Source organism: Talpa occidentalis, unplaced genomic scaffold, assembly GCF_014898055.3.
Source record: "Talpa occidentalis isolate TD23 unplaced genomic scaffold, MPIMG_talOcc4v2.1 talOcc4.17, whole genome shotgun sequence".
NCBI classification, from domain to species: Eukaryota; Metazoa; Chordata; class Mammalia; order Eulipotyphla; family Talpidae; genus Talpa; species Talpa occidentalis.
This window is the reverse complement of record NW_023601754.1, coordinates 48,359,524-48,427,999: the sequence shown is the minus strand read 5'-3', so window position 1 is coordinate 48,427,999 and position 68,476 is coordinate 48,359,524. Positions and strand designations below refer to the sequence as shown.

Genomic DNA, 68,476 nt, shown 5'->3' with positions numbered 1-68,476 from the left:
CCCGGACACCTGCAGTGGCCAAGCCCCAGAGCTTGTGGCTGTGAGAAGTGAAGGGCGCTGGAGTGGCCAGAACTGAATCTTGCTGGGGAGGACAGCTCCTCAGTGGCAATCATGGGATCGCCATGCTCCAGCTCCCCCTTCAACTCATAGCCTTTGTATTCTGCTGCCACCATTTGAAAAAATAAAGTGAGGGTTGTTTTTTTTTTTCCCCTTGGCTTGTTTAATACTTTTATTTATTCTCTTTTTTAATAAATTTTATTTTTATATTCCCCATACAATTGCAACCCCCTTATTTTGGCCCCAATCGCTACCCTCCCACCCCCTACCCCCCATAGAGTGTCTCTGGTTCATAGTTTTTTGTTGATTTTGATTTTCACTTTCTTAGTTATTCATTTTCCTGGTCCCTTATTTAAGTTTTCTAGATTCATGCTGTGAGTGAGACCATCCGGTATTTTTCTTTTTCTTTCTGGCTTATTTCGCTGAGCATGATCCCTTCCAGCGCCATCCATGTAGCTGCAAATTGCATGTGTTTATCTTTTTTGAATACTGAGAAAAATTGCGCAGGGACCATGCTAATCCTCTCTGTATTGTTCCAATTTTAGTATATGTGCCGCTGAAGCGAGCACGGTTTTGATTTTGTTTTTTTTTTTTTAAAGATACATTCATTTACGCATACCAGAGCTGGGATATAGACCAGAGAAGTGGGTGGTGAGAGGATTCACCAGAGATAGAACGGAACAGCATATCTACTGAAATCCACTGCTAACGGGAGCAGCAGGGAGACAGGTGAGGTCTGCTGCGCCATGTGGACTGCTCCCTGGCCTCCCGGGGATCGAACTCATATGGCAGAGGCTGTGGACAGCTCCTCTGCTGTGTCTCAAGCCCCTGTGCCGCCAGGGAGGCCCAAAGTGAGTGTTAATTTTGTTCTTTTTTGATGCCCATGAGGTGTCAGCTCTCCCCGGGTGCCCCAAGCCACTCCTCTACGTTCCACCCCAAAATCCACCGTGCTCCTCCCTCCATGCTCTGCCCCTCATGCTTCTTCTCGCTCCTGAGCCTCCTGGTCTGTGTGCCCCGGACCTGCACGCGACACTAGGACTCCCCACCCGGGCACCACACCTGAGCCCCAAGAGCGCCCTCCCTGCACATGCTGTGCCCTCTCTGCCATCCGGCGCCTGCCAATCACTCGGCAACTTGCCCGCCCTCCAACATCATTGTGTCTGCACAGCCCACTGTCCACCTCCTCCCTGACCTGGTCTCCACCCAGTTCAGCAGCCCCAGGCCCACAGGCCAGGTCTTCCTGGTACAACACACCCTTGCTCAGGACTGGAGTCCCCCGTGAGCCTCTGCACCTCGGGCACCATCACCAACATGCCGACCTCTCCTTCTCCCACCCACCCTCAACCTTGTGGGTCCTGCCCACCCTGGGCATCCCCTGGGCTATCCCGACTCCTCTGGCGACTCACTGGCCCGGGGCGGTGTGTCTACCAGACCCCTTACAGGGAGAACAGCCCGGACCAAAGCCAGGTGTTGAGTCACACGGGATTGAGATAAAGACTTGGGGTGCCTGTGAAGATGAGCGTCTCCTCGTGAAGAGAGCTCTGGGTCCGGGGACGAGTGTGTGCTGTGCAGCGCGTCAGTGTGCGCCGGGTGCCCTGGGGTGCACAGATGTGTGATGTGTGGATGGAGGTGGGAGGCTTTGGGGGTGGATGTCTCGCTGTCAATGCCTGTAGAGGGTGTGTCCACCTTCTCCCTCAGCCTCTGCCCAGGAGTGGGATGGCTCAGGAACCAGGTCCAGACCCGCCAACCCCTCCCACAAGGAAGGGGATTTTCTTTCACGCATCACAAAAATCCCCCTGATCAGAAAAGCAATGGTAGCCCCGACTGGAACTGGCAAACTTGCACACTCAGAGGAGAGCGTTGGCCTCGGGTGTTGGGAAGGACGTGGCCTGGCTGCCCCGACAGTCCCAGACAGCGGAGTCGCCTGTGAACCAGCTGCCCTGGAGGGTAAACACTGGTTACATTTGTGAATACCTTAGGTGTGACGGTATTGAATAGAGGCAACAGGGCGATCCCATGAATGTCATCAGTGTCATCACTGCCAGGGACCTGGGGGCTTTCAGCGTCCTGGGGTCTGGGCCTCCCGGTCTCTGCCCAGCGCGCCCTGCAGGCTGCACTCCGCGGGTGACGTGGTCAGATCCCGAGGGTGACCCTCTCACTGAGCACAGCCTCGCCTGGACGCCTCTCATTCCCCAGCCCCCAGGTGTGCTGTTTACTCTGGGCTCCTCCCAGGACCTCCGTCTGCCCCAGGCCCAGGGAAGCAGGGTCTCCCCAACGCCCCACGTCTCGGGACACGGCAGAGGACCCTGAAGTTGTTCTTGGCAATTAGCAGCAGGAAAAGTTTTCCCGACTCTTCTGAGCTCCCAGGCCTGTCACTGCCCGGGCAGCTCCTGGGACCCGATAATTGCAGCTGTGAGGTGGAGTCCCAGCGGCACACACTATATCTCGGGGTGCGCTGGACCCTGCGGAAGGATGCAGGCTGAGCCCTTCCCTGAGCCCAGCGCCCGGGCGGCAGGAAGCCGGTGAGTCTCCTCTGTGCTCACTGGGGCGGGTGTGGGAGGGGACAGGGGTGCAGGAGGGACACGGGCAGGAGGGGACCCGCTCCTGGAGCTACACCCGGCCAGGCACGCCTTGATCTAGTGAAGACAGCGGGGTCAGGCCCCCATTCCTGAGGGTGCCTGGTGCTCTGCTCGGGCCCTCAGGCCCAGGAGGCTGCGGGTCCCTGCAGCCCAGGAGCACCCTGACTCCCCTGACCTCAGCGTGGTGGATCTGGGGCTCCTGCTGCTCAGCCTCCTCAGGAGGGGTCCTGGCCTGATGCCCGGGGCCATGGGGCTTCTCGGGGCCTCCCTGCTGGTGAGACAGGGCCGGGGGCTGCACGGGGCTCTGGTCCCGGCAGGAAGCCCGTCTGAGAGCCGGGGGGGAGGAGACGGTCCCCGACACGGCGGGTGAGGCCGCCGCGGGCACGTTGTTCTGTCTCCTCCCCAGAGAACTGTCCACTCACTGCGGGCAAAGCGGCGCGCAGGAGGAAACAGAGCGGAGGCGATGTCGGGGCCTGTTGGACCACAGGGACAACGTGACCCTTGACCTGCCCTTTCAGAACGAGCCTCGCGGGGCTGCTCGTGGCGGCGGGGGCAGAACCCGGGACGGTGCGTGTCCTTTCTGCTCCCCGGGCCGTGGCTTCCCCTCCCCGGCGCGTCTGCGGCCTGGACCCCTGTGCCGCGCCCGGCTCTCTGCTCACCGTGAGGTGAAGGTCAGACTCTCCTCAGCGGTTGGGCCCGAGATCTGACGTCGGGGCCGAGCTCGTGCCCACACACGCTTATCACACGGGGTGTGGGGCCCGTCGTCCCGGCTCAGGCCTTTGCCTGCGGCTCCCGGGGTGAAAGCAGACGGGCTGTTTCCAGGCTCCTGGCGGCTCTGGGCTCCCAAGCCCGGGGTGGGGGGACGGCTCTGCCCTCCCTGCCCGCGGTGCTCCCAGTTTATTCACACCCCTGGAGCTTGGCTCTGCCTGAAGAATACCTTCACAGAGACACCCTGAGTGTCCCCGGAGCTGGGGAGGGCCTGAGGGTGGCAGGGCTGCTAAGGCCGAGAGTCTCACAGACGGGCTGGGATCTCTTCCAAGAGGGAGGAGGTGCAGGTGTCCCCGAACGGGCAGGGCGAGAGAGGGCCAGAGAGGAGGAAAGAGAGGGGACCCTTGCACCTGGCCCAGGAATGAAAGCCACAGAGCCGGCCCCAGAAGCCTGTGCGCTCAAGCGGATGCCAGTGCCACCTTGTCAGGACCCGTCTTGGGAAATGAATCTGCCCTGGATGGCAGGACACACGCAGGGTCAGTCAGCTTCTGGTCGAGCTGAGGACTCAGCGGAGGGCCCCCTGGGGAGTGTGGGCTCAGTGGCCTGTGTTGTCCCCCGCCCAGCCAGGTCAGCTCGCCACTCCACCCGGAACCACTGAGTGAATCTGAGGGACCCGCATCCTCTCCGTGCCTGTGCGCCCTCTGCTCCATGAGGACGGGACAGCGCCGCCTCGGCAGTCTGTGAGGAAGGCAGTCAGCCTCCCTGAGCTATCCCTGCAACGGGGAGTCCTGGGTGTACGTTCAGCCCCCGAAAGTCTCTGAATAACTGGGAGCCTTTCAGTGAACACCCCGGAGGGGGAGCTGTGCGGGGAGGGAGGGCGGGGCAGCAGCTGACAGGTTGCCCAGCAGGGTCCTCCTGCTCAGGAGGCCTGTGCCAGCTGCTGAGAACTGACAGGATGGACTTCCGGGATTGGGTGGCGGTGATAGTCGTGTTCTTAGTAGCTGGGCTCGGGATCCTGGGGAATTTCTGTCTTCTTTCCCATCAGCTCTTCCTCTCTTTCCATGGGGGTAGGCCGAGGGCCACAGCTTTGATTGTCAAGAACTTGATTATGGTCAATTTGTTGGTCCTGTTCTCCAGCAGTATCTCCTATCCACTGACATCTGCTGGGTGGTATCCAGGCAGTGATTTGAGCTGCAAGTTTCTCCTTTATGTTTCTGGAGTGGGCAGAGGCGTGTCCATCAGCACCACCTGCCTCCTGAGTGTGTTCCAGGCCATAACCATCAGCGCCTGGGGTGCTAGGTGGGCAGGGCTGAGAGAGAAAGCTCCCAGGTGCATCCTGCCCTGCATTGCCCTGTGCTGGGTCCTGAGCCTGCTGGTTAATTCCATCTTTGCCGTGTTCATTGGGGGTAATTTGAGTGACAAAAATGACACAGGCAGGAAAAGGTTTGGGCAGTGTTCCTCTGTTCGTCACGACCCAGCCAGTGACATCTTATACGGGGCTTTGCTCTCCTTCCCCGATGTTGTGTTTTTTGTGACCATGTTCGGGGCCAGCAGCTCCATGGTCTACACCCTGTCCCGGCACAGGCAGCGGGTCTGGCACCTTCACGGGTTCGCCTCCTCCACGTCCTCCCCCGAGTCTAGGGCCACTCACACCATCCTGCTCCTGGTGAGCACCTTCGTCTGCTTTAACATCATTTCCTCTGTGCTGAAGATGGTTGTGGCTGTTATGTATAATCCCAACTGGTATGTTTATAACATCAATACAGTAATCACCCTGTCTTTCCCGACTCTCTGTCCTTTTCTGCTCTTGAGCCGGGAACCCAAGGTGTCCCTGCTGTGCTCTGCCCTGATCAGGAGTAGTAAATGCCACAATCCCTTGAGAAACATGTAAACGGTGTGTGAGTGCACGGTCATTTATTCATTCGATAATTCACTCTACACCCCCAGTGCTAACTGCAGTCGTGAGTGACATATGGTTTAGGGACAGGATGAGCAACCTCTTCACAGCAAGTGTTTCTGGGACAAGTCAATGTAACAAGGTTTGTACATGGGTCCCTAATACTCGTGTGAGGAACACAGTCTTGCTCCAGATGGTTCGCAATGTGTGCGAGACAGCACGTGGGCCTGACACTCTCTGGGATGGGAAAGGCCTCAACTGTGTCACTTTAATTCTCACAGAAAGTCTAGGAACATCTGGGCATAGAGCTTAGTTCACAGGAAAATGGCACGGTGGGTGCAGGGCAGCCCTGGAGCTGGAGTCAGCTGTCCTGAGGGGAGATCCCGGCAGCGAGTCAGGCTTCGGGAGCAGTTTTCAGTCTTGCACATTCGACCCTCAGGGAGGCGAAGACCTTACTTGAGAAGGGCACGTGAAGGCGATTCCGTGCCGGAGCATCCTCTGGTAGACCTACAGACAGATGGGCTGCGTCCAGCAGGCACAGAAGCAACGCTTAGATGGTTTCGAGCCACCAGAGGGTGACGGTGACGGTGACAATTCAAGGAGACGTGCTTTGCGTGGCCTGGGTTGTGCAGGAGTAAGATTTCTCCCACAGTGAAGGGATGTGAGCGTTTTTGCAACACACAGACTGGAGGTGTCCACTCTTGTCTTTCAGGGTGGAGGTGCCAGGAAACTTGGCACCAGGGCAGATGCACTTGGAAGGAAAGAGCTGGATCCCCTGTGTGTTCATGGTGCCAAGGGCATGTGTCCTCAGTCTCAGGAGGGACATGTATAGAGCTTGCTCTGAATGTACAGCGTGGAGCTCACGCAAAATATGAAGCATTCAACAGTATGTGACTGAAAGCACTTATTGTGACAGACTTGTCTGTACATATCTGAGCTCACGTGATACACTTTCTTACTTGCAAAAATTAGGCCACAAAGGAAGAAGAAAAGCTCCTGATGCTTACATTCTTACAACTGTATTATGTTCCCATATGTGCCCAGGCGGATCTCGGATGTGTGTCTGGTATGATGTGTGTCTGGTATGATGTGTGTGACGTGCCATGTGTGGCCTCGGCACGTGTAATGTACACACCTGTATCAGTGTTCACCTAAAGGCAATCACGTCATTTATTTATGTATTAGAAATTTGTAATTTCAGAAAAATGACAAATAGTACTTACGACATTTGTGAAAACGGTGACATTTCATAAAGTTTATATTGTCTGAGGTGTGGATATGCCACACAATTGTTTAATTGTGAAAATAAGTACATATATTTACCACTATCATTTTATTATCTCACCATAAGTCTTCACAAAAATCCCATGTCCAAAATAACATTACTGATCTTAAAAGTTGTAATTCATCTTTCAGCGTAATATAATATCGATAATTTGAGCGGAGCAGAATTGCTTTCCTTACATTATCTATGCTACCTTCTTTTCCATTGATGTAAACAGTAATCCTACATTAGAAATGCACTTTACATTTCTCCATTACAATTGCTCCATCTTTTTTGAAATTTGTTTACACAACATTGCTGTTTTAACCTGGAAATGTCATTCTTTTCCTTTTTTTTTAAGATTTACTTATTTATACAAGAATTGGGGTACAGGCAGAGGGGTGGGATGGTGAGAGAATTCACCAGAAACAGAGCGGGAAGCAGACCAGGCAGAAGGAGCGAAGATACTGCTGAGGGGAGCAGCGGGTGAGTCAGGAGAGGTCTGCGGCGCCATGTGGGTTTCTCCCTGGCCGGCCGGCAATAGAACCCGCGCTACAGAGGCTGGAGACAGCGTCACAGCGCTGAACTCAGCCCACTGGGCCACCCGGGAGGCCCTCATTCTATTCTCAGAGCTCACCACAGCCTCATTTAGGCACTCGCACCCCCCCTTACTATTGGGGTACATCTGATAAAATTAAAAGCTAGTCTCTGCATCATGCTCAGCAGAACACTGCTGGGGAAAATAAAGGAGATAAGAAAGGGAGTGAGATACATCAAGTAGGGAGCCAGATCAAGTGCACACACGCCAAAGGCTGCCAGAGCTCCAGAGAAGGTGGAATCAGGGCAAACAAACCCCAGACGTGGCCTAAAGGGAGAATTGACTGAAAGCCTGATGCCACAATGGGTAACAACCAGCAAGGACCGACTCCCCAAGTCAGACAAAGCCTACTGAAGTCAGAAATCAAACTGAGACCCAGAAGTCTCTCCTCTCGCCGCTGCTTCTCTTAGCGAAACATTTCCACACATCTACCTGTTGTGTTATCCACTCTGTCTCTGGTGCGTCCTTTCACCCCCAAAGCCTTTGGCCTCGCATGATGGTCTTCCCAGAACATTTACCACCTAAGGCACAAAAAATGAGAGTTTACTACATCCCATCTGTAAAAGCCCTGCAGGTGTGTATTTTTCATTTTTTAATTCCAGCCCCTGTGAGGCAGAGTAGCTCCCAGTGAGCTCACCCTGTCTTCAGTCCCCGATACCACAAACAGGGTCTTGTCAGTTCCTGCCTCAGGCTCCTCCCCCACAACTACCCCTCAACCACCCTGCTCTGCCATCTTCCCCTGGGGGTCACCACCCAGCTGGGCCCTCTCAGTGGAGGAGGGGGAGCAAGCACCTTCCTCATTTGGGTCTGTCTGATGCTGTCTGTGGGTTTCCTGCTGCCCGGGACTTTGGTCCTTCCCTGGCACTGCTGTCCAGGACCCTGTCATGTAACCAGGAAACACCAGATCATTCCTGGTTACTTGGCCCAGACAGGCCAACCCCAACCCCAGTTCCCCTGGTCCTAGGGGCAGACAGGAACAGCTTTGATCCTTGTAAGGATATTCTAATTTGGTAAATCTGCACCTGCTGAGCCAGTGTCCTGACCACCATTGGAGCCCTAGCCCCTGCCTCGTCCTTAGGCTGTGTCCTGAGGGTCGTCCTGCCCGCAATCCAGTGGGGTGTTCTAGCCGCCCCCAGCTGATGCAGCGGCAGTCCCAGGTCAGGGCTCTGGACACAGAGGAGCCATCCCTGCCAGTTGGAGTCACAGCTGCCTCCACTAGGGGTCCCAGGTTGAATGGATGGGATTGTTGTCCTCACACCTGACACCAAGGCCCCATCAGGAGGGTGGGGCATCCTGGCCTGGCATAGGACTTTCAGGGACTCGGGTCCAGGCAGACTGGTCTCTCCTGACAGTCTCTGGAGCCGCCTTCTGTCCACATGGCCTATGTGGGGTGTGTTTGAGGTCCCTACTGCGCAGGTGAGCAAACCCGGCCACAGATGGCCCCTGTGTAGACACCTCCCTCCCCTCAGAGGAGAGTGGGGGGATCGCCCGGGTCTCCGGAAATGCCTCTGCTCAGCCTCATCCTGCCCCATGGCTGGGGCGTGGGGGAGGATGAGGGGGTGAGGCCTTACCAGCACTGAGCCCAGAGAGTGTAGCTCCCCAGGCCATGTTCTGGTCACCAATCCCGTCCCTCCTGTCCACTGGCCTCTGCGGCCGCCCCTGGCCCAGGCACAAGCTGGCATGGCGTGGAGTCCATCCCGGGCCCTAGGATATTCCAGCTGGGAATGCAGAGGGAAGGACCTCGGGAGGGGGCGCCTGGCGGGGCTTGGGAGTCCCCGAGAGGCCCCCTAGTGTGTTGAGCAAGGACCCTGAGGGCAGGAATCCTGGGAAGGCGGAGGGCACAGAGGGCTCAGGACCACTGGTTCCCGAGGGAGGCAGCGACATAGGCGGGTGGTGGACTCCGCGCACACCGCCTCCGCCAGTGAGCTGCCCGGGTGGCCAGCCAGGGAGCCGGGAGTCGGCTGCTCCGGGAGTCAGTCAGCCTCCTCGCAGGGCAGCTGCTAGGGGAGCTCGCGCTCTCCTCAGTCGGCGGGTGAACGGGCTCGTCAGCAAGGGCGTCCCCTCACCTCAGGCGGGCCATGAACTGGCAGGAGGCCTCTGGCCGCCGAGACCAGCGTCCTCCTGGGAGACCCACCTGCGCCGCCGTCACTCTCTCATCCCCTGTGCGCGGCCGCATCGGGGTTTCCCGCAGGGAGGTCCGCGCCCCGGGCCGCACCACCAGCCACCGGGCCCCGCGCTCGTCCCCTCAGCGCTCCCCGCGCCGTCAGCACCCGCTGCCGGCCTCTGTCCAGGGGCTGCCGACGGGACAGCGCCCGGCCGGGCCCCGAGGCGGCCCCACCGCATCTCTGCGGGACCTGAGGTCCGGCCCCGCCCGCTCGGCCCCGCTGCCCGCGCACAGCAGCCCCGCTGATGGCCAGGGCCCGCCCGCCGCGCAGACCCGCGCCCGAGCCCGGCCCGGGGCTCAAGGGACCGCGCCCGCGGCGGTGGCACTGCCCAGGCCGGGCGTATGGCCACCCCGGGCCCCGCGTCGGGGGGCGAGCCCCGGGAACCGGCGTGAGCGCCGCCACCCCCGGGGAAGGCGCCCCGCACCCCACACGCGCCTCCCCCGCACCCCACACGCGCCCCCTGCACCCCACATGGAACCCCCACACCCAACACGGCAAACCTTCCCGGAACCCACATGCCGCCGAACCACGGGGGGCGGGGTGACGGGGTGACGGGGTGACGAGGTGACGAGGTGACGAGGTGACGGGGTGACGGGGACTTCGGCCTAGCGCTCCCAAACCCGGGGCTCCCGGGGTGGCGGGCGCGACCGTCCCGCCAGCACCGCACAGGCCGCGCCCGGCCCGGCACGCGCACCCGGAGCCCTCGCGGGGCAGCGCGGCTCCCGCCGGACTCTCCACCGCGAGGGCATCGCCTGAAGGGCGCGAACTCAGCCACCAGGCCGCACCCAGCGCGCAGGCGCAAGCAGAGGCCACGCCCAGCGGTGGGCGGAGCCGGGCCCGGGGCGGAGTCGCCAGGAGGGGGCGGTGCCCGCGCTGGGCCTGCAGCTGTGGCCGGGGCGGCTCCTGCCCCGCAGCCCCGTTCCTGGCTCAGGTGTGGCCGTCCATGGGCGCCCGCGCCTGAATGCGGGGAGGACGGCGTGAGCGGCCAGCACCGCGGTTAAGGCGCTCAGGGAGGGGGCGGTGCCCGAGGCGCTGCTCAGCCAGGAGTCTGGGAAGCAGCAGCACCGCCGCGCCCTGTCCTCAGCGCTGGCTCCGCAGCCTCGACGGCCCAGACGCGGAAACGCCCTCGACGCCCCCAGCACAGGGACGGATCAAGAGCAGGAGGTCTGTGCACACGCGAGCACTTACTACTCAGCCATCGGAACACACACTCGGGCCATTTGCAGCAACGTGCCTGGAGGCGGAGGGGACCGTGCTCCGTGACCACGTCAGGGCGAAAAGACAAATGGTGGATGGTGAATGACAGGCGGAAGAGAGGGACTCCCCCAGCCCGCACTTCCCGCATCTCCTGTCCTGAGCCTGGAGGTGTCAGGTGCCCCCAAAGGGTGCAGGTCCCCGGTGACCCTGCAGGAATGAGCAGGGGTGGCGTGACCTCCACACTCTGCTCCTGCCCCACCAGGTGGGCCCAGGGAGGACGAGGACAAGGATGGCCTAGAGCACAGCTGTGCCTCTGGCTGGCCCGACCCTACTCCCTCACAGCTCAGCTCCAGGGAGGAGCTCCCAACGGTGCCTGCTCTGTGTCCCCTCTTACACCTGCACTCCCCGATGCCTCCTCTCTCTGCAGACCCACTCTGGGCCTGGGCTGTTGCGATGCAGTCGCGCCTGGGAACACAGACAAGGCTGGATCCCACCCATGCAACACGCTAAGAGTCTCGATCCTAATTTTGCAGCCACTGAGAGGAAGACCCTGGGCTGCCGTGGCGGTGCAGACCCCGGGACTCGTTACATTGGATGGGGGCCCAGACACCTGCAGTGGCCACACCCCTGGGGCTCATGGTTACGAGGAGTGAAGGGAGCTTGAGTGGCCCCAACCAGATTGTGCTAGAGAGGACAGCTCCGCAGCAGCATCTGTGGGATTCCTGTGCTGCCACCCCCCATCACCTTATCACATGTCTATCCTGCTGCTGCCATTTAAAAAAATTAAGTTTTTTTAAGATTTTTTTTTCATTAACATTGTTTTATTTCAGGTGTTTCCCTCATTCATACAAGAGCTGGGGCACAGGCCAGAGGATTGTGGGTCAAGAGGACCCACCAAAGACAGAGCACATACCAGAACAGGCAGATCGACCAAAGCACACTGCTGAGGGGAGCAGTGGGTGAGTCAGGAGAAGTCTGCTGCGCCATGTGGGTTTCTCCCTGGCCGGCCGAGGACCGAACTCGTGCTGCAGAGTGTGTGGACTACCCCACAGTGCGGTTCCCAACACCCTGCACCACCATGAGGCCCTAAGATTTATTTATTTATGCACACAAGTGCTGCGGATTAGGCCAGAAGTATGGGGAGTAAGAGGATTCAACACAGACAGAGCAGGGAACAGAACAGGCAGATGGACTGAAGTACACTGCTGAGGGGAGCAGAGGGGAAACAGGTGAGGTCTGCTGCGCTGTGTGGGTAGCTCCCTTGCCGGCTGGGGATCGAACTCATGCTGCAGAGGTTGGGGACAGCTCCACAGGCTGTGTCTCAACCCCCTGTGCCACAAGGGAGTCCCTAGCGTGTCTTAATTGTGTTCTCTTTGGATGTCCATGAGGTATCAGCTCCCACGTGTGCCCCATGCCTTTCCCCCACATTCCACCCTAGACCCCACTGTGCTGTTCCCCCATGCTCTGCCCCTCACGCTCCACCTCGCTTCTGAGCCTCCTGGTCTGTGTGCCCTGGCGCCTGCACATGTCACTAAGACGCCCTACATGGGCACCAACCCCCGAATCCCCAGAGCGCCCTCTTGGCACATGCTGTGCCATCTCTGCCATCAGGCCTCCTGCCAACCACTCGGCAACTTGCTCATCGTCCTCCACCTGTGTCCCTGCAGAGCCCACCATCCGCCTCCTCCCTGACCTGGTCTCCATCCAATTCCAGCAGCCCCAAGGCCACGGGCCGGGCCTGGTGTCCCCCGAGAGCCCCTGCACCTCAGGCACTATCACCACGCTGCTGTCCTGCCCCTCCTCCCACCCACCCTCAGCCTTGGGGGTCCTGCCCACCCTGGGCATCCCCCAGGCTAACCCAACTCCTCTGGCGACTCCCTGGCCCAGAGCGGTGTGTCCACCAGACCCCTCACAGGGAGAACAGCCCGGAGCCACAGCCAGGTCGTGAGTCACACGGCATTGAGATAAAGACTCAGGATGCCTGTGGTTCACGGGTATGAAGACGAGCGCCTCCTCTTGAGGAGAGCTCTGGATCCTGGGTGAGTGTGTGCTGTGCAGCGGGCCATTGTGCACGGGGTGCCCTGGGTTGCACAGAGGTGTGACATCTGGATGGAGGTAGGAGTCTCTGGGGGTGTTCATCTCACTATGCAATGAGTGTGAGGATTTGTCTCACTTTCTCAGCCTCTGCCCAGGAGTGGGATGTCACAGGAACCAGGTCCAGACCCGCCAACCCCTCCCCACAAGGAAGGGGATTTTCTTTCACGCATCACAAAAATCCCCCTGAACAGAAAAGCAATGGTAGCCCCGACTGGAACTGGCAAACTTGCACACTCAGAGGAGAGCGTTGGCCTCGGGTGTTGGGAAGGAAGTGGCCTGGCTGCCCCGACAGTCCCCAGACGGCGCAGTCGCCTGTGAACCAGCTGGCCCTGGAGGGTAAACACTGGTTACATTTGTGAATACCTTAGGTGTGACGGTATTGAATAGAGGCAACAGGGCGATCCCATGAATGTCATCAGTGTCATCACTGCCAGGGACCTGAGGGCTTTCAGCGTCCTGGGGTCTGGGCCTCCCGGTCTCTGCCCAGCGCGCCCTGCAGGCTGCTCTCTGCGGTGTTGTGAGTCAGACTCCCGAGGGTGACCCTCTCAGTGAGCACAGCCTCCCCCGGACGCCCCTTGTCCCATTGGCCCCCAGTCTGTGCTGTTTACTCTGGGCTCCTCCAAGGACTTCCATCTGCCCCCAGGCCCAGGGAATCAGGGTCTCCCCAACGCCCCACATCTCTGGACACAGCTAAGGACCCTGAAGTTGTTCTTGGCAATTAGCAGCAAGAAAAGTTTTCCGACTCTTCTGAGCTCCCAGGCCTGTCACTGCCGGGAGCTCCTGGGACATGATAATTGCAGCTCTGAGGTGGAGTCCCAGGGGCACGCACTATATCTTGGGGTGCGCTGGACCCTGCACAACGATGCAGGCTGAGCCTTTCCCTGAGCCCAGCGCCCGGGCGGCAGGAAGCCGGTGAGTCTCCTCTGTGCTCACGGGGGCGGGTGTGGGAGGAGGACAGGGGTGCAGGAGGGACACGGGCAGGAGTGGACCCGCTCCTAGAGCTACACCCTGGCAGGCACGCCTTGATCTAGTGAAGACAGCGGGGTCAGGCCCCCATTCCTGAGGGTGCCTGGTGCTCTGCTCGGGCCCTCAGGCCCAGGAGGCTGCGGGTCCCTGCAGCCCAGGAGCACCCTGACTCCCCTGACCTCAGCGTGGTGGATCTGGGGCTCCTGCTGCTCAGCCTCCTCAGGAGGGGTCCTGGCCTGATGCCCGGGGCCATGGGGCTTCTCGGGGCCTCCCTGCTGGTGAGACAGGGCCGGGGGCTGCACGGGGCTCTGGTCCCAGCAGGAAGCCCGTCTGAGAGCCGGGGGGGAGGAGACGGTCCCCGACACGGCGGGTGAGGCCGCCGCGGGCACGTTGTTCCGTCTCCTGCCCAGAGAACTGTCCACTCACTGCGGGCAAAGCGGCGCGCAGGAGGAAACAGAGCGGAGGCGATGTCGGGGCCTGTTGGACCACAGGGACAACATGACCCTTGACCTGCCCTTTCAGAACGAGCCTCGCGGGGCTGCTCGTGGCGGCGGGGGCAGAACCCGGGACGGTGCGTGTCCTCTCTGCTCCCCGGGCCGTGGCTTCCCCTCCCCGGCGCGTCTGCGGCCTGGACCCCTGTGCCGCGCCCGGCTCTCTGCTCACCGTGAGGTGAAGGTCAGACGCTCCTCAGCGGTTGGGCCCGAGATCTGACGTCGGGGCCGAGCTCGTGCCCACACACGCTTATCACACGGGGTGTGGGGCCCGTCGTCCCGGCTCAGGCCTTTGCCTGCGGCTCCCGGGGTGAAAGCAGACGGGCTGTTTCCAGGCTCCTGGCAGCTCTGGGCTCCCAAGCCCGGGGTGGGGGGACGGCTCTGCCCTCCCTGCCCGCGGTGCTCCCAGTTTATTCACAGCCCTGGAGCTTGAGTCCCAGCTTGAATCCGTCTAGAGAAAAACCTTACCAGTGAGTGGAACCTTGTCAGGACCCGTCTTGGGAAATGAATCTGCCCTGGATGGCAGGACACACGCAGGGTCAGTCAGCTTCTGGTCGAGCTGAGGACTCAGCGGAGGGCCCCCTGGGGAGTGTGGGCTCAGTGGCCTGTGTCGTCCCCCGCCCAGCCAGGTCAGCTCGCCACTCCACCCGGAACCACTGAGTGAATCTGAGGGACCCGCATCCTCTCCGTGCCTGTGCGCCCTCTGCTCCCTGAGGACGGGACAGCGCCGCCTCGGCAGTCTGTGAGGAAGGCAGTCAGCCTCCCTGAGCTATCCCTGCAACGGGGAGTCCTGGGTGTACGTTCAGCCCCCGAAAGTCTCTGAATAACTGAGAGCCTTTCAGTGAACACCCCGGAGGGGAGCTGTGCTGTGGGGAGGACGGGCTGCAGATGACATGATCCGGGTGGCTGAGCCTCAGGTTCCCGGGCAGGGTCGTCCTGCTCAGGAAGCCGGTGTCAGCTGCTAACAGCTGACAAGATGGACCCCTGGGAACTGGCCGTAGAAATGATTTTCTTACTACAAGCTGTGTTGGGGATCCTGGGGAATCTCTCTCTCCTTTGCCATCAGCTCTTCCTCTATTTCACCGGCTCTGGGTGGAGGGACACAGATTTCATCATCAAGAACCTCATTGTGGCCAATATTTTGGTCCTGATCTCAAGTGGAATCTGCTATCCAGTGACATCCTTGGGGGAGTCCCCCGCCCTCAATGATTTCGCATGCAAATTTTGCCATTATGGCCGTCAGGTGGGCAGGGGCGTGTCCATGGGCACCACCTGCCTCCTGAGTGTGGTCCAGGCCGTCACCATCAGCCCCTGGTGCTGCAGGGGGGCAGGGCTGAGAGGGTGGGTCCTGCCCTGTGTTGTCCTGTGCTGGGTCCTTAACATGTTGTTAAGAGTCTTGTATCCTATGTTTATAAGCAGTGGTTTGAGCACCACCAACTCCTCAAACAGGAAAAGCTTTGGACAGTGTCATTCTGTTCTTCCTGACAAAACCACAGACTCATTATTCCCAGCATTACACTCGCCCCCGGACATCCTGTGTGTGGGGCTCATGGTCGGGGCCAGCGGCTCCATGGTGTGCACCCTGTACCGGCACAGGCAGCGGGTCCGGCACCTTCACAGGAGCAGCGCCTCCTCCACGTGCTCCCCGGAGTCCAGAGCCACCCGCACCATCCTGCTCCTGGTGAGCACCTTCGTCTGCTTTTCCACCCTCTCCTCCACCTGCCAGGTGTGCTTGACTTTCCTCCCCAACCCTGACATGGTCCTGGTGAGAACCAGCTCCATCATCGCTGCGTGCTTCCCGACCGTCAGCCCCCTTGTGCTCATGCCCTGGGACCTGGGGGCACCCCGTCTCTGGTCCGGCTGCGCGAGGAATCCAGAGCCCCTTCCCCTGTGGAGAGAGAGAGAAGCTGTGCAGGACAGAAGTGTGAGCGTGCTCACGCCAGGAGCAGGTGCCAGGACAGCGGGACTACTTCAAAGGCCGCCATCGGGTCACTTGTTACCGTGTAGAGCTACCACGTTGTCATCATGTGCTGAAGTTTTCAGCGGCTTGTGTGGCGGGTTCAGGTGTGTGCACCTCTCTGGTGAAGGTGATGCAAATGTGTTTCTGCCATTGGAGATGTCCGCTTGGGTCTTTCAAGGTGAGACTCCGTGAATAGGCACCTCGGAAGGGCATGACTTGTATTCATTGTGTTTTCAAAGAACAAAGTGGGTGTGTCCTCAATTTCTTGTCCTCACCGACAGGAGCTTTTGGTGTTTAATGCAAGTGATAACTGAACCTCGTTTGAAGGTGCTTCCAGATGTGGTGCTGGAATCAGTGTGCTGTTGTGCTTCACGAACCACTGGGAGCCACAGGACACCTCAGCCTGGCCAGAGGTGCATCTCTAACAGCCGTGGATGCCTCTACAGAACTCCTGTCTCCTGGGCAGAAAGCATTCCAGTGGTGACCGTTGAACAGAAAGGCGTTCACTCTGGGAACATGTTGGATCTGATGGGGACGGTAATGGAGAAGAGGCTATTTTCCCTCTTCAGTTTAACTGTAATGGGAAAATTGCTGTCGTTTTCCATTTCTCACAACAAGTGTGAAGATCATATTGTTTCTACCTGGTTAAAAAAGTTTCTCATTGGTTGTAAGCCAGGTACCACCCTAGTGTAGAGCTGTGATAGGCAGGGAGACTGGCCCAAGGTGTGTGGTACAGTCAATTTCACTGACTCCAAAACTGACCTAAAAAAAGAAATCCTTTTCAAATATACACAATATGGCTATTTTCTCATAACTATCCAAAAATCTATCGGTGTATATCGCGGCATCTGGATGCGTTCTAGATACACACCCTTTCGATGACGTATGTGTGTATTTCATCACAGGGAATTATTACTCAGCTCTAGTGTTAATAGGTAGGCCTGTGATCTGAAATTAATCATTTTGTTTCTACATTGTTCTATCATATATGGATATGTCCCGAAACTGCGGGCATGCTGTGATCTTCCGCCAGTATCTGTGGGAGACGCCTTTATACCTGATCCCGCACACATGACAAGCCCGTGCTGTGGTGTACTCCAGTTCTCGTGCCCATAGCTGCCTCTCCGTGGGAATCTTCCTGCCAGTAGTGCGTCTCCATTTATTAAGACAGCTAAAGCTTTATTCATCGAGATCGGCCTGCAGAATAAATCTTAACAAGTGGAATCTTGTTAAAACCAAAATTGGGGCCTCCCTGGTGGTGCGAGGGGTTAAGCGTCAGCACTATGAAGCTGTCTGCAGCCACTGCAGCACGAGTTCAATCCCCAGCCAGGGAGCTACCCACATGGCACAGCAGACCTCTCCTGACTCCCTGCTGCTCCCCTCAGCAGTGGATTTCAATAGATCCGCCTGTTCCGCTCCTTACTCTGTCTTTGGTGAATCCTCTCACCCCCTGCACCTCTGGCCTGTACCCCATTTCTTATATGCATAAATAAACGTTAAAAAAAAATAAAACCAGAATTGTACCATAACGAAAGTCTTAAACAAAATGACAAGGGGACAAAAAGCAACTCAGTGTAAATCTGGATTATCTGATGAACACAGCTAACCGGCTTTTCAGGGGTGCGTGAAAAACTGCTAGGGGCTGAGATAGGAATTATATTTAATATTTTTTGTAAAACGGCCATTTTAACAATGCTAGTTCTTTCAACCCATGAACATGATCAAAAAAATCCTCCTGGTTTTTTGGTATCTTCTATTTCCCTTAACAATGCCTTAAGAGTTTTCAGTGTCCACGTCTTTCATCTTTATTATTGGTACTTTCTCCTCTTGACTGATTGTAAATGGGACTGTTAAAAAAGTCTTTCTTCTAGTTTATTGTTTATAGAAATACAAGTTTTGCCTATTGATTTTGGGGCCTGATACTTCTTTTTTTTTTTTAAAGATTTATTCATTTTATACAAGAACCGGAGTACAGGCCAGATGCGTGGGAAGGTGAGAGGACAGAGTGATGATGAAGTACACTGCTGAGAGGAGCAGCAGGCGAGACAGGAGAGGTCTGCCGCACCATGTGGGACCCTCGCCAGTGGCCGGGATCGAACCGGTGCTACAGGCTGCAGACAGCTTCGCAGTGCGGCGCTCAACCACCTGCGCCACCAGGGAAGGCCATTATTTCTAATGGTTTTTCAGTCGAGTCTTTAGGGTTTTGATATATTATTGTGTCATCTGCAAAGAGTGATCCTTCTTTCCCCAGAGTGCCTTTCTTCTTCTGGCCTAATTACCGAGACTAGGACGTCCAGCACATGGTTGACGGAAGTGGTAAGAGGATGTTCTTTTCTTAGTCCTGCTCTTAGAGGACATGCGCTGTAGAGACGTAAGCCCACCGCCCTGTGACCGCTGGCTGGAACGTTCCTCTGCAGCTCCTGGAAGGTTGCCTCCTAGGGCTGTGCATTCACCGTCTGCTGAGGGAGGGTGTCCCAACCCCGACCCCGCCTCACCAGCTCACGTCTTTCAGTCCTTCAGAAATGCGTATCCTAGGAAAGGTGCATGTTTGTTGTGGGGGGGCGGGTGCGCCAGGAGGGGCTGGGTTTAAGTCATAGGCCCTGCCCCGTGACAGCACTGAATTACCGAGGAAGTGCTGAGTCCCCTTCACCTCACCCCCAGCTCCCAGCAGGGTAACAGGCCCATGGTGACACGAGGGCTCGGGCTCGGCTGGTGAAGTCACCTCGCCACTTGCCGCCAAGCCCCCTCCTGCCCACAGAGCCTGACCTCACTCCAGAGTCCCCAGAGCCACCCACACGCACGGCCATCGTGGTGGCTCCTGCACCTCCCGGGGCTCCTCGGCTCAGCTAGAATCCAGGCGACCTGCTGAGTGATGAGCCCAGACCGTTGCCTCGACAGTCTCCCTGTCTCCCCACCTAGGAATGTGTCCCAGAAGCTGTGTCTGTGCTTCTGTCCACGTGTTATTTGGTCACCTAGCTGGTCAGGTGACCGCCCTGGGAAGAACCTTGAGTCTGGGCAGCCCACCCCAGCGAAGCATCGGTGCCTGTGTTTGGGGCGGGGGGCGGGGGGGAGTGGGCAGGAACAGACACAGGGGGGTGGGGCAAAGTTGCTGGCTCCTCCCCATCAGAGCCTGATCGCCCCAGGTCCGTCTCCCTCAGTGAGTTAGAACCATGTCTGCCACACACCGTGACCCACTTTACATGTGTTAACCCACTTCGTCTTCACAAGCAGCCCCATGACCTAGACGTCCTGCCAGGGACCAGCTATGGCAGAGGCTCGGCCGCCTGCTCAAGCTCACAGAGACTGACTGGGGGGCCAGCTTCAGGCCCCGGCGGCCGCCCCAAGGCCCCTGCTCTCACCAGCGCAGGAGGGGCCGGGGGCTGCAATGCTGGCCGTGGACCTCGGACACCCCGCCCTGGAGGTCTCTAGAGCATCCTCCGGACCTCAGGTCTCCCAGACAGAACGGTGGACCTCGGCCCTGCTGGGGTGCCTCCTCCGCACCAGTGATGCGACCAGAGCACCAGCTGTTTCTAGACCTTTATTTCTCTGTGAAAAGGGGGGAGGGAAGGAATAAAATAAAAACGACACAGTTGACACAAAAAACCCACTGAGGGGACAGGGAGGCGGAGAAGGCAAGAGGAGGGGTCCACAACAGCAGCAGGACCAAGTGACCTGATGGTCACACTTCTCCCCCCGCCGGATGCAGGCAGGGCCCTCCCAAGGGTCGCCGCCCTGTGGCGCCGAGTGCCCCGCCCCAGGGAGGTGGGCGGTGAGGCTGCAGAGGAGGAACCGTGCGGGGAGGGCCCGGGTCAGACCATGCACCGGGAGTGACAGCCAAGCCCCACCGTCTCCCCGAGGGGGGCTGGACGCCGCGGATGGCGGGTGGCAGCTCCACTTCAACATCAGGCAAGAGACAGAACTGGGGACAGAACAGCAGAGTGAGCATCACAGGGAGCCCCACACCTGCTCCCACCCCTCCCCGCCCTGGCACGGCCCAGACCGCCCTCTCAGGGTCTCCGCAGCCTCCATGCCTCACCAGTCAGAGCCTCCTGGGCAAAGTACTTGACGTCCACGTCCTGGTCCTGGGTCAGCTTCTCCAGGATGGGTTTGACCTCACTCTGCAGTGTGCTGCAAGTGGAGGGCAGGGTGAGCGGGTGGCGCGGGGTCTGGGGCCCGGACACAGACACCCTCGTGGATTCAAGCGCAGAGAGGCACAGGAGGGTCAGGCCGTCTGGACCGGTCCCCAAGTTCAGGGGTTGGGCAGTTGAACACTCATCACTCGCCCCTCAGAGGCTGCCGGGTATGGGTCTGGGTTCCCGCCACGCGCAGTCTGGGAAGGCGTGGCAAGCGCCGAAGGGAAATGCTGGAAGTGTGTGGCTTCAGCCCCCAGACCTGGCACAATGGGAGCCGCACACGTCACTGGTTCCTGGTGACCAGGAGAACCCCACCATGCTGCGGGCAGCACGTCGCTCGCTGTCCAACAATACAGCATACAGCCCTGGACTTTCTAGTGCTGCTTCAGTGAGCCAGGCCTCGTCGAGGCATCAGCCAGCCCACTCACTGCCGGTGGAGGGGGGCGAGCCCAGCCCAAGAGCAGCTGTGCCAGCCGCGGCCCCGCGGCGCTGAGGAGCCCTCTGCTCTTGCGGAAGGGGCCCAGGGAACCTGTCTGCACCGAAAGCCCATTCCCAGGGGGAGCCGAGTGTCTGCTGAAACTACAGGGGGGAAGTTGTGTCTGCAAACAGACGCAGAGAGAGGCATCACAAGCGCAATTTAAGCCTCTCCCCTCGGCTGACAGAGGCTCCCAAGCACCGCTGCGCTCGCTCCCATCACAGCTGCATGTCCTCCTTTGAGCATGGGGCATAAAAGGAAGCACCAGGGTGTCCTCTGAGTGAGAGCGTCACCGTGCGGGCGCAAACTGCAGGCTTTCTTCTTCACAGCCCAACTCGAGGTGGAGCAAAGCGGGGCCCGCAGACAGATGTTTGCGGTTTCCACAATGGCGGCCACCATGAGGGCCTCAGACATGAGCACGGCCTGTTTGTTCCTGGGCGGGCGCCAGGAGGGGAAGTGTTGCGCCCATCTACTCACTTCCGGGGTGACTGGATGGCCTGCCTCTCACAGCCCCGCCCGGGGAGCAGGGCGCCAGGGCCCACGACACCTGTGCTCACACCATGGTGGAGTCGGGAGGCTCAGCTGGGGAGGGCGTGTGTGTGGGGGGATGTGCGTTCTCCTGACGGCTAGTGCCGAGCGCCTTGCCACCCCAGACCTGGAATCACCCGTCCGAGGCTTCCCCCACCTCCTGTCCTACTGATCTGCGGAAGAGCACTCTGGCTTCGTTCTCCGCCACAGCGCGTCCTGCCTGTGCCGCCTGCCTGCCGGAGGCCGGCGTGTCCACTCTCATAACAGGGTCTCTGGACCAGGGTCTTCAATTTACTGAAAACCAACTCATCCGCCTTTGGCGGCTACTCAACAAAGCTGTGTCCACCGTTAAGTCCTGAGGGTATCGGCCTACATTTCCTTCTAGAATTTTCACCCTCTGGTCTCTCATCCCTTATTTGCTCGTGAACTGAGGTGGGAGGTTCTTGGCTCTGGTGGGCGCCCACCCACTCCACCCCCGCTGACTGCTGTGGCACCTGCTGCAGACTCGGGGCTGGTTTCTGTGCCCTCGTTCTACTCCACCGAGTGATCTGAACTCTGTTGTGCTGACGCCCACTTTTCTCTTGCCACAGACATCACCTGTCCTGGCGTCACAGGCCTTAGTCTACCGCCTTTGCTCTTTAGGGTCACCTTGGCTGCTTCAGATCTTTGCATATTCATGTTAACTCCAGAATCAACTGGCAGAACTTCCATTGGCAGAACATGGTGAGACGGGCTGGTATTTGTCCCATCCGTGAACACCATGTAGCGCTTTCATTTCTCAAAGCAAATGTTATAGTTCTCACTAGAGACATTGCAGTTTTCAGTAAACCTTCTCCTAGGTGGATGATGACCCTGGTGGAATTATAAATCACACACACAAACACGTGAGCCTCTCCGTTTTCTAGCACTTTGCTGCTCGCACAGAACTGCCGCCTTGGCAGCCCTCCCCTATGTGCGGGAGGTCACGTGGCCTCTCAACCCACAACTGAGCTGAGGAGCAGAGGGGTTACAGATGGGCCAAGGTCACGAAGCAGGCAAAGGGCAGTGCCCGCCTCACCCGAGGCTCTCCCTGCAGAGCTCAGACAACATGCCCGGGGGCCTGCTGGTGAGTGCGGATGCCACCTCACCTGTTGTCCAGGATGGGCCCGATCTTCTGCAGGGACTTGGCCACGTTGAAGCGGACGTTGGCCACAGGGTCCCCGGCCATCCGCAGCACGGTGGGCAGCATGTGCTTGGTGGTGATGTCCTGCCCGCAGACCTCCGACAGCACCTGGGAGCCAGGGCAGCACAGGCTGATCACCCGCCCTCGGGCCTAGAGGAAGCTGAGCCCACTCGGGCAAGGCGCTCTCCTGAGTCCCCCCTCACCCGCCGCTCACTGTCTTCCCGTCCCTGCCCGTCCACAGCCTTCCCTTCACTCCTGGGGGTGGGACTTGGCTCCTGATCCCCAGGGTCCCCAAGGGGAGGCCTGGGAAGGAATGATCAGAACTCTGAGTTACACTGGTTTTTAAATCCTGTCCTTTGATTTTCGGCCACGTGAACACTTTTTTCAAGGGGACAGACAGGAACATACTTGCACAAGACTTCTGCTGACCTGGCCCTGTGCCCACAGAACCAGGCCGACCCTCGCCACATGAGGAGGCAGCATATGACCAGATTCCAGGCCAGGAAACCAACTACCTGGCCACAACTACCTGGCTCGTTCTCCACAGTTGCAGCCGGCACGGCAGAGCGCTAAGGTCTGCCTGTGAGGCCTGCACGCTCAGCCATCACGCCACGCACACACTTTTTGCACACATTGTGCAGAAGGAGGCCACTCCCGGCGCCATCACTTCTCCTCAGCCCTGGATCCCTGCCACACAGGCAACACCCCCAGAGGCCCCGTGAGGCTGACAGTCCAACCTCAGGGCCGGAGTTCCCCAGGGGGCAGACCGCGACTCCATAGCCCACCACGTCCCGCTCCCGGGTCTGTTCTCTCTGCCAGCCCTCCTCCCCGGGTGCTCCAGTTCCCAGTGGCCGGCGGGCTGCTCACGTTGATGCAGAAGAGTGTGGTCATGCGGTGCAGGTAGTTGGGGTCTCCAGACATGGCCAAGACCTTGGGGATGATAGTGGCGTGGGCCCACTCCTTCCCAAACTTCTCCACCAGCTTCTTCAGGTTGCTGGTGGCCGCCTCGCGGATGGCATAGACTGCGGGAAGGGGAGGTGGGTGTGATGGCGATGTGGTGGGGCTACGTGTACTCACGGGCGCCTACCGCAGCCCTGGGCCAGGCCAGCGACCACCGAGCCTGGGGGAGAGGGCTCAGCATGCCCCACATGGGGCTCCCCATGCGTGTCTCCTTGGCATCCCCCATGGGATGCTGGCTCATTTCAGAGGAGCCCCGGTGCTCCAGAAGCACCCGACTCCACGCATGCTCTGGTGCCTGACACAGACGGCCCAGCCACTTGACCGCGCTCCACAAAGCCACAAGCCCGTGTCCGATCAGGCCGAGATGGAGATGGGCTGAGACAGCCACGAACGGGGGCTCATGAACGTGGGTTCAGTGCTGAGCCTGGCCTGCTGCACTTGGCTTCCAGGGGCGGGCTCAGGCCCCACTACCTAGGCAGCCCCGGGCAGCCGCCCTGTCCCCCCACCCTGCACATGTCCAAGGCTCTAGAGAGCAAGGAACCCAGTCGCTACGTGCATCTGTCAGTGCCACCCACACCCCGCCAGAGCCCCACTTTCCCCGGCCTCTGCAGGCACTCACCGTGATCCACCAGCCAGGCCATGCACAAGGAGTTGAGTTTCTCATCAAAGAACTCCACCCCCTGCAGGAGGGAAGCAGGGAGGAGGTTTCCAGGGTGCCCCAGGAGGGTTCCTCAGCTTCCCCGGTGGACTCTCCTCCCTCCCTCAGCGCTGATCATTTTCAAGGCCCTATTTCCTCGTCCTCCTTCCCTACACGGCCCTCCCAGTCCAGGTGGCCGTCACCGCGCCGACTCCCGCCCCGGCATCACGCTCACCAGCTGTCCAGCTAGCAGGGGCATGTACTCGATGATGGCCAGTCGCACCCGCCACTTGGCGTCCTCCGCCAGCTCCACGATGGCAGGGAGCAGGGACTGTGACAGCTGCCGGATGCCAATGACCTCGTTCACGCAGTCCAGGTTGGAGATGATGTTCAGCCGCACCTCTGGGCACTGAGGGGAGCATGGAGATCAGATGGGGGCCCAGCACACAGCAACCCAGGACTGGCAAAAGGAGCCCTCTCACCCAGACAGTCCACCCTCCTTCTCTGGCCACCATTCCCAAGGCCCCGGCTGCCCAAGCTTCTCCAACACTAAACACACAGGCATGGTCACATGACCAGCTCTGGCCAGTGAGGGGCGTGGGGTGAGGGCGGGTGTGCTGAGCACCATCCTTGGGGTCTGGCTGAGAGGATTAGGCCTGCTGCTGTCCAGGGCACAGAGATGGGGGAACTCATAGTGGCCACCTCAGACCCAGGGAGTGCTGCAGTCGGCAGAGGCCAGTCCCAGTGCAGGCCCAGTCACCTCTGGGCTGCTGTGAGGAAAGGATGCCAGTATTTAAGCCTGTGGCTCCAGGGTCCTGTGGTGCAGAGTCAGCCTGATTCCACGTGGGCACAGGGAGACACACACACACGCGCGCCCCCTGGATCACAGAATCCAGGCAGCCCTGCCTCTCTCTGCCAGTTTCTGAGGACCAAAACCGTCTGCTTTGTTCTCTGGTCTCTGGAAGCCAGGACAGCAGCAGCACGGGGGAAGGACCGGGCAAAACGAGTCTCAGACGAGTGAGTGGATGTGGGCCACCTCACCCACAATGCACAGCCCCCGGGGCCCAGGTGTCAGCTGACAGGGCCAGCAGTCACAGGCAACCCAGCAAGGCAGCCAGCCCACCTGCGCTCAGAGCCCCCGCGGGCCTACCTCATCCTTCAGCTGAGCCAGGAAGAGGGGCAGCAGGTGCTCGATGGTGTTGTCCTTGCCCAGGATGGGGGAGAGGCCCATGATGACTGACGCCAGGGCGGACTTGACGTGCTGATTGGCATCTGACACCAGCTCCTGGGAGGGGGATGGGAGGGGGAAGCCTCTGGGATCCAATGCCACGTGGCCTGACGGCTAAGAAGCCCTGAGGACGGCCGGTTTGGCCCCGAGTCCCACGTGCCACTGAGCGCCCAGGGCAGCTGGGCTCCCGGAGTGTCCAGCCTGCTTCCAGAAACACTGGCCCTGCCCTTGCAACCATCCCCAAGCCCCTTGGAGGGGGGAAGCGCTTCTGCCTCCACGGTCAGCCCTGAGCCTCATACGTCATCTCCACTCGTAGCCCCAAGGGCTTCAAACCCCAGACTGCCTGGTCCTGGAGGCCGGGCACTCAGCTGCCTCTGGCTGACCCTCAAAGCCCGTCTCCACCCCTTCTCTCAGAGGCTCAGGGCTGCTCTGTTCCCTGGCCCAAACCCCTCATTACCTTGATGCAGGGCAAGATCTGGGTCATGATCACATTCTCCCGACAGTCAGCTGAGAGGTTTTCACAGAATTCTGGGGGCAAAGAAGGGGGCAGGAGATGAGATGCATTGCCCGTTTCTGCACCTGGCCCGACACCCACCCACTTGCTGTGTTCTGGCTGCCAGCACCAACCTTTGACCTTGTGGGAGGCTGCGGCCCTCACCTCGGCCTCACAGTCCTTCATCAGGTTCTGGAAGGCGGGGACCAGGTCTGTTTTGGTGATCTCGGGCCCCACTGCTTTCTGGAGCTGCAGGTGGGAAGGCAGAGGGATGAGAGGGCAGGGAGGGACTGGCTGAATGACACCAAATTTTAAGTTACAAGCTCCAGAATCCAGGCCAAACATGTGGCCCGTGCAGTGGGTCTACCCCAGCGCCAGGGGCCCGAGGGACAGTAGGGGCTGAGCACTGCAGGACAGGGGCGTGAGGCTGGGGCCCGAGTGTCCGGCTGGATTCTTGTGACCCTGGAGAGGCACAATGAGGAGCTTGAGGGCACTGAGGCACAGTGCCGTGGTTTGTGCTAGACGTGACGATAGCCGTGCTGACCAGGTCGGTCAGGGTTCTCTGTTACCCAACCCGAGACCAGCCAAGCTTTTGAGTTACCTATGTCTGTACTTTTAAAGACTGGTCACCAAAGCGAGTGCTATTTTTGTGATTAACGTAAAACAATAGAGACTAAGGGGAAAAAGGCCGGCAGGTCCAGCCCGTCTCACGGCAGCAGGCGGGGAGGCAGGGGTTCTAGGGAAGGAGAAAGACGCTCGTGGGCTTCTGTGGCTGGGCACTGGCACACCCCAGCAGTCCCACATTTGCGGGCTTGTTGCCCCGAGTCCAGGCCAGGCAGAGCCACCGTGTCCACGGGAGCATGGGGGTGCTGGGCAGCGGCCTGTGGCTCCTCAGTCTTCCTAACAAATAGCCATGCACTTAAGAGTATCCCTACACCTCCCCCAAATCCATGGAAGTCCTGACGCCCCAGTACTCTAGATGTGACTAAAGACAGGACATGTAAAGAGGCGACGGAGGGAAGCGAGTCACCAGGGAGGTTGACCCAGCCACGACTGGTGAACCCCAAGAAGCGGATGACCACCGAGACCTCATCGGGACAGGGAGGCGCCATGTGGACAACTGGGGAGAGGGACTGGAGTGCTGCCACTCACACCTGCTTTTACCTTCTGGCTCCCAAACAGCGGGGAGTAAGGGTCAGTCTGTACGGTCTTTCCTGTGGCCGCGCCACACACCAGTGGACTCCCCGCCCTCCTGAAGGGGCAGCTGATGCGGCCGGGACACGCTCTGCCTGCGGTGCTCACTCTCAGCCCAGACCTCGGCGGCCCTCGTCCTCACAGACTACTGCTCACGCCCCCATGACTCCACCCGGCTGACGACAACCCACAGCCCAGCCACCCCCTCGGGGCCTCAGTCTCGCCGCTGCAACAGGCTGTCAGTGGACCCACCTCCGTGAACTTGTCGGCCACCATGTACCGGACACGCCAGGACTTGTCCTCAGCAGCCTGGCGCAAGGTGGGCATCACCAGGGCCTCCAAGTCCTCCTGGGGCAGGAGCTGGGCGATGTTCACGCATGCCTCCACTGCCAGCAGCCGCACCGAGTCCTGGGGGGCGGCACAGGCGGGTGAGCAGCGGGCTCCCTCTAGGATGCGGGGCCCAGCAGAGGGAGGGGAGGGGTGCAGAGCCCACCTGCTCGTCGGAGGCCAGGTTGGAGAACATGGGGATGATCTCACTCTTGACATTGTCCAGCTCCAGCACCTTGGCGAACTCCCCCAGCTTGGAGGCTGCGGCCCGCCGCACCATGGGGGTGTCATCTGAGCACAGGTTCCGGAAGTACCTGGATGAGATGGGGCACGGAGTAGGCTCCCTGGGACTCCAAGGCAGCAAGTAAGGGTCTCCCCATGCTAGAAATGGAGCTGATATAAAGTGCTCCCCCACCCCAGTCCAACCTGGCCCAAGGTCACTGTGAGGTTCAAGGAGACCGTGTGTTTGACACTCAGCAGCCCATGTGCGCCAAGTCCAGGCAAGCAGGGAGCTGACAGCTCCTCGGAGCCCAGGTACGCAGCCTGGCCACTCAGCAGCCTGCTCCACGGGGGCCTCCCGGCCGAGGGCAGTGGGAACCAGGGTGCTGGCAGGAGAACTCACTAGATTGTGCCACTGGTGGAGGGACAATGTCCAGAGGGAGGGGAAGACAAGTGTATTAATGGGAAATTTTAATCCAATTAAGTGCATTTCCATTGCCTTCTTCTGGAAGGCAAGTCCCACCTATGAGAACCGTGGGGTACCTTGCCAGAGGGGGCTGGCTGAGGGCTCACTGCACTTCCAGGGGCCTGTGGGCACCTCTGCTTTCGGCAGGGAGCCATCCACTTAAACCCTCATCGCACGGGAGGAGGGAACAGTCAGCTCCACTCCCTGCACGAGCCAGCCAGGACGACACTAGGCCAGGTCCCTCCAAGGCTGCGGGAGCTCAGGGGACCCCTAACCGGAGCTAAGGCAGGGGGCTGGGGGCTGCTCAGGGGCCAGAGCAGGGGACTCACTGTCGCAGCTCTGCCTTGACGGCACTGGACACGCGTGGGTAGCAGACGGAGAAGAGACCGCAAGCCGAGGTGCGGGAGGTGAACCAGTCGCCGCCCGCCAGCCGCTTTACCAGCGGCACGAAGTGGGCCTCGAGGTCGGAGGGCGAGTGCTCGTGCGAGATGGCCCGCAGGGACTCCACCGCCTTGTCCCGCACCACCGTCTCTTCCACTGTGGCCAGCGACTCCAGGGGCGGCTGCAGCACAGAATACCTGTCACCATGTGCGCTTCCTGTAGGCACACCTCCACCGAGAAGCCTTCCCTGATCAGCCTCCCAGCTTTCATCTGGTGTGCCTTCCCTGAAAAGCCCCATTTATCAGCTCTGGGAGGGGTGTGGTAGGGTGCACGTGCCCCCATCATCTGTCACTTTCTGGGGAGAGCCACAGCTGTCCCCAGTGCGCTAAGACAGTGACCCAGGGGGACGCCATGTCTGCGTGCTCTCGCAGGGCCACTGAGTCAGCCCACTCCAGCGACCTGCTCTGACCAGCCAAATCCCACGAAGCAGGCGCATCCCATCACCCGCGGCTATCTCTGTTCATAGAGGAGAAAACTGCGCCAGCAAAGGCGGGGCTCCCTGTCCGAGCCAGCACAGCTGCAGGCAGAAGGGACAGTGGGCCCTGGCCTGGAGATGCCCCAGCCTGGACAGCAGCTGCGGCCTGGGACTCATCATAGCACCCGCTGGCCCATCCAGGCCGGGGCTCGTGGCTGCTCACTATGTCACTGCAAGGCCTGGGTGGCTGTGCTCCTTGGGGACAGCTGGCTGGCTCAGGGGTGTCCCCCGCTGAGCTCCTAGCACACACGGGACTCAATAACCAAATGAGGGGGACACTCACTTTCTCCTAAGCTGTTCAAACAAAGGCGGGCAGGCCTACAGTCAGAAGTCCAACCTGGCCTGACAGGTACAGAAGGCGAACTGAGGTCATCAACGGTAAGGCCTCCGGGGCCCAGGCAGGCAGTAAGGTGGAGCAAAGCGCAAAGGTGACAGGAGGGGACAGCAGAGAAAGGCAGAGACTGCAAACTGGTCAGGGGCAGCCTGGGAGCACGGGCCACATACCTGCTGTCCCCACGGGGAGCTCGCAAAAGCAGCCTGGCTTTCCAAGAGGGCCGGGGTGTCACAGGTGAAAAATCACCTTTAACCCACGCCACTCCCTCGTGGGCAAGCCTGTGAGGCACCGTGCAGGACCCCTCACATGAGGGGCAGGTTCACAGAAGTAGGAGTGGGGCGTAGAGTCTGCTTACAGGGCAGGGAGCATGAGAAGCCCCGATGAAGCTTCAAGGGCAGTGGGGAGATGAAGAGCAGGGGCCTGCGCCGCAACGTGCCCACAGTAGGCTGCAGAGCCACGCACTTAAAGATGGTTAAAATGGCATTTTATTTTGCAATAAAAAAATATTGGGCCTCCCTGGTGGTGCAGCGGTGCAGCGCTGGGCTGCGAAGCTGCCCGCAGCCTCTGCAGCACCGGTTCGATCCCCGGCCGCCGGCGAGGGTCCCACAAGGCGCACAGACCTCTCCTGCCGCGCCCGCTGCTCCCCTCAGCAGTGTCCTCCTTCTGTCTGTCTGTTCTCCCCGCTCTGGCTCTGGTGAATTCTCTCACCCTCCCGCGCTTCTGACTGTACCCAGTGCTTGTATAAATAAATAAATAAATCTTTAAAAAAAAATTTTGTTTTTAAATTTTAAGTCTCCTTTGGAGAAGGTTGGCAATGATGGCTCCTGAAGGAAACTGTGCCTGCCAGGGCACACCTGTCATAGGGTCACCCTGGGCAAGGTTTCAGGCTAGGAGTGACTCACGGGGTGTGGCCGCAGGTGTGGGGGGGTCACCCACTGCCGCAGGGACTCGGTTCCCACGCCCGGCTGGCATACAGCAGGAAGCCAGTCAGCTGCCCCAGTGACTAAGTGGAGCTCAGGGTAATCCGTCCTTCTCCCAGAGGCCCTCCCCAGCGGGGGACTACAGAGTCAGGCTCTTCCAGGGCGCTGCCCGGACCACCCATGGCAGGTCCACCCAGGCCTCCCACAGCACAGCCCCGAGGAGTCAGGCTTCAGGGCCAGGCCCAGGAAGGAGGTGCCAGGGAGTTCCAGGGCTGCTCTCACAACGTCCAGGGCCCCTCAGGACAGGGGGTGTACTCTCAGACCTGAGGCCAAGGAGGGGTGGGTGGGGGTCCTCCTAAAGTCTTCTGTGCTGTTCTGAGTCCAGAGTTTTGGTCAGAGTCTCAGAGATCAAAGGGATCCCCAATTCCAAAAGGGCTAAGACACGGAAGCATCACTTGCTATCATTACATGGGTCCCGAGAAATCAATTGTTTCATTAGAGAACCAGGGCTAGGCCAGGCCTCTGGCTTCCCACACCCACGGCCGAGCTCCTATCTGTGGGATGAACAAAGTGTACAGCAGGCATTCTCCATTCCCTATGACTTGTCACAAACCAACCTATGTGCCACCTCCTCCAGGAGGCCTTCCTTGATAGCTGCCCCACCCCAGCCTAAGGGCTGCTCTGGGCTTGGAACACGGTGACCTGACTTGCGTGTGGGTTCCCAGCCTGCTGGCCCACAGGGCCGCAGGACATCTGCTCTCTGATGGAACCTCATGGGTACCCGTCCTGGGGGTCACTGAGACTGCTCCCCAAAAGGAAGTGTGGGATGACAGGAATTTCCTTTGCTGCGAGTATCCTGTGGGGGCACTGCCGATGCCCCTCATCCCACCCTGTCTCCCCAGCAGCCAAGTGCCCTCTGGCTGCAGGCCCCAGGGGTTCTCAACAGGGTTTTCTGGTCCTCAGAGCTCCGAGAAGCTGCTGAAGGCTATGAAATCTCTCCTCAGCAAAGCTGGCCAGGGCCGGAGCTGCAGAAAGCTCCAGGGAGGCATGGCCCCTTCAGGTTGGTCCGTGACCTCACCACATTCCTGGTATGCAGCCCTGAGCTGTGCAAAAGAATCACACTCCTGCTCGATTTCAGTGTATCACACGCAAATTATACCAAGCACAGAGGCAAGCCAAGACGCCGCAATTCCAAGGCAACGATCACATTGCCTTGGACCTGAGGCTGCTTGGGAGAAAACACTGACCGTGTGTGCTCGAACCCAAAAGGCCGCCCGTTAGCAGCAGTACTGGCACTCACATACCACCTGGGGGGCCCCCACCGACAAAGCTGCGCAACACTATCAAGTACAGGCACCGCAGCAAAGAAGGGCACCCCGGGAACAGTGAAAGCAAGTGACTGAGGGGACGAAGAGGCGGGGCCGGAAGCAGGGCTCCGAGAACTATGAAAATCAAGGGACTGGGCAACCTCTAAGGCGCTCCCCAGAAGATAGGCGCCTCCCCGATCTCCCAGACAGCAGCCCTGGGAGCCCGTGATGCACCCCTGTGCCCAGCCATCACTAGCCCGAGCCCCCAGGTGGTGGCGGCATGGGGCTGGGGACAGCCAGGAGGACGCACCAGGTGGATGGAATACCAGTGCTGCCCAGAGAGGCGGAACACTGGCCTGCGGGTGCAGCTAAGCCCTGAGGGGCGGGCAGCCACGCTCAGTGAGTGCCGCAGGCCCAGCATGGCCACAGGATCCCAGGCGGCCATCAGGACAGGATGCAACGGCTCTCGCTTTACAGACGAGGACAGTGTAGCACAGAGAGGTGAGAAACTCCCAAGTCACATAGCAAATGACTCCACAGCTCCGGCTGTGAGCAGGGTGTGGGGTGCGGGTGGGGCTGGCACGGCCAGGCAGGTGGCCGGCCCGCGACTGCTAAGGGAGACGAGTGCAGCTGAGGTGTGGTGACCTCACTGCCAATGAGCTGCACGAACAGAAGGCCCAAGGCTCCTCTTCAGGGACGGTAACCTCGGCCTCCCCTACGGCTCCCCTCCCCGCCCCGCCCCAGGGGCAGCAGAGGGCCTCCCGCCGGCCCCGCAGACTCACCAGCAGGCAGTGCACGTACTCGGGGCCACCCACCAGGGTGGTGAAGGCTCCCAGCTGCTCCGCCAGGGCCAGGAGGACCTCATCCTCGTCGTAGATGGTGTCTGTGGACCAGATGGGCTGGGTCAGTGCCCCAAGACCGAGCCTCCCCAGACTCCCGGCATTCAGCTGCCCACCGACACCCGGGCTGGTGGAGATCAGGGCTTGGGCTGGGGAGGGGAGATGGGGCCGCTGGGGACACAAGTGCAGCCGCCTGGGAAGTGAGGGCACGGTCGTGGGGGCTTGCGGCTGGGGGCACGTCTCCCCTAGGACTGCTCTCTCTGCTCTTTTCTTTGCTCTGAGAAGTAAGTGCTCCATCCTGTGAGCCTCAGCTCAGCTACCACTTCCTGGAAGCCTCCTCCGGGGGCAGGCTCAGGCCCCAGCCGCCATGCCACCTCCAACAGACACCCCATGACAGGCCTTGACCCCCCGAGTCCAGGGCTGGCTCCTCTCTGTGTCCAGGTCCTGCTAGAGCAGCCCAGTCCGGCCGCTGAGAGAATGCAGGGGCGTAGAGCACGGCCCCACCCTGGGGTCCACACCCGAGAACCCCTGCCTTGCAGACTCCCGCCCACGGCCATCTCCACCCGCGGCTCTGAGCCCCACAGACACTGGAAAATAGCCGCGAAACCCCCAACAAGAGTGCTCTCGTGCAGCAGGAGCCCCCACGGCGCCCCCCTCCCCCCAGGGCACCGCACCTGTGAGGAAGGGCAGGAGCTCGCTGCGGGTCCTCTCGACCCCGAGGGCCAGCGCGATGGTGGACAGCTTCTTGATGCTGTTGAGGCGAAGCTAGAGAGGAAAGAAAAGGAGAGAGATGGGAGCAAGTCCAGGATGAAGGGAGAGGGGCGGCGCTGGACCCAGCCAGGCCCAGAAAGCCCCAGATCGCAAAGACACGCCACACGGCTGGCAGGAGGCAGGAAGCGACAACAGCCCTTTCCCGGGGCCCACACAGGGCACGGACGCGAGCGTGCCACTCCACTCGGCGCCTCTCCCTCCTTCCCGCGCGGGCCCTCTGCTGCGGCGTGCCTGGGGCCAGCCACCACGGGGCACAGCAGCTCTGAGGACGCGATGCCGGCGGGAGGAGGCAGGCCCAGAATGCAGGAGCAGCAGCCGCTTTCTGAGTCTCAGTTTTCTCACCTGAGAATTGGGGTGAAACCAGCACCCATCGTGGGGAGTCCCTGGAAGCACAAAGCGACACTCCCAGGAGCACCCTGCGCCTGCAGCCCCCGCCTGCTGCCTGTCTGGGCACCCCCCAGGCGGGAGGGGTGGCTCCCCTTCTCCCACGGCGAAAGAGCAGCATCGGCGGACGTTTCCATGGCGGCGACATGGTGGGGAAGGCCTAGGGCTCTCACGCCTCAACTCATCTGCACCCCACAACCACTCAACGAGGTAAATTCTGGATGACCCAACCCCGTTTGATGACCCAAAAAACAAAGGCTCCGAAGCCAAGGAAGCTCACGGTCCGCGGTGGCAGGCTCAGGACTGCAGCCCAGCCACCCGGCTCTCAGCAGAGGCTCTGATGGGACTTGTGGGATTTCAATCTGGGCGGTGGAAGTACACCACAAACCCCCTTAGCAGGTCCGACAATGACCACAAACTTGAAAGAGGTGCCATTAATGACACTAGTGGAACTTGCTGACACTAGACACAGACAGTCCTGATTTCCACGGTGACACTCACAGGCCCCCCAACGCTGTTTCTACTCCGCTCGGTAACGCGCCACGGGAGGAGCAGAGCCGAGAGGCCAGTGAGCACAAAGACGTTATTTCTCCCAGCTGACTCCAGGGTCTACCCTAGAATTCCAGATAGGCCCCGGTTGAGTGGCCCCCCTCTTGGCTCCCCTGCTGGTCAGGCACCCCTTGTTTCAGTGGTGACCCACCCCACCCCCGAGGCGTCTCTGCATCCAGAAGTGACGGGGAGTTAACGTCTGGTCGGAATTAACGTCTGGTCGGGGGATTTGTATGGGCGACTTCTAGAAGTGTCCTTAAGGCAAGATGGGGGTCGCGCCTCTCTTCCTGGCTTTTGCAACCATCTTGGGGCCTTGAGGGAGGGGGAGGCAGAGAGCCTGGGGCTGACATGCCAGAACGCCCTGTCAGCTTGGGGGACCACTAGGCTTTTTGATCTTCAGTCACAAGTACACTTTGAGCTCATTTAAAGTTTCCTACCGCTTGCAGCAAAACTCAATACTAACTCAGCACATGACCCAGTTCTAGACAAAGAGACACAGGCAAGTGGACGGAGAGCTCAGGAAAGGTTCTCCCCTTGCTGAAGGGAGAAGGAAAGAACCTCCCTGCCCTGGGTCAGCTCTGCCAGGACAGACGCCGCAGCCAGCCTGAGGCTGCGCAAGGCGGGCCTGGACGGCGACAGTCTGTGATGACCCCGCGCTGCTGAACCCGTTAGATGGGAAAACAAACCCTCGCTTGTTAAGCGATGGCGGGCTGGGTTCTCTGACAGAGCGCAGCAAGGAAGTGGTCCCCTAATGACATCATGGCCACAAGAGACTCCCCCCGCCCCGCGCAGTGCCCCCGAGTGTGCCTGTCACCTCCAGGCACTCCACACCCGGGGTCAGGGCTGCCTGCGCCCTCAGCACACAGCCCAGCCTCCCGCAGGGACGCTGCCCTGCAAGGAACAGCTGCAGCCGACCCACCGTGGCCAGCCCTCTCTCCCCAGCCATGCGAAACCCCAAGGCCCAAGACTCCCCAGCGCCCCATCTACTGCTCCAGTCCCATTTTCCCTGTGCTTGGGTCTCCTGGACAGTGACAAGGGTCTCCAGGGTCCAGTGACAAGGGTCTCCTGGACAGTGACCGATGAGCGCACACAAAAAAGCCACCCACTCTCCCCACATCTGCACTTGCTTCCTTGGCCTGAGACACAGTCCCCAGAGCCCCCACTGTCTGACTAGTCCAAGTAAAGCCTCTCTCCCCACATACCCTTCTTTGTTCCTCATTTCCCCTCCTCACCAGAATAGTTCTATGCTACCTTTGACTTTTCTTTCTTTCTTTTTTAATAAAAGATTTATTTATTTGTTTGTTTATTTATTTATTTATTTATGCAAGCACTGGGTACAGTCAGAAGCACAGGAGGGTGAGAGAATTCACCAGAGCCAAAGCGGAGAGCAGAAGAGGCAGACTGACGAAATACACTGCTGAGGGGAGCAGCCGCCGGGGCAGGAGACGTCTGCGCGCTATGTGGGAGCCTTGCCGGAGGCCGGGGATCAAACCGGCTCTGCAGAAGCTGTGGGCAACTTCACAGCCCAGGGCTCAACCTCTGAGCCATCAGGGGAGGCCCCCTTTGACTTTCTCTTGACCTTCTGTTTGGTCCCTCTATATTCCACATATAAGTGAGACCACCAGTATGTCTCTTTTTCCTTCTGCCTAATTTCGGCTAGCATCATCCCTTCCCGCTCAAACCATGTTGCCACAAATGGCATGAGTTTGTCTTTTTTGACTGCTAAGTAATATTCCATTGTATGACTACACAACTTTTTGATCTATTTGTCTATTTTGGGACATTTGGGTTGGGAAACATGTCAATTTTTCAGACATAATGAATGGGTGTGTGCAGGGCTCTACCAAGGAGCTGAGGGCCCCTGGCAAGTCTCAGGCATCTCAGAGCTGTAGCTCCCTCAGTCACCAGGTACTGGAGCAGTGTCTGCCTCACAGAATCACTGGGATGATCCAATAAGGAGAACAGAGGTTGCTTGGCATGCAGCAAGCACTCTGTGTTGGCTGCTCCTCTTGTCCCGAACACAAGCTGGGCACAGCAAAAGCCAGAAAAATGTTTATTTTGTAAGTTTTTAAAAGCCCAACTATGTTTTAAAGCGTGCTTTCTGTGTGTCGGGTATAAAACCAGGTACCACTGCACAGGTGTGCTCACCTGTATTCTTAGGACACACTCAGGCGGCAGCTGCCAACTCTGTGCCCTCTCCAGGAAGCAGCGGAGGCACAGAGGGAAGTGTGGGTCTCCACCGAATTCAGGGCAGAACCTCAAACTGAGCCTGTGCTCACCGCCACCACCATTTTTTAAACTCTCAGAAGGCAACCTTCGCCCTCAGCTCAGCCTCACCAGACCCTGGGCTCCCTACAAAAAGCAGAGGCTAGATGCGGCCATGGCAGGTGTGGGAGTGGCCGTCCTGCTTCATGTGACCCATCACATTCATCCGCAGCACAGGCTGGGTGTGTCTTCTACCCCCTTTTCACTCAACAAGACTGTCAAGGCCAGAAGGGCTGGGAACTCCCAAAGTGGTCAGACCAGGGCCTGAAACCTCATGTGCCTCCACCCACGGCTCAGCCTCCTCCCAGTGTTACCTCCAGGCCCAGACTGTGTGTTGCAGGGGAACCCCAGCTTGGTGGTCAAGTGTGTGCCCTGAAACCCACTGCCTTAAGCTAATTCCTACTTTCACCATTTATGAGGTGTGTGACACAGACTGAGCAACTTCTCACCCTTAGTCATCAAATGGGCAGAATTTCAGAATGAAGGTTTGCTATATATGAACGGGGCAGGATCAACATTCAGCACTCTCCAGTGCAAATCTAACACAAACACAAGCTACATAAATTTACACTTTCTAGCACCATTATGAAAAAGTAACCAACAGGGGCCTTGGAGGAACCCACATGGCACAGCAGAGCTCTCGCTGCCCCCCTCAGCAGTGTATTTCAGTCAGTCTGCCTGTTCTGTTCCCCGCTCTGTCTCTGGGGAATCCTCTCACCCCCTCCCCACCCCCCGCATCTCTGGCCTGTACCCTGGCTCTTGTATGCATAGACAAACAAATCTTAAAAAAAAAAAAAAAAAGTAACAAACAGCACGTGAAATTACTCACAACAGTTGGAATTAACTCACTACGTCAGAAATGCCATTCCACACGCAGGCAGTGGGAAGCTTCGCTGAGACGGTTTCTAGTCTCCCCGTTGTCGGAGTCTGAAATGGGCGTGCGTTTCACTTCCAGCCCATCTCATTTCGAATGAGCCACGTGTCAAGTGCTCCACAGCCACGCACAGGAGTGGCTTCGAACCTGACAACTCGAGTCCAGCAAGGTCACCTCACCTGTTAACAGTGAGGCACCCCCGTGGGCAGCTGGAATGTGGGATTTTCACAGAGAGAGGCTGAAATCAAGGATTGGCAATCTCTGTCCTGTGAGGGGCCAGGTAGTAAATATTTTAGGCCCTGTCTCTGTTACAAATATTCTATTCTGCTGTGGCAGGGAAACAGCCACAGATAATAATGGAAACAAATGGGTTTTCAATAACACTTGAAAAAACAAAACCAGAAACAACAAAAGGCCAACAGCAGCTGGGTGTCACTCCTGGTTTAAGCTCACAAGATCTTTCAAGACACAGGCCTTCTCATCTTCACCTCCTAAGTGGCCTTTCTGCTGTTCCCAGAACACACTCTATACACTCCAGCCTCAGGACCTTTGCACTCGTTTCCAGGAGTGCTAGTTCGCGGACAGGCGCAGGGCCTGCTCCTTCCCTCCCCTTCTCGGCTTAACCGTCACCGGCTTCCTTTAGGCATTTCCTTCAAAATTATAAGTCCTCCCCATTCCTGCTTTTTTTCCCTCCATCTGCCTTTCTTTACATTGTTTCTCCTGTCAACCTCCTCAACAACGTGAGCTCCACAAGGGCAGATTTTTGCCTGTTCACATCTGTTGCCCCAGCACCCAGCACGCAGCCCCTAGCACACACCAGGCTCTCCTTAAATATCTGTGAAAGAGCAGCTTCCCTTCAGACTTCAAAGCACTGGAAGTAAAAGTAATGAAAGGAAAAATTAACTGAATTGGAAATGTAAGAAGAAAAATAAAGTCACTTCACCACTGCCTGCCACCTCCCGTGACTGACCCTCCCAGCTCCACCTCCAAACTATGGGAGGCAAAATACAAGCCCCCCACAGATGTCCACACCCAGAGCCTGTGAACACAGAACTCAGTTCCTGTGAACACAGGACTCAGCAGACGTGGTGAAGGTTCAGTGAGATGGGGGGAGAGGAGCCTGGATGACCAGGCGGCTCCAATCGAGTCACACGGATCCTTAATGGGAGACCCTTTCTGGGCTGCTGAGAGGAAGACATGACCACGAAGAACTCTGGGTAGGGGTCACAAGCCAAGAAATGTGGGCACTTCTAGAAGGTAGAAAAGGCCAGGGAACAGCTTTTCCCCTCGAGCCTCTAGAAGGAAGGTAATTCTGCCAAAACCTTGACTTCAGTGCAGCAGGACTACTCAGAGTCCAACCCCCAGAACCGGCAGCTCGTAGAATGATGCTGTTAAGGCCACTAAACTTGCCTCAGGAGTCCCTCGGAAGCCAGCTCCGCCGATCTCTGTGAAAGGTGCATTCCCTCTGCCGGGGCTGCCCTGCATGCTGCGGGTTCCACCTTCACCCACGGAGGCCAGGAGAAGTTCCTGGTGGTGACACTCATAGACGTCTCCTGACACGGCCCATCAACACCTGCGTGCCTCTCTTCCTGCAAGGGCCCCCCCACCTCCTTCCTGAAACTGCTGCTTCTGGTCTCATCCTCCACTCTGCAGCCTCAGGGGAGCCTCCCCATCCAGCTTCCAGTTTGCTGAGTACCCCTGCCCAGCATCTTTGGGCTCCATCCTTGCCGCCTCCGGCTCTTTGCCAACATGGGCTCCATCTTCCCAGACCATTCTTTAAACTGCCCCCCTCTTCATATTCTCCTCAGTGCTTATCCCCAACCAACCCCGCACACACTTCACTTCTAGACATGTTGACCGTTGGCCCACGAGGCCAGGTGAATACCTGTGCCCAGAAGAGGGCCCTTGGCAGAGCAGAGGCCCAGATACCGACTGACTCACTATCACAACATGCGTTGCTTCCTTCCTACATCTCAGCCATACCAAGGCAGTCATGCTGTTTCACATCTGTCCAGGGCATCACATTGGTGTCACCTTCCTGGCCTCAACATCAGGCCTGATTCTAGCAGGTGTTTACTGAACAAATGACTTCGCACAGCAGCCTGGTGAACTAGGTAATGACCCCCACTCCAGAGCAGAGAAAACGGAGGGCTAGAGAGAAAACTCGCCCTCATCCATCAGCGAGAAGTGGAAGAGCCAGGGGTGCAGCCCGTGGGTCTCCAGAGCTTAAGCGCACTAACCGGAAACCCAGAGACAGCCCTCCGCCCTGCTCCACTTTACAAATAGGGAAACTGAGGCCAAAAGGGGGGGACCGGACCTCTTCAATCACCACGCCCAACAACTACACCGAACATCAGGGCCCTCGCACCAGGCCGGACACGGTTCTATTCTACTTGTATCGTTAACCCGTTCAGTCCCTCAGTCCGTCCACGAGGCCGGGCTACTGTTAGCCCGCGTTTGACTGAAAACGGAGGCCCAGGCGGGGAAGGGACGCGCACAAGGTGACAGGCGGGTGGGAGGTGGCGCTGGGCTGGCCGCCCGGAGACCTCGCTTCCGGACCCCTCGCCGCCGGCGCATCCCAGCTCCCACACAGCTGTCAGCCCCTTTAGGAAAATGCCTCCGCCCCCAGGCAATGGGAGGGCCCTAGGGGGGCGGCTCTGGACTCGCGATTCGCTCCTCCATGAAGCTAGCCCTCCGGCCTCGGGACTGGGGGGTTCTCGGAACTGGGGGGTTCTCGTCACCGCCCTCCCCTTCGGGGGTCGACAGCCAAAGAGCGGGCGGAGGGCGGGCAGGACTAGCCGGGCAGCCTTCAGGCTCGGCCGCCCTTCGGGGAGGTTACCCCACGGCGCTGAGTCCCGGCGCCGGCGCCGCCGCCCAGGACGCAGAACAGCTCCGCGGGGCCCGGCGGCCCCTCCCCGGGGAGCAAGCCCCGCGCCTTCCCACCCCCAAGGGCCCGTCGGGGCCGCCGCCCATCAGCGGGCGCTGCCCTTCCGAACCCTGCCCGCCGACCCCCAGGCCCCGGGCCGCCGCCTCCCAGGCCCCGGGCGGCCGCGCGCGCCGGGCAGGCCCGGGACCCCCAGACGCAACCTCGCTGCAGCCCAGCCGACACCCAACCCCCAGCGCCGTCTTATCCGGCCCGGGGACCCGGCGAGATGAGAGCTGGACCCTGATTGGCCGCGGCCCCTTCCGCCACTCCCCGAGAACACTGCGCCTTCTCCGCCGCCGCCGCCCGTGCCCGCGGGCCCCCTCCCCGGCTCCCCGAGTCGCCCGCGCCTCCGGACCTGGACATCCTCGTTGCGGAGCTCGTCTATGAGCACCGCGATGGGGTAGAGCGAGTCGTCGCCGTCGGCCGCCGCCATCTTGGCTCCGTCCCTTTCCTGTCAGACTGCGGCCAGCGCCGTGCTGAAACGGGGGTAGGGCGGGGCCGAGCCGGGGGGAGGAGGAAGGGGAGCGTGGGGACGCCTGAGCCACCTTACAGGGGCCGCCCCGCCGTCATTGGCCGCGCTACGCCCGGCCGAGCCCGCGTTTCTTTGGCCCGACAAATGAAGCCCCGCCCACCGCCCATTTGCCATTGGTCGAAGGGCCTAGATTAGGCTGGCCGGAGTCAAGGAGAAAGAGGAAGACAACGGAAGTACGCGGTATCTTAGCGCGTACTGAGATTGGGCCCGCCCACGTCGCCACTAACAACGGGCAAGACGGGCAGAGCTTCTAGCCAATGAGGGGCAGGAGTGGGCGGTGGCGGAGTCTGTCCTTCTGCGAGTCCCCACGGGAGCTTCTGCGCGTGCGTCCACAGGGACGCGTGACGTCGTGCGGCGCGGGCGCTGCCTGCGGGGCTGGCGGGTGCGGCGGTGACCCTGCGCCGGCCGCGGGCGCGGGGGGAGGGCGTCAGATTATGCGCCCGTGATCAGTGTAGCCGAGGAGGGTGGCTGCGGGCGTCCCTCTGGGCTGATTCCTGGCCCCCAGGCGCGCCTCCCGCCGCCCGGTGGACCCCAGAGCCGCCGCCATCCGAGCGCCTCTGCTCGTTCTGGCCGGAGACCCTTGGCCCCCACTGGGCCTGCTCCCGGGCCGCGTTTCCGCTCGCTTGTCAGATGGCTGCACGGATGCCGCGACGTCGGCTCTGTCCCGGGCACACAGCCACGACCTGCTTCCACCGCCCCCGGGGCGGGCTGCGACTGTCCCCCTGGGTCTGCCCGCGCCCGCAGGGCTCGCTAGTCGCGCCTCCTCACCTCCATCAAGCAGCCACTCCGCCAGGTTCAGGCGCGGGCCTGTACCTGAGGGGTGGGCACCTGCAGGCCTGGGAGGTTTCTTTGCCCTTCACTGCACCACGCAAAGGGCCCGCAAGGCTGAGCTAGACTCGCTCTGCAGCGTCCAAGCGAATTTGTCCAAAGCTCCCCCACCCGCTCACCTGTCACGGAGACCTGTGTGTCTCCCCTGTCCCGGGAGCTCAGGAAGGGCTGGGCCTGCTTTTTGAGGGGGAGGGCTAAAGAGAAGAGTTTCTCTTTCACTGCTGGGCGGATTGAGGGTTGCAGAGCCAAGGAACTCTCACTGGGAAATTTGATCAGGTTCCAGCAGACACCCCTCTGGAGAGCACCGATGACTCGTGACACAGGGCTGTGGGGCCAACAACAGCCAACAGAGTGTCATTTATGTAATGAAACGTGTATCCAGGGAAGAGGGACTTGACCCACCTCCTCACCCACTGCTGGTGGCATGTGAAAGGGTGGGTTGTCCCACCAACACGCTTCTCGGCTTCCTCTCACCCTGATGAAGGGGGATCACCCCTCTGGTCCTTGTGGGACAGAAAGCACAAGCCTATATCACAACAATTCGTATTATAACAGACATAGAAAGATGCCAGGATGTTGGATTTGTCCAAAGGCCCCTGCTGTGATGTGCTTGTGTCCCCTCAGCGTTCAAATGTTGCAGCTGAATACAACACCCCAGGGGATGGAGTTAGGGGTGAAACTTGTCCAAAGTGATTAGGTTCAGGAGGGCTGAACCCCTAGGAATGGGATTGGGGCCTCTGATATAGTTAGGAGAGCTCACTGACCCTATTCCACTCTGTGAAGACAAATAACAGTCTGGAACCCAGACAATGATCTAGACGCACCACAGGGCCCTGCGGATGTCCAACATCCTGCCTGAACACCTGGACGCAAAAAAGATTGTGTGTGACCACCCAGTGGTTCCAGCCTTGTCCTTGCAACCCAGACAGCTGGAGACAGGCCCCAAGCACCTCAAGTCAGCTTCCTCTGCTTCTGTAACAGCACACGAAGGCCACTGCTGTAGAACTCAGTCCCTCTCACCCACATTGCCAAGACTGTCCGCTGCTCTACCAGAGGATGCTCGGACACGGAATCGCCTTCACTGGCCCTTCTCAAATAAGGGCTCCGCCTCCCTGAGGGTGGAATGAGATAGATTCAAAACTGCTTCCAAAGCCTGACTCGCTGCGGGGATGGCCCCTCAGGACAGCTGACTGCAGCTCCAGGGCTGCCCTGCACCCACCGTTCCATTTCCCTGTGTCCTCAGCTCCATACCGAGATATTTCTCAGAATTTTACTGTGAGAATTAAAGAGACACAGTTGAGGCTTCTCCACCATCCCAGAGAGTGTCAGACCCACGTGCTGTCTCGCACACATTGCAAACCATTTGGAGCAACACTATGTTCCCCACAGGAGTATTAGGGACCCCTATACAGACCTCGTTACAGTGACTGGTCCAGAAACACTTGCTTTGAAGAGGTTGCTCAGCCTGTCTGTAAACCATAAGTCACTCACGACTGCACTTAGGGCTGGGGGTGCTGAGTGAATTATAGAATGAATAAATGACCGTGCACTCACACGCGCTTTACATATTTCTCAAGGGTTTGTGGCATTTACTATTCCTCATCCAGGCAGAGCACAGCAGGGACACTTTGGGTTCCCGGCTCAAGAGCAGAAAAGGACAGAGAGTCGGGAAACACAGTGTGATTACTGTATTAAAGTTTAAAATGAGCTGGTTGGGATGATAAATAACAGACACAACAATCTTCATGATGGAGGAAATGATGTTAAAACAGATGAAGGTGCTCACCAGGAGCAGGATGGTGCCGGTGGCTCTGAACATGGGGGAGGACGTGGAGGAGGTGAACCGGTGAAGGTGCCGGACCCGCTGCCTGTGCCGGGACAGGGTGTAGACCATGGAGCCACTGGCCCCGATCATAGTCACAAAAAACACAATATCAGGGAAGGAGAGGAGGGCCCCGTATAAGAAGTCTCTGGTTGTGTCGTGACGAACAGAGGAACATTGTCCAAACCTTTTCCTGCTTGTGTCATTTTGGTGACAGAATATCAGACATGAACACGGGATAGAGGACATTAACCAGCAGGCTCAGGACCCAGCACAGGGCAATGCAGGGCGGATGCACCTGGGAGCTTTCTCTCTCAGCCCTGCCCACCTGGAGCCCAGGGGGCTGATGGTGATGGCCTGGACCACACTCAGGAGGCAGGTGGTGCTGATGGACACGCCTCCGCCCACTCCACCAACATAGGGTTGAAACCTGCACCCCAAATCATTTTCTTGATACCAACCAAAATATGTGACTACATAGCTGATTCCTCTGGAAGACAGGACCAAGACACTGGCCACAGTCAGGTTCTTGACAATCAAATCTGTGATCCTCAGTCTAGAGGCAGTGAAATAGAGGAAGAGGTTATGGGAAAGGAGAGAGAGATTCCCCAGGACCCCTAATACACTCTGTAATAAAATAACCTGTGCCACAAAATCCCGGGGGTCCATCCTCTTAGCTCTCAGCAGATACCTTGGCCTTCTCAGCAGGAGGACCCTGTCCGGGAACAGGAGGCTCAGCTGCCCTGATCATGTCAGCTGCAGCCCTGTGCTCCCCTCCCAGCACAGCTCCCGCTCTGGGATGTTCACTTAAAGACTCTCAGTCCTTTGGACAATTTTAGTGGTTGAATGTAAAATCAGGACTTGCTGCTCCATGGACCTCCAGGTGGGATAACTTCCTTCCTCACAGACTCCCGAGGCGGCCCTGCCCAGGCCTCATGAAGAAGCAGGTGCAAAGGCACACAGAGTTCCTTGTTCATCAGATTCACTCACTGGTTCGGGCAGAGAGGAGAGCTGGGAGGGGGACAACACCTGGCTGGGCGGAGGACAACACAGGACACTGAACCCACATTGACCAGAGGCCCCTCACCGGTTCTCCAGATAAATCACAACTAGATTTGACTTTGTTTTTTGTTTTTTTTAAAAAAAAGATTTATTAATTCATGCGTTCAAGAACCAGGGTACAGGCCAGATGTGCGGGAGGGTGAGAGGATTCACCAGCGACAGGGCGGGAAACAGAACAGACAGACTGACTGAAACACACTCCTGAGGGGAGCAGCAGGCGAGACAGGAGAGGTCTGCCGTGCCACATGGGTATCTCACCGGCTGGCCAGGATTGAACCCGCGCTGCAGAGGCTCCGGACAGCTTCATAGCCCGGCGCTCAACCTGCGTGCCACCAGGGAGGCCCTAGATTTCATCTGTATTTCGTCATTACTAGTGACAGCACTTTAACTTTGGTAGTGGCAAGTTTCCAATTATTATTGGTCTCAATTGTAGGCAAATTTTCACTTTGCTAAAGATAGGGAGACTGGGGAGCCCCCAGCACGGGCTACAGAGTGTCCTGGGCTCTCCCGTGAGCCTGCGGCGCATGCAGAGCGGCAGGACGGCAGGAGCACAGCGGAGCCTCCAGCCCCCTCCAGGAGCCGCACCTGGGCACCCTGGCTGGAGGAGCTACCCGGCGTGAGCAAAGGGAGACCTGGCTCCTGGTCGCAAACCATAGCCAGGACCTGTTGGCACCTGAGCTGCAGGGCTGGGTCCCGGGACGGCCAGGCATGAGACCAGAGCGTGCGTGAAGGGGAAGGAGCAGACACAGACCTGCCGAGGCGGGACTGGTGCCCAGAGTGACGGGGTTATCACATGGACAGCGGCAGAGATGGGACAGGACACTCTTCAGCCTGAAAACGTCTGCAGCCCGCAGCTTTATTTTCCTAAAGTGCTGCTGTCCCTACATGTAGGGAGGAAAGTCTCTCCACAGTGGGGACCCATGAACGCTGCCCGCGGCGTCCCTCACCCTCCGTGTCGGGGACTGTCTCCTCCCCACTGGCTCTCAGACAGGCTTTCTGCCAGGACCAGAGCCCTGTGGAGGCTCTGGACCAGGCCCTCCGGCCCTGTCTCACAAGCAGGGAGGCCCCTAGACGCCCCATGGCCCTGGGCATCAGGCCAGGGCCCCTCCTGAGGAGGCTGAACAGCAGGAGCCCCAGAACCACCACACTGAGGTCAGGGGAGTCGGGGTGCTCCCTGCATCGTTGTGCAGGGTCCAGGGCACCCCGAGATATAGTGTGTGCCACTGGGACCTGCCCTTGGAGACAAAATTATCGTGTCCCCTGGAGCTGCCCGGGCAGTGACAGGCCTGGGCTCAGAAAAGTAGGAAAATTTCCTGCTGCTAATTGCCAAGAACAACTTCAGGGTCCTCAGCGGCTGTCCGGAGACGTGGGGTATAGGGGAGACCCTGCTTCCCTGGGCCCTGAGGGGCAGACAGAGCTCTGGGAGGGTGCCCAGAATAAACAGGACAGACTGGGGATGGGGGGGGGAGGGGCGTCCCGGGGAGGCTGTGCTCACTGAGAGGGTCACCCATGGGAGTCTGACTCTTGTCACACACTGAGTGCAGCCTGCAGGGCGCACCGGGCAGAGACCTGGAGGCTCAGACCCTGGAAGGCTTGAAAGACCTCAGGTCAGAGGAAGTGATGACACAGATTATATTCATAAAATACTTTTAACCATAGACTCTCCCTGGTGCCAGGAAGCAGGAGCAGGTTAATTAGGGCCCAGAATGGCTGGGAGCTGGTCAGGGCACAGCCGGTGGGGACCTGTGGAACCAGGCAGGCCAGGTGGGAGCTGCTCAGAACCAGCCAAGGTGGTCAGAAAAGCAGAAGCCCAGGCCTGTATCCCTGGAGGACTCAGCAGCCCTGTGCATCCTCCTGCCTCACCGCCTGCTGGGGTGAGGAGCCCTAAGGCGCCTTGGAGGCCCCTGGCTTTGACAACTGCGGTATCCATCCCTCCATCCCGGGTGGACGAGAGTCCTCCTCCCTCAGTCTGGGTACCTCTGCAGGCTGGCCCAGGCTGGGGCCTAATAGGACCCTATTATCCCTGGGTGATGCTGAGGGTACGTGCAGACTAAGCAATGAGACCCTTGCTGTAACCGCAATGGTGGGCTAGGCTATGGGGAAGGGAGGGGGTGAGCCGAGGTGAAGGGGAGTCACCTCCATTGTCACTGCCCTGCTTGAACCACAGGATCAGACTCAGCCTGACCTCCGGGTCCTCCGCTTTCACAGGGCCCCTGCCCTGAACCGTCTTGGTCACCAGGCAGGAGCCTCTCAGGGTCTCCCAAGCCCAGCCAGGAGCCCCCTCCTGAGGACCTTTGCTCTCCAGTCCCTGAGGATCCAAGGACCCAGGATGGATTCAATGCACATGCCAGCTTGTGCCTGGGCCTAGGGCGGACGCAGAGGCCAGTCCACAGAAGAGATGGGGTCAGGTGATCAGGGCAAGGACTGGGGGGCTCCCCTCTCTGGGCTCCAGTCCTGGTAAGAGCATCACCGCCTCACGCCTCCTCCCCTGCCACAGCCGTGGGGCAGGATGAGGCTGAGCAGAGGCAGTGAGAGGGAACCAGGTGAGCCCCCACCCTCCTCCTCTGAGGGGAGGGAGGTGTCCACATAGAGGCCATCTCAGGCTGGGTTTGCTCACCTGCACAGCAGGGACCTCACACACACCCCCAACAGGCCATGTGGACGGCAGGCGGCCAGGGTGCCTGTCCTGGGAGACCGGCCTGGTTAGCCCCTGTCCCTGAGCAAACCGTGCCAGGCTGCCCTGCCCTCCTGATGGGGCCTGGTGTCAGGTGTGATGACAACAATTCCATCCATTCACCTGGCAAAGCCTAGTGGAGGTGGCTGTGACTCCCGCAGGCAGGGATGGCTCCCCTGAGTCCCGAGCCCTGACCTGAGGCCACCCCTCAGGTCTGTCAGCATCAGCTGGGGACAGCTGGAACACCCCCATTGGGTTGTGGGCAGAACTGCACCCTAAGGACACAGCCAGATGTGCAGGGTGTAGGGCTCTAAGTGTGGCCAGAGCACCCGCTCAAGAGGCACACATTTATCGAATTAGAACAAAGCTTCTCCTGCCTGCCCCCTGGATGGGAAGGAACTGCGGGGCCTCACTGGGCAAAAATAACCGCAATGATTAGGCGTTTGCTATTCAAAAGAAGGGTCCTGGGCAGCAACACAGGGAAGGACCGACATCAGGGCAGCAGGAAAAGCACAGACAGCATCAAACAGACCCAAAGAGGAAGGTGCTCCCACCACCTCCTCCACAGAAAGGGCCCCACCTGGCGGTGACCTGGGGGCAGGTGGCAGAGCAGGATGGCCTGAGGCATGGGGTGGGGAGAGGAAACAGGTTGGGGGCAGATAACACCCTCTTTGTGGATCCCCGGACTGAGGACAAGGTGAGCTCATGGGAACTGAACTCTGCACACACAAGGGGTGGGTATTTAAATACATAAAACACACACCGAGATGGGATGGAATAAATGGACTCGTATTTTCATGTTGTGGGGTAAAGGTGGGTCCAAGTTATTTTTTAAGAGCTATGGTTGAATATTATAATGATAATAGTAAAAACAGGTTTATATTTTAACAATTAAACAATTTTTCTGGCTATATACATATCGCATAACATATCTTTTGTGGAATGTCACTATTTCCATTAATACTGTTTGCCATTAGTTCCAAGGGACAAATTTCCAGTATATTGATAAATACATTGATTGACTTTAAGGGGACATGGATATAGGTGTGCACGTTATTGACACCCACCATATCCGCACATCACACACATCATACCCACCACGAGTCTGCTTGATCTGTGTGGGTATAGCTGGTGCAAGAGTCCCAGGCATGGCAGGTTCACTGTTGAATGTGCAAATGAAAAAATCTTGGAGGACGAGATACTGCTGACATCTGACACTCGGGTCTTGCTGGATCTTCTCCAGAGTACTCAAGAGGCCTCTCAGGGCCTGGGTGTCATTCTGCAGCTCACATACTTAGGCCTTCTCTCACTTCATAGACTCTCCAGGAGCTGAGAACAACACCCATCCAACAGCTCCTGCTGCCACCTCATGGGCACTTGCGAGCCCAAGGTCTGCCTTGCACAGTGCCTATTCCACCTGCAACCGGGATCCGTCTACCTCAGGCCATTCAGGGGAGGTGCCCACAGAGAGAGGGTGGGTGGCCACCACGTACCACCTTCTCATGACTGCCAGCCTCAGTCCCTCCATGGGGTCAGATGGCTCCATACCCATTTGACTCAAATCCTGCTAACTACGCCCATTGATACGCATCCATCCCGGGCCAGGCATATTCATTGTTAATTCAGAAATTAAGAAGACTCCTGGAGCCTTTCTTGTGTCTGCTATGTCTTTAATGGTGAAGAAGGGACTGGATACACAGGCAGGCAAGTGGAGAGACAGAAAGCTGAAATATGATTAGGCTGAACAACTGCTGACCTAAGCCCCCTATGCTGTTATGTGCAAATGGTCACATCTGTCATACAGTGTTGCTCACACAGGACCCATCTGCGTTGCTGGAAGTCAGAAAGGTGAAAAATGTAAATAATATATTTCTAAGTTCCTAGGTCTCTATTTTTTGGAAGGTGAAGAAGAGCAGGAATTAACTCATCTTCCAGAAGTATATCAGGAAACTTAATGCAATTCTAATATGTGAGTGGCTACATACCCCAACTCCGTGCAATTCAGCAAAGGAAACAAAAGCAAAATGAAGCAACTGGGGCCACATCCCCTTCAAAGCTTCCACACAGCAGAAGAAAATCGCGTCTCCATGAACAGTCCTCCTGCTGGCTGGAAGAAGATACCATGGACTTCTGAGAAGCAGTTAAGCCTGAAATCCACACAGAAGTGTCAAACTCACCTCCAGTGGGCTGTGGGCAGGACTTGACCCTAAGGACACAGCCAGACATGGCAGGTTCTAGGGCTCCCATTGTGGTGAGGACACTCGCTCAGGAGGCGCAGATTTATCGAATTAGAATTTCTTTACAAGGAACAAAGCTTCTCCTGTCAGCCCCTAGGACCTGGGTGTGGAGTGCCCCTGGGCAAAGTAATCAGGTATGATCAGGTGTTTGTTGGTCACACAGCAGGGTGCTAGACAGCAACATCAGAGAAGGACCAACATCAGGGCAGCAGAAAATGCATAGACAGCATCAAACAGACCAAAGAGGAAGGTGCTCACACCACCTCCTCCACAAAAAGGGTCCCGCTGGGTGGTGACCTTGGGGCAGGTGGCAGAGCAGGGTGGCCTGAGGGGTGGTTGTGGGGGGAGCCCGAGGCTGGGGAGGACAAGACCCTGTTTGTGGTATCCAGGGACTGAGGACAGGGTGAGCTCATGGGAACTTACTCTGCCTCACCGGGTGGGGCGTTAAGTATGTAAAAACCATACCAGAGGGCTTAGAAAGATGGGATGAAGAAAACAGACTCATATTTCCACATCCTGATGTGGCAAAGGTGGATCAGTGACTAAATGTCGCTGTGGTGAGCTCTTAGAAACAGAATAAAGTTTCTAGGTTAAAATCAAACAATACTGGGCCTCCCTGGTGGTGCAAGGGGTTAAGCGCCGCACTGTGAGGCGATCCACAGCCTCTGCACCAAGAGTTTGATCCCCGGCTACTCAGGGAGCAACCCTCATGGCTGCCTCACCCTCTGCTCCCCTCAGCAGTGTGTTTCAGTCAGTCTGCCTGTTCCGTTCCCCACTCTGTCTCTGGTGAATCTTCTCAACCCCCCCCATCTCTGGCCTGCACCCCAGCTCTCGTATGCATAAACAAATCTTTAAAAAAAATCAAGCAACACTTTGTACACAACTTTCAAAGAAGATGGGGTGATTACAATGCAGAAATATCAAGTGCATTTGTAATATAGGATCACATTGAAAACCAAAGGAAAGGAAGCTAGCATAGACAAAATATGAAAAGAAACTCTAAAATTATACATCTAATACAATATTGAAAATACCATATTACACTTAAAGGTGAATAGCAACTTTTAAGTACAAATAAATGTTACTATATACTTTGGATTATTTTTAAGAGCTTTAGCTAAACAATAAATTGATAATAGGAAAAGCATGTATTTATTTTAACAATCGATTCCATAGCAATATACACACCAGATAAAACACACTCTAAGAAATGTCACTATTCTAGATAATAGGATTGGTCATTTCTCTCAAATTAGGACGTTCTAATGCGTCGATAAAGGACATGATTGCTGTAGGTGGACACGGATACAGGTGCATACACTACAAGCACCCAGGCCACACATGTGATCGCTGACACAAATCTGCAGATCTGCATGGGCACACATGGAAACAAAATGCAGTTGTACGATGTGAGCGTCCATGAGCTTCTCCTCTTTGTGCTTTGTGGTCTGAGAAAGTGTATCACGTGAGCTCAGATATGTACAGACAAGTCTGTCACAATAAGTGCTTTGAGTCGCACACTGTTGAATGCTTCATAATTTGCGTGAGCTCCACGCTGTACATTCAGAGCAAGCTCTATACATGTCCCTCCTGAGACTGAGGACACACGCCCTTGGCACCGTGAACACACAGGGGATCCAGCTCTTTCCTTCCAAGTGCATCTCCCCAGGTGCCGAGTTTCCTGAGCCTCACCCTGAGCGACGAGATTGGGAACCTCCAGTCTGTCTTGGAAATCCGCTCACATCCCCTTCACTGTGGGAGAGGTTTTGCTGCTGCAAATCCCAGGCCATGCAAAGCACGTCTCCTTGAATCCTCACCATCACCCTCACCCTCTGGTGGCTCGAAATCAGCTAAGATGTGCGTCTGTGCCTGCTGGGCCCAGCCCATCCGTCCGCAGGTCTACCAGAGGATGCTCCGTCACGGAATCGCCATCACACGACTTCTCAAATAAGGGCTCCGCCTCCCTGAGGGTCGAATGTGCAAGACTGAAAACTGCTCCTGAAGCCGGACTCGCTCCCAGGGTCTCCCCTCAGGACAGCTGACTCCAGCTCCAGGGCTGCCCTGCACCCACCGTGCAATTTCCCTGTGTCCTCAGCTCCATTCCATTAGGACGGGAACATTCCTAATGTTCCATTAGGAACATCTCTGAATTTACTGTGAGAATTAAAGTGACACAGGGAGTGTCAGGACTGCGTGCTGTCTCGAACACATTGCTAATCACCTGGAGCAAGACCATGTTCCTCACAGGAATATTAGGGACCCCTGTACAGACCTCGTTACAGTGACTGGTCCCAAAACACTTGCTTTGAAGAGGTTGTTCTGCCTGTCCATAAACCATAAGTCACTCAAGATTGCACTTAGCACTGGGGGTGTTGAGTGACGTATCGAATGAATAAATGACCGTGCACTCACACGCGGTTTACATATTTCTCAAGGGTTCGTGGCATTTACTACTACTGATCAGGGCAGAGCACAGCAGGGACACCTTGGGCTCCCAGCTCAAGAGCAGAAAAGGACAGAGAGTCGGGAAACACAGGGTGATTACTGTATTGATGTTATAAACATACCAGTCGGGATTATACATAACAGCCACAACCATCTTCAGCACAGAGGAAATGATGTTAAAGCAGATGAAGGTGCTCACCAGGAGCAGGATGGTGTGAGTGGCCCTAGACTCGGGGGAGGACGTGGAGGAGGTGAACCCGTGAAGGTGCCGGACCCGCCGCCTATGCCGGGACAGGGTGTAGACCATGGAGCCGCTGGCCCCGACCATGGTCACAAAAAACACAACATCGGGGAAGGAGAGCAAAGCCCCGTATAAGATGTCACTGGCTGGGTCGTGACGAACAGAGGAACACTGTCCAAACCTTTTCCTGCTTGTGTCATTTTTGTCACTGGAATTGCTAGACATGAACACGGCAAAGATGGAATTTACCAGCAGGCTCAGGACCCAGCACAGGGCAATGCAGGGCAGGACGCACTTGGGAGGTTTCCCTCTCAGCCCTGCCCCCCTGCAGCGCCAGGAGCTGATGGTGACGGCCTGGACCACACTCAGGAGGCAGGTGGTGCTGATGGACATGCCCCTGCCCACCTGTCGCGCATAATGGCAACATCTGCATCCAAAATCGTTGAGGATGGGGATCTCCCCAGGGAACGTCACTGGATAGCAGATTCCACCCGACATGAGGACCAGGCAATTGGCCACAATCAGGTTCTTGACAATGAAATCGGTGGCCCTCGGCCGACAGCCAGTGAGAGAGACAAAGAGGTGATGGGAAAGGAGAGAGAGGTTCCCCAGAAGCCCCAGTACAATTTGTAAGAAGAAAATCAATTGTACGGCCAAATGCCTGGCGTCCATCCTGCCAGTTCTCACGCTGACGTACACCTAAAGTGCTGCTGTCCCTACATTTAGGGAGGAAAGTCTCTCCACAGTGGGGACCCATGAACGCCGCCCGCGGCGTCCCTCACCCGCCATGTCGGGGACCGTCTCCTCCCCACCGGCTCTCAGACGGGCTTTCTGCCGGGAACAGAGCCCCATGGAGCCCCCAGCCCTGTCTCACCAGTAGGGAGGCCCCTAGACGTCCCATGGCCCTGGGCAACAGGCCAGGACCCCTCCTGAGGAGGCTGAGCAGCAGGAGCCCCAGATCCAACACACTGAGGTCAGGGGAGTCAGGGTGCTCATGGGATGCCTGGACCCGCAGCCCCCTGGGCCTGAAGAGCCGGCGCCGGCACCAGGAGCCCTCAGGGTTGGGGGCCTGCACCTGCTGTCTTCACCAGCCCGGGAGGTGCCTGCCCAGGTCTGGCTCCAGGAGCGGGTCGCCTTCTACCCATGTACCTCCTGCACCCCTGTCCCCTCCCACACCCGCCCCCGTGAGCACAGAGCAGACTCACCGGCTTCCTGCTGCCTGGGCGCTGGCCTCAGGGCAAGGACTCAGCCTGTGTGTGTGCCAGGCCCAGTGCACCCTGAGATATAGTGTGTGCTGCTGGGAACCCCCCTCAGAGCTGCAATTATCGAGTCCCTTGAGATGCACGGGCAGTGGCAGGCCTGGGAGCTCAGAAGAGTCGGGAAAACTTTTCCTTCTGGTAACTGCCAACAACAACTTCAGGGTCCTCAGCAGTATCCAGAGACGGGGGGCGATGGGGCGACTGTTTCCCTGGGCCCTGGGGGCAGACAGAGCTCCTGGGAGGAGCCCCAGAGTAATCAGGACAGACTGGGCGCTGAGTGGGCACGGCATTCGGGGAGGCTCTGCTCGCTGGGAAGTTTGGCCCTGAAGGGAGATCTTACCAGCTTCATCCCAACCACTGAGCAAAGATCTGGAATGAGTCAAAACGTCCAGGGAGGTTTTAAAAGGTAGGAAACAACATGAACAGGGTAACATAAATGCCATCCTCTATCACTGTCTTCGTCTGCTCAACTCTTCATCAATGATTGTGAGACACTGGACAAGATACGTCACCGATACGGATCCTCCCTCGTGACAGAATGCAGGAGGTGACTAACAGCCGCGGAAAGAGAGAGAGATGGTTCCAAAATATTCCCTCCGACAGGAAGCACCAGCGTCAGGTGTGTCCCCATAGAGGAGCCCGCAGGTAGCCACCAGGTGAAGAGATGCTGTTGGCCTGGTTCATGACCGTCAGCGGCTCACTCCGCCCTCCACACTCACACTCCACTGCATCTTCGGTGACAGACGCTGGCTGTCTTTGTCTCACCCCCTGTTGTCTCTGGCAAATTTAATTCCTACATTTTTTTTCTTGTCACAGCTCTACAACTGAATCCATCACTATCCCCAGTGTTGAGCCAGAACGCTGGTTGCTGGACAAACCACGCTCTGAATGAACACACACTCAACAGCATGCAGGTCCCACAGCCCTGTGCGTGCAGGTCCCCACACCCCGCTAGTCACACCCTCTGTGCAGACAAGCACACACGGCCACCGCTGGGCTCACAGGAGCCCGCTGCCCCTTCAGTCCTGCACACACACACTGCGTGCAAACTCACACAGCCGTGAGCTCTGATGACAACAGCACAAACACAGGGTCGGTGTTTCACACAATCACACCCAGTCACCAAGCGTGTGTGAACACATCCTTACACAAAGGGACTGTGGCATCTCGAGTTCGAGACACCTTTCTCCACCATCCCCAGAAGCAAACAGGGGAACCGATGCAGGAGCAAGGAAATGCTGAGACGTAAAACACGAGGCCCAGGCTGGGGGGTGTTTTTCGCTGGAACCCGGCTGCCCTAGTCTTTCTGCTATGTCCTGTTCCCTCCCCATTGGAGGGTAAAGGAAGTTAGCAGGCTTTTTCCACCCTTCCCCTGTGAGCCACTATGGCTGCCATTTGTGGACTTGCACACCTCCTCGGTGGTGCAGGCACAGGGCACATAAGCCTCTGATTAGGGATACCTGGGCCAGAGAGCACAGGCATGAGCTGTGTAAATGCTCACGCCTGTGCCAGGAGGCGGGTGATAAAGGCAGCAGCAGCAGCCCTCAGAGACAACCACTGCGAGGTGAGACCACAAGACAAGAGAAGAGTCCCAGAGAAATGCTGAGAGAAAACACCAGGGTATCCGGATTCAACATTAAGGCCTGTCAGATCTACAGGGGGCTCCAAGACTCCCTTCATTGGTCTGCCCGAATCAACAGTAAACCTGCCCTCTGCCTGCGGGCCTGGCATCCATCTTCATGCCACTGAGACTTTCGGTGATGAATGTACAACCAGAATGACAAAGTCAAGGGCCACCAATCGGACCCCCTTTCTTCCTGACAGACTCCAGAGACGACACTGCAGACTCAGGAAGAAGAGGGTGCACAGGAACACAGAGGTTCCTGGTTCATCAGATTCACTTATAGGTTTGAGGCCGACGGGATTGCTGAACCTGGCTGGGCGGGCGACAACAGAAGACACTGACCCCACACACACCAGGGGCCCCTCAGGCAAGGCTCCACAGAGACCAGAACCAGACTGACCCTGCGTGTGTCCTGCCATTCCAGGGCAGATTCATTTCCCAAGACGGGTCCTGACAAGGTTCCACTCACTGGTAAGGTTTTTCTCTAGACGGATTCAAGCCGGGACTCAAGCTCCAGGGCTGTGAATAAACTGGGAGCACCGCGGGCAGGGAGGGCAGAGCCGTCCCCCAGCCCCGGGCTTGGGAGCCCAGAGCCGCCAGGAGCCTGGAAACAGCCCGTCTGCTTTCACCCCGGGAGCCGCAGGCAAAGGCCTGAGCCGGGACGACGGGCCCCACACCCCGTGTGATAAGCGTGTGTGGGCACGAGCTCGGCCCCGACGTCAGATCTCGGGCCCAACCGCTGAGGAGAGTCTGACCTTCACCTCACGGTGAGCAGAGAGCCGGGCGCGGCACAGGGGTCCAGGCCGCAGACGCGCCGGGGAGGGGAAGGCACGGCCCGGGGAGCAGAGAGGACACGCACCGTCCCGGGTTCTGCCCCCGCCGCCACGAGCAGCCCCGCGAGGCTCGTTCTGAAAGGGCAGGTCAAGGGTCACGTTGTCCCTGTGGTCCAACAGGCCCCGACATCGCCTCCGCTCTGTTTCCTCCTGCGCGCCGCTTTGCCCGCAGTGAGTGGACAGTTCTCTGGGGAGGAGACAGAACAACGTGCCCGCGGCGGCCTCACCCGCCGTGTCGGGGACCGTCTCCTCCCCCCCGGCTCTCAGACGGGCTTCCTGCCGGGACCAGAGCCCCGTGCCGCCCCCGGCCCTGTCTCACCTGCAGGGAGGCCCCGAGACGCCCCATGGCCCCGGGCATCAGGCCAGGACCCCTCCTGAGGAGGCTGAGCAGCAGGAGCCCCAGATCCACCACGCTGAGGTCAGAACCACCACGCTGGACCCCCAGTCCCTGGGCCTTAGAGCCTGAGCAGAGCACCAGCTGCCCTCAGGGTGGGGGCCTGCACCCCGCTGTCTTCACTAGCCTGGGAGATCTCGGCTCCAAATGTGCTCCAGGAGCGAGTCCTCTCCTGCCCGTGTCCCTCCTGCACCCCTGTCCTCCTCCCACACCCGCCCCCGTGAGCACAGAGGAGACTCACTGCTTCTTGCCACCCGGGCGCTGGGCTCAGGGAAAGGCTCACCCTGTGTCCTTGTGCTGGGCCCAGGACCCCCGTCAGAACCGCAATTATCAGATCCCCTGGAGCTGCCCGGGCAGTGACAGGCCTGGGAGCTCAGAAGAGTCAGGAAACCTGTTTCTGCTGCTAATTGCCTAGAACAACTTCTGGGTCCGCAGTGGCTGTCCAGAGACTGGGGTGTTGGGGAGACTCTGATTCCCTGGGCGCTGGCGCAGGCAGAGTTCCTGGGAGGAGCCCCAGAATAAACAGGACAGCCTGGAGTCTGCAGAGGAGGGGCGGCCCGGGGAGGCTCTGCTCACTGCGAGGGTCACACACAGGAATCAGGGCAGCAGGGCGGTGATGGTGCCCGAGGTGCAGTGGGTTCTCGGGGGAGACCAGGCCTGAGCATGGGTGTGTGGGACCGGGAAGGCCCGACCCGTGGCCTTGGGGCTGCTGGAACTGGGTGGACACCAGGTCGGGGAGGAAGCGGACGGTGGGCTCTGCAGGGACACATGTGGGGGAGGACGGGCAAGTTGACGAGACGATGCCAGGAGGTCGGATGGCAGAGAGGGCACAGCATGTTCCGGGAGGGCGTTCTGGTGTTTTGGGGGCTGGTGCCCAGGTGGGGAGTCAAGGTGACGTGTGCGGGCGCCAGGGCACACAGACGAGGACGCTCAGGAGCGAGGAGGAGCGTGAGGGGCAGAGCATGGAGGGAGCAGCACGGTGGGGTCTGGGGTGGAACGTGGGGGGTGGTTTGGGGCACACATGGTGCTGATACTTCACGGGTATCCAAAGAGAACACAATTAAGACTCACTTAGGGTCTCCCTGGGTGCACAAGGGGTTAAGCACTGCACTATGAAGTGATTCTAGTTTCAGCTCAGGGACAAACGCCTGTGAGTGTCTGGAAAGAGCACACTCACGTGGAGGACATTTACGGCACAGAAACCGATAGCTTACAAGACAGGGAGACAGTTTCCCACAGACAGTGTTGGGGAAACTGGACAACCTCGCACAGCAGAGTGGAGCTGGCGCACACGCTCCCACCACCGTGAACATGAACACAAAATGGAATAAACATTGGGTGGAGGACCTGAGACCGTAAACTCCAGGGAAGAAAACACAGACCGATGCCATCGCGATCAGGCTCAGAGATGTGTTTGGGGACCGCCCCAGCAAGGGAAACAAAAGCAAAATGAAGCAACTGGGGCCACATCCCCCACAAAGCTTCCACACAGCAGGAGAAAATCGGGTCTCCATGAACAGTCCTCCTGCTGGCTGGAAGAAGATACCATGGGCTTCTGAGAAGTGGTTAAGCCTGAAATCCACACAGAAGTGTCAAATTCACCTCCAGTGGGATGTGGGCAGGACTTGACCCTAAGGACACAGCCAGACGTGGCAGGGTCTACGGCTCCAATAGTGGTGAGGACACTCGCTCAGGAGGTGCAGATTTATCGAATCAGAATTTCTTTACAAGGAACAAAGCTTCTCCTGTCAGGCTCTAGGACCTGGAGGAACTGGACTTGGGGATGTGGGGCGCTCCCTAGGCAAAGTAACCAGGAATGATCAGGTGTTTGCTGGTCACACAACAGGTTCCTGGACAGCAGTACCAGGGAAGGACCAACATCAGGGCAGCAAGAAACGCACAGACAGCATCAAACAGACCCAAACAGGAAGGGGCTTGCTCCACCTCCTCCACAGAAAGGGCCCCGCTGGTTGGTGACCTTGGGGCAGGTGGCAGAGCAGGGTGTTCTGAGGGGTGGTTGTGGGGGGAGACCGAGTCTGGGGCAGACAAGACCCTGTTTGTGGTATCCAGGGACTGAGGACAGGGTGAGCTCATGGGGACTTACTCTGCCTCACCGGGCTGGGGCGTTAAGTATGTAAAAACCATACCAGAGGGCTTAGAAAGATGGGATGAGGAAAATAGACTCATATTGTCACATCCTCATGTGGCAAAGGTGGATTCAGCGACTAAATGTCGCTGTGGTGAGCTCTTAGAAACAGAATAAAATTTCTAGGTATAAAATCAAACAATACTGGGCCTCCCTGGTCGTGCAAGGGGTTAAACGCCACACTGTGAGGAGATCCACAGCCTCTGCAGCACGACTTTGAACCCAGGCCAACCAGGATGCAACCCCCATGGGTGTCTCACCCGCTGCTCCCATGAGCAGTGCGTTTAAGTCAGTCTGCCAGTTCTTATATGAATAAATAAATCCTTAAAAAAAAATCAAAAAATACTTTGTACACAACTTTCAAAGAAGATGTGGTGATTATAATGCAGAAATATCAAGTGCATTTGTAATATAGGATCACATTTAAAACCTAAGGAAAACAAGCTAGCATAGACAAAATATGAAAATTATACATCTAATTATACATCTAATATAATAAAAAAATACTGTATTACACTTAAAGGTGAATTGCAACTTTTAAGTTCAAATAAATGTTACCATACACTTTGGATTTTTTTAAGAGCTATGGTAAAACAATAAATTGATAATAGGAAAATCATATATATATTTTAACAATCGATTCCATAGCAATATACACACCAGATAAAACACACTCTAAGAAATGTCACTATTCTAGATAATAGGATTGGTCATTTCTCTCAAATTAGGACGTTCTAATGCGTCGATAAAGGACATGATTGCTGTAGGTGGACACGGATACAGGTGCCTACACTACAAGCACGCAGGCCACACATGTGATCGCTGACACACATCTGCAGATCTGCATGGGCACACATGGAAACAAAATGCAGTTGTACGATGTGAGTGTCCATGAGCTTCTCCTCTTTGTGCTTTGTGGTGTGAGAAAGTGTGTCACGTGAGCTCAGATATGTACAGACAAGTCTGTCACAATAAGTGCGTTGAGTTGCACACTGTTGAATGCTTCATAATTTGCGTGAGCTCCACGCTGTACATTCAGAGCAAGCTCTATACATGTCCCTCCTGAGACTGAGGACACACGTCCTTGGCACCGTGAACACACAGGGGATCCAGCTCTTTACTTCCAAGTGCGTCTCCCCAGGTGCCGAGTTTCCTGCGCCTCCACCCTGAGCGACTGGGCACCTCCAGTCTGTGTCTTGCAAACCCGCTCACATCCCCTTCACCGTGAGAGAGATTTTGCTCCTGCACACCCCAGGCCACGCAAAGCACGTCTCCTTGAATCCTCACCATCACCCTCACCCTCTGGTTGCCAAAACCAGTTAAGTTGTGCTTCTGTGCCTGCTGGACCCAGCCCATCCGGCCGCAGGTCTACCAGAGGATGCTCCGGCACGGAATCGCCTTTACACGCCCTTCTCAAATAAGGGCTCCGCCTCCCTGAGGGTGGAATGTGCAAGACTGAAAACAGCTCCTGAAGCCGGACTCGATGCCAGGGTCTCCCCTCAGGACAGCTGACTCCAGCTCCAGGGCTGCCCTGCACCCACTGTGCCATTTCCCTGTGTCCTCAGCTCCATTCCATTAGGAATGAAACATTCCTAATTTTCCCTTAGGAACATCTCAGAATTTACTGTGAGAATTAAAGTGACACAGTTGAGGCCTCTCTGATATGCCAGAGAGTGTCCGGACCACGTGCTGTCTCCCACACACTGCTAACCATCTGGCGCAAGGCTATGCTCCCCACAGTAGTATTAGGGACCTCCATACAGACCTCGTTACGGTGACTGATCCAAAAACACTTGCTGTGAAGAGGCTGCTCCGCCTGTCCATAAACCTTAAGTCACTCACGACTGCAGTTAGGTTGGGGATGTTGAGCGAATTATAGAATGAATAAATGACCGTGAACTCATACGCAGTTTACATGTTTCTCAAGGGTTTGTGGCATTTACTATTCCTCATCCGGGCAGAGCACAGCAGGGACACCTTGTATTCCTGGCTCAAGAGCAGAAAAGGACAGAGAGTCGGGAAACACAGGATGATTACTGTATTCATGTTCACAAGGAGGCCCCAAGACGCCCCATGGCCCCGGGCATCAGACCAGGGCCCCGCCTGAGGAGGCTGAGCAGCAGGAACCCCAGATCCACCACGCTGAGGTCAGGGGAGTCAGGGTGCTCCTGGGCTGCAGGGACCCGCAGCCTCCTGGGCCTCAAGAGACCGAGCTGGGCACCAGGCACTCTCAGGGTTGGGGCCTACACCTTGCTGTGTTTATAGCCCGGGAGATATTGGTCCCGGCTGTGCTCTAGGAGCGGGTCCCCTCCTGCCCGTGTCCCTCCTGCACCCCTGGCCCCTACCACTCCCACCCCAGTGAGCACACAGCAGACTCACTGGCTTCCTGCCGCCCGGGCGCTGGGCTGAGGGAAGGGCTCAACCGCGTCCCTGTGCCGGGCCCAGTGCACCCCGAGATGTAGCGTGTGCCGCAGTGACCCTCCCTCAGAGCTGCAATTATCGGTCCCCTGGAGCTACCCAGGCAGCGACAGGCCTGGGAGCTCAGAAGAGTCGTGAAAACTTTTCCAGTTGCTAATTGCCAAGAACAACTTCAGGGTCTGCAGCAGCTTTTCAGAGATTGGGGTGTTGGGAGACCTTGATTCCCTGGGTGCTGGGGGCAGACAGAGCTCCTAGGAGGTGCCCCAGAGTAAATAGGACAGCAAGGAGTCTGCAGGAAGAGGGGTGTCCTGGGGAGGCTCTGCTCACTGCGAGCGTCACCCACAGGAGTCAGGGCGGCAGGGCAGTGATGGTGCCCGAGGTGCAGCGGCTAACGGTGGAGAGGGGCTGAGAAAGAGCGTGTGGGACCAGGAAGACCCGGCCCGGGGCCTTGGAGCTGCTGAATTGAGGGGAGACCAGGTCGGGGAGGAGGCAGACGGTGGGCTATGCAGGGACACAGATGGAAGAGGGCGGGCGAGTTGCAGAGTATTGGCAGGAGGCCGAATGGCAGAGAGGGCACAGCATGTGCGGGGAGGGCGCTCTTGGGTCTCGAGGGCAGGTGCCCGGGCAGGGAGTCCTAGTGACCTGGACCGGTGCCGGGACACACAGACCAGACACTCAGGAGTGAGGAGGAGCGTGAGGGGCAGAACACAGAGGGAGCAGCATGGTGGCATCTGGGGTGGAAGGTGGGGGTGGTTTTGGGCACACATGGGCACTGATACTTCATGGGTATCCAAAGAGAACAAATTAAGACTCACTTAGGGCCTCCCTGGTGGCACAAGGGGTTAAGCACCGCACTGTGAAGCGATCCACAACCTCTGCAGCACGAGTTGGATCCCTGGCCGGCCACGGAGAAACCCACACGGCGAGGCAGACCTCTCCTGACTTGCCCGCTGCTCCCCTCAGCAGTGTATTTCAGTCAATCTGCCTGTTCTATGCCCCGCTCTGTCTGGTGGATCTTCTCACCCCCAAAACTCTGGCCTATACCCCAGCTCTTGTATGCATAAATAAATAAATCTTAATAAATAAATAAATGGCAGAAGCGGGATAGACAGGCGAAAAGATGATGAGGGGAGGGAGCCCATGGATTCCACTGCAGAGCTCTCCTCCCCAGCACGATCACGTCGCGGCCACTGGAGCTCCCTTCACTGCTCACAGCCACGAGCCCTGGGGCTGTGGCCACTGCAGGTGTCCGGGCCCCAACCCAATGCAACAAGGCCCGGGGCCTGCACCGCCATCACAGCCCAGGGTCTCCCTTCCCCTCAGCGGCTGCAAAATTAGGATCCGGAGTTTGGGGTGTCACATGTGTGGGATCCAACCTTGTCTATGTTCCCAGGTGTGGCCCCAACTCCATGCCTATGCCCCAGCTACCTGCTGGTCTGTCCCCCCTGAAATCACCCCTCTTTTTCCCACCCTGCCTCCTAGAACCACAAGGCGCTCTCGGCCTTGGCCTGACGGCTTCCTGGTCAGTTCATCAGCTGTGGGCTCTGTCACCTCTTGGCTCTTGCAATCGCTGCAGTGAACTTGCGATACAGAAATCGCTACAGGAACCTACTTTTACTGCCTGTGGACTCTAGATTCAGCTCAGGAAAAAAGTCTGTGAGTGTCTGGAAAGAGAGCACACTCACGTGGAGGACATTTACGGCACAGAAACCGACAGCTTACAAGACAGGGAGACAGTTTCCCACAGACAGAGTTGGGGAAACTGGACAACCTCGCACAGCAGAGTGGAGCTGGCGCACATGCTCCACCACCGTGAACATGAACACAAAATGGAGTAAACATTGGGTGGAGGACCTGAGACCGTAAACTCCAGGGAAGAAAACATAGATCGATGCCATTGCGATCAGGCTCGGAGATGTGTTTGGGGACCGATCCCAGCAAGGGAAACAAAAGCAAAATGAAGCAACTGGGGCCACATCCACCTAAAAGCCTCCAGACAGAGGGAGAATATCGCGTCTCCATGAACAGTCCTCCTGCTGGCTGGAAGAAGATACCGTATACTTCTGAGAAGCAGTTAGGCCTGAAATCCACACAGAAGTGTCAAGCGCACCTCCAGTTGTCTGTGGGCAGGTTTTGACCCTAAGGACACAGCCAGACGTGGCAGGGTCTAGGGCTCCAATAGTGGTGAGGACACTCGCTCAGGAGGTGCAGATTTATCGAATCAGAATTTCTTTACAAGGAACAAAGCTTCTCCTGTCAGCCCCTAGGACCTGGAGGAACTGGACTTGAGGGTGTGGGGCGCTCCCTGGGCACAGGAACCAGGTATGATGAGGTGTTTGCTGGTCACACAACAGGTTCCTGGACAGCAGTACCAGGGAAGGACCAACATCAGGGCAGCAGGAAACGCACAGACAGCATCAAAAACACCCAAAGAAGAAGGTGCTTGCTCCACCTCCTCCACAGAAAGGGCCCCGCCGGTTGGTGATCTAGGGGCAGGTGGCACAGCAGGGTGGCCTGAGGGGTCGTTGTGAGGGGAGCCAGAGGCTAGGGAGGACAAGACCCTGTATGTGGTATCCAGGGACTGAGGTCAGGGTGAGCTCATGGGGACTTACTCTGCCTCACAGGGGCGGGGCGTTAAGTATGTAAAATCCATACCAGAGGGCTTAGAAAGATGGGATGAGGAAAATAGACTCATATTGTCACATCCTCATGTGGCAAAGGTGGATTCAGCGACTAAATGTCGCTGTGGTGAGCTCTTAGAAACAGAATAAAATTTCTAGGTTAAAATCAAACAATACTGGGCCTCCTGATGGCACAAGGGGCTAAATGCCGCACTATGAGGCGATCCACAGCCTCTGCAGCACGAGTTCGATCCCAGATCAACCAGGATGCAACCCACATGGCTGTCTCACCCGCTGCTCCCCTCAGCAGTGTGTTTCAGTCAGTCTGCCTGTTCTGTTCCCCACTCTCTCTCTAGTGAATCTTCTCAACACCCACATCTCTGGCCTGTACCCCAGCTCTCGTATGCATAAATAAATCTTTAAAAAAATCAAACAATACTTTGGACACAACATTCAAATAAGATGCGGTGACTATAATGCAGAAATATCAAGTCCATTTCAAATATACGATCACATTTAACACCAAAGGAAAAGAAGCTAGCATAGGAAAATTATGAAAAGAAATTCTAAAATTATACATCTAATATAATAATGAAAATACTATATTACACTTAAAGGCGAAATGCAACTTTTAAATTCAAATAAATGTTACTATACACTTTGGTTTTTTTTAAAAGCTATGGTTAAACAACAAATTGATAATAGGAAAAGCATGTATTTTTCTTAACAATGGATGATATAGCAATATACACACAAGATAAAACACACTTTAAGAAATGTCACTATTCTAGATAATAGGATTGGTCATTTCTCTCAAATTAGGATGTTCTAATGCGTCGATAAGTGACATGATTGCTGTAGGTGGACACGGATACAGGTGCCTACACTACAAGCACGCAGGCCACACATGTGATCGCTGACACACATCTGCAGATCTGCATGGGCACACATGGAAACAAAATGCAGTTGTACGATGTGAGCGTCCATGAGCTTCTCCTCTTTGTGCTTTGTGGTCCTACAAAGTGTGTCACGTGAGCTCAGATATGTACAGACAAGTCTGTCACAATAAGTGCTTTGAGTCGCACACTGTTGAATGCTTCATAATTAGCGTGAGCTCCACGCTGTACATTCAGAGCAAGCTCTATACATGTCCCTCCTGAGACTGAGGACACACGCCCTTGGCCCCTGAACACACAGGGGATGCAGCTCTTTCCTTCCAAGTGCATCTCCCCAGGTGCCGAGTTTCCTGCGCCTCCACCCTGAGCGACTGGGCACCTCCAGTATGTGTCTTGCAAAGCCGCTCACATCCCGTTCACCGTGAGAGAGACTTTATTCCTACACACCCCAGACAACACAAAGCACATCTCCTTGAATTGTCACCATCACCCTCACCCTCTGGTGGCTCAAAACCAGTTAAGGTGTGCTTCTGTGCCTGCTGGACCCAGCCCATCCGTCCGCAGGTCTACCAGAGGATGCTCCGGCACAGAATCGCCTTCACACGCCCTTCTCAAATAAGGGCTCCGCCTCCCTGAGGGTGGAATGTGCAAGACTGAAAACTGCTCCTGAAGCCGGACTCGCTGCCAGGGTCTCCCCTCAGGACAGCTGACTCCAGCTCCAAGACTGCCCTGCACCCACCATGCCATTTCCTTGTGTCCTCAGCTCAGCTCCATTCCATTAGGACGGGAACATTCCTAATGTTCCCTTAGGAACATCTCAGAACTTACTGTGAGAATTAAAGTGACACAGTTGAGGCCTCTCCGCCATGCCAGAGTGTCCGGACCACATGCTGTCTCCCACACACTGCTAACCATCTGGCGCAAGGCTCTGCACAGGAGTATTAGGGACCCCCGTACAGACCTCGTTACAGTGACTGATCCAAAAACACTTGCTCTAAAGAGGTTCCTCATCTTCTCCATAAACCACAAATCACACACGACTGCAGTTAGCACTGGGGATGTTGAGTGAATTATCGAATGAATGAATGACCGTGCACTCACACGCGGTTTACATGTTTCTCAAGGGTTTGTGGCATTTACTATTCCTCATCCGGGCAGAGCACGGCAGGGACACCTTGTATTCCTGGCTCAACAGCAGAAAAGGACAGAGAGTCGGGAAACACAGTGTGATTACTGGATTGATGTTCACAAGGAACCAGTCGGGATTATACATAACAGCCACAAGCATCTTCAGCATGGAGGAAATGATGTTAAAGCAGATGAAGGTGCTGACCAGGATCAAGATGGTGTGAGTGGCCCTAGACTCGGGGGAGGACGTGGAGGAGGCGAACCCGTGAAGGTGCCGGACCCGCTGCCTGTGCCGGGACAGGGTGTAGACCATGGAGCCGCTGGCCCCGACCATGGTCACAAAAAACACACCCTCAGGGAAGGAGAGCAAAGTCCCGTATAAGATGTCACTGGCTGGGTCATGACGAACAGAGGAACACTGCCCAAACATTTTCCTGCTTGTGTCATTTTTGTCACTGAAATTGCTAGTCATGAACACGGCAAAGATGGAATTTACCAGCAGGTTCAGGACCCAGCACAGGGCAATGCAGGGCAGGAGGCACTTGGGAGGTTTCCCTCTCAGTCCTGCCCCCCTGCAGCGCCAGGGGCTGATGGTGACGGCCTGGACCACACTCAGGAGGCAGGTGGTGCTGATGGACATGCCCCTGCCCACCTGTCGCGCATAATGGCAAAATCTGCATCCAAAATCGTTGAGGATGGGGATCTCCCCAAAGAACGTCACTGGATAGCAGATTCCACTCGACATGAGGACCAGGAAATTGGCCACAATCAGGTTCTTGACAATGAAATCGGTGGCCCTCGGCCGACAGCCAGTGAGAGAGACAAAGAGGTGATGGGAAAGGAGAGAGAGGTTCCCCAGAAGCCCGAGCACAATTTGTAAGAAGAAAATCATTTGTATGGCCAAATGCCTGGCGTCCATCCTGCCAGTTCCCAGGCTGACGTGGGCCTTCTGAGCAGGAGGACCCTGTCCAGGAACCCGAGGCTCAGGCTCCTGGATCATGGCAGGTGCAGCCCTGACCTCCCCTCCCAGCACAGCTCCCGCTCTGACATGTTCACGTCAAGGCGCTCATCCTTTCGAGACTTTCAGTGGCTGAACGGACAACCAGGACTCACGGCTCTGACGTGCCCCAGGCAAGGTAACTTCCTTCCTCACGACTCCTGAGGCGGCCTCTCCAGACCCCGTGAAGAGGAGGGCGCACAGGCACACAGGGGATCCTGGTTCTCCAGACTCATTCCTCGGTTCGGGCCGAGAGGAGAGCTGCACCTGGCTGGGCGGGGAACAACACAGGACACTGGACCCACACTCACAGGGGCCCCTCAGCCGGGTCTCCAGGTAAATCACAGCTAGATTTGACTGTGTATTTTGTCACTACTGGTGAGAGTCGTGGCACTTGATTTAACTTAGGTAGTGACAAATTTCCACTTATTTTTATTGTAATATCTTAGTCAGTTTTTTTTTAAAGATTTATTTATTTATTTATACAAGCACTGGGTACAGTCAGAAGCGCGGGAGGGTGAGAGAATTCACCAGAGCCAGAGGGGGAAGCAGAACAGGCAGACTGACGAAATACACAGCTGCAGGGAGCAGTCGGCAATAGGAGAGGTCTGTGCACCATGTGGGACCCTCGCCTAGTGGCCAGGGATCAAACCGATGCTACAGAGGCTGCGAGCAGTTTTGCAAACCAGCGCTCAGTTTTACACTGTGCTAAAGCTACAGAGACCAGGGAGCCCCCAGCATGGGCTACGGGGTGTCCTGGGCTCTCTGTGAGCCTGGCAGGTGCAGAGCGGCAGGACGGCAGGAGCACAGCAGAGCCTCCGGCCCCTCCAGGAGCTGCGTGCCCGAGCATCGGGGCCGGAAGCGCAGCCTCAGAGGAAAGTACAGGGAGGCGAGGCTCCTGGTCACCAACCTCAGCCAGGAGCTGTTGGCACCTGAGCTGCAGGGCTGGGTCCCAGGACGGCCAGTCATGAGACCAGAGCGTACGTGAAGGGGAAGGAGCAGACACAGACCTGCCGAGGCGGGACTGGTGCCCAGAGTGACGGGGTTATCACATGGACAGCGGCAGAGATGGGACAGGACACTCTTCAGCCTGAAAACGTCTGCAGCCCGCAGCTTTATTTTCCTACAGTGCTGCTGTCCCTACATGTAGGGAGGAAAGTCTCTCCACAGTGGGGACTCGTGAACACAGCCCGCAGCGACCCTCACCCGCCGAGTCAGGGACCGTCTCCTCCCCACCGGCTCTCAGACGGGCTTCCTGCAGGGACCAGAGCCCCGTGGAGCCCCCGGCCCTGTCTCACCAGCAGGGAGGCCCCTAGACACCCCATGGCCCTGGGCATCAGGCCAGGACTCCTGCTGAGGAGGCTGAACAGCAGGAGCCCCAGATCCTCCACGCTGAGGTCAGGGGAGTCAGGGTGCTCCTGGGATGCCTGGACCCGCAGCCCCCTGGGCCTGTGGAGCCCGAGCCAGACACCAGGCGCCCTCAGGGTGGGGGCCTGCACCCCGCTGTCTTCACTAGCCTGGGAGATATCTGCTCCGGCTGTGCTCCAGGAGTGGGTCCCCTCCTGCCCGTGTCCCTCCTGCACCCCTGTCCTCCTCCCACATCCGCGCCCGTGAACACAGAGGAGACTCACCGGCTACTTGCCGCCCGGGCGCTGTGCTCAGGAAGGGCTCATCCTGTGTCCTTGTGCCGGGCCCACTGCACCCCAGATATAGTATGTGCCGCTGGGGCCCCCCGTCAGACCCGCAATTATCGGGTCCCCTGGAGCTGCCTGGGCAGTGACAGGCCTGGGAGCTCAGAAGAGTCGTGAAAATTGTTTCTGCTGCTAATTGCCTAGAAAAAATTCAGGGTCCTCAGCGGCTGTCCAGAGATTGGGGCGTTGGGGAGACTCTGATTCCCTGGGTGCTGGGGCATCAGAGCTCCTGGGAGGAGCCCCAGAATGAACAGGACAGCCTGGAGTCTGCAGGAGGAGGGGCAGCCCGGAGGGGCTCTGCTCACTGAGAGGTTCACCCCCGGGAGTCAAGGTGGCAGGGTGGCAGGTCAAAGATTCAGTGGGTTCTCGGTGGAGTCTAGGCCCAAGTAAGGGTCCGTGGACTTGGGGCGGCTGAACTGGGTGGAGAGCAGGTCAGGGAGGAGGCAGACGGTGGGCTCTGCATGGACACAGATGCAGGAGGGCTGGCGGTGGCCGAGTGGTTGGCAGGAGGCCAGATGGCAGAGAGGGCGCAGCATGCGGCGGAGAGGGCGCTCTGGGGACTTGGGGGCTGGTGCCCAGGCAGGGAGTCCTAGTGACCTGTGCAGGTGCTGAGGCACACAGACCAGGAGGCTCAGGAGCGAGGGGGAACATGAGGGACAGATCATGGAGGGAGCAGTACGGTGGCTTCTGGGGTCGAAAGTGGGGGAGTGGCCTGGGGCTACATGGGGGCTGATACTTTACG

The 68,476-nt window shown here is 57.7% G+C and overlaps 4 protein-coding genes, 1 long non-coding RNA gene and 1 other non-coding gene across 7 annotated transcripts in view; 2 read left to right on the top strand and 4 right to left on the bottom strand.

The window, feature by feature from the left end:
- The window catches only part of LOC129146100 (uncharacterized), a 2,407-nt gene extending 732 nt beyond the window's left edge, over positions 1 to 1,675 (top strand). The window contains exons 1-3 of the long non-coding RNA XR_008552576.1: positions 1 to 186; positions 657 to 786; positions 1,489 to 1,675. The exon at positions 1 to 186 is cut by the window's left edge and continues 732 nt beyond it. This is a non-coding gene — a long non-coding RNA (uncharacterized LOC129146100). The remainder of the gene's footprint in view (positions 187 to 656; positions 787 to 1,488) is intronic.
- On the bottom strand, positions 518 to 626 carry LOC119250588 (U6 spliceosomal RNA). Its single transcript, XR_005126328.1, has one exon. It is a non-coding gene; the product is annotated as a U6 spliceosomal RNA (small nuclear RNA).
- An 854-nt stretch (positions 1,676 to 2,529) lies between the features above and the next one.
- On the top strand, positions 2,530 to 5,235 carry LOC119248710 (vomeronasal type-1 receptor 4-like). The gene is made up of 5 exons (XM_037515585.1): positions 2,530 to 2,579; positions 2,760 to 3,002; positions 3,155 to 3,301; positions 4,094 to 4,138; positions 4,485 to 5,235. The coding sequence occupies exons 1-5, from the start codon at positions 2,530 to 2,532 to the stop codon at positions 5,233 to 5,235; spliced, it is 1,236 nt and encodes a 411-aa protein (XP_037371482.1).
- Positions 5,236 to 19,468: 14,233 nt separating this feature from the next.
- Positions 19,469 to 40,475, bottom strand: PPP2R1A (protein phosphatase 2 scaffold subunit Aalpha). 2 transcript variants are annotated; one of them, XM_037517062.2, is made up of 15 exons: positions 40,242 to 40,475; positions 32,792 to 32,882; positions 32,061 to 32,161; positions 28,131 to 28,363; positions 27,283 to 27,430; positions 27,042 to 27,197; positions 25,730 to 25,844; positions 25,560 to 25,630; positions 25,025 to 25,159; positions 24,110 to 24,283; positions 23,857 to 23,917; positions 23,145 to 23,299; positions 22,243 to 22,385; positions 20,016 to 20,107; positions 19,469 to 19,898 (listed from the first exon to the last, which is right to left on the bottom strand). In XM_037517062.2, exons 1-15 carry the CDS (start codon positions 40,317 to 40,319, stop codon positions 19,882 to 19,884), a joined length of 1,770 nt encoding a protein of 589 aa, XP_037372959.1. In that variant the 5' UTR covers positions 40,320 to 40,475; the 3' UTR covers positions 19,469 to 19,881. The 2 variants fall into 2 exon arrangements, with proteins under 2 accessions (XP_037372959.1, XP_054553312.1); XM_054697337.1 differs by lacking the exon at positions 40,242 to 40,475 and adding an exon at positions 38,371 to 39,504 and having other exon boundaries at positions 19,470 to 19,898.
- A 2,320-nt stretch (positions 40,476 to 42,795) lies between these two features.
- On the bottom strand, positions 42,796 to 43,806 carry LOC119249648 (vomeronasal type-1 receptor 4-like). The gene is given in 3 exon segments (XM_037517104.1): positions 42,796 to 43,288; positions 43,290 to 43,359; positions 43,362 to 43,806. Coding segments are annotated over 3 exon segments (927 nt in total). The 5' UTR covers positions 43,738 to 43,806; the 3' UTR covers positions 42,796 to 42,807.
- A 21,057-nt stretch (positions 43,807 to 64,863) lies between these two features.
- Positions 64,864 to 68,476, bottom strand: part of LOC119248708 (vomeronasal type-1 receptor 4-like) — a 4,290-nt gene continuing 677 nt past the window's right edge. The window contains exon 2 of the mRNA XM_037515582.2: positions 64,864 to 66,314. Within this exon, the coding sequence (XP_037371479.1) occupies positions 65,027 to 66,046 (1,020 nt within the window). The 5' untranslated portion in view covers positions 66,047 to 66,314 and the 3' untranslated portion in view covers positions 64,864 to 65,026. The remainder of the gene's footprint in view (positions 66,315 to 68,476) is intronic.

What these genes read in the sequence shown, in the direction of transcription:
- LOC119248710 (XM_037515585.1), top strand. Translation starts at nt 2,530, where the DNA reads ATGCAGGCTGAGCCCTTCCCTGAGCCCAGCGCCCGGGCGGCAGGAAGC. An exon ending in GCCCGGGCGGCAGGAAGCCG is followed by an intron (nt 2,580 to 2,759) that starts GTGAGTCTCCTC and finishes TCGGGCCCTCAG; the next exon opens with GCCCAGGAGGCTGCGGGTCC. An exon ending in GGCTCTCTGCTCACCGTGAG is followed by an intron (nt 3,302 to 4,093) that starts GTGAAGGTCAGA and finishes TCTGTGAGGAAG; the next exon opens with GCAGTCAGCCTCCCTGAGCT.
- PPP2R1A (XM_037517062.2), bottom strand. Translation starts at nt 40,319, where the DNA reads ATGGCGGCGGCCGACGGCGACGACTCGCTCTACCCCATCGCGGTGCTC. An exon ending in TCCGCAACGAGGATGTCCAG is followed by an intron (nt 32,883 to 40,241) that starts GTCCGGAGGCGC and finishes TTTCCTCTCTAG; the next exon opens with CTTCGCCTCAACAGCATCAA. An exon ending in ACCTGGCCTCCGACGAGCAG is followed by an intron (nt 27,198 to 27,282) that starts GTGGGCTCTGCA and finishes GCCGCCCCCCAG; the next exon opens with GACTCGGTGCGGCTGCTGGC.